This window comes from Arvicanthis niloticus, chromosome 6, assembly GCF_011762505.2.
Source record: "Arvicanthis niloticus isolate mArvNil1 chromosome 6, mArvNil1.pat.X, whole genome shotgun sequence".
Taxonomy (NCBI): Eukaryota; Metazoa; Chordata; class Mammalia; order Rodentia; family Muridae; genus Arvicanthis; species Arvicanthis niloticus.
In genome coordinates this window covers 71,497,730-71,558,677 of record NC_047663.1, presented here as the reverse complement: position 1 = coordinate 71,558,677, position 60,948 = coordinate 71,497,730, and the positions used below count along the sequence as shown (strand labels likewise).

General features: G+C 40.3%; 4 protein-coding genes across 18 annotated transcripts; all 4 read left to right on the top strand.

Moving 5' to 3' along the window:
- The first annotated feature begins 1,859 nt into the window (after positions 1-1,859).
- On the top strand, positions 1,860-12,442 carry LOC117711121 (olfactory receptor 2Y1-like). Of its 6 annotated transcripts, none has more exons than XM_076936950.1 (5): positions 1,860-2,002; positions 4,580-4,719; positions 5,007-5,134; positions 8,473-8,596; positions 8,922-12,442. In XM_076936950.1, the coding sequence occupies exon 5, from the start codon at positions 9,836-9,838 to the stop codon at positions 10,769-10,771; it is 936 nt and encodes a 311-aa protein (XP_076793065.1). In that variant the 5' UTR covers positions 1,860-2,002; positions 4,580-4,719; positions 5,007-5,134; positions 8,473-8,596; positions 8,922-9,835; the 3' UTR covers positions 10,772-12,442. The 6 variants fall into 6 exon arrangements, with proteins under 6 accessions (XP_076793065.1, XP_076793064.1, XP_076793062.1 ...); XM_076936949.1 differs by having other exon boundaries at positions 8,678-12,442; XM_076936947.1 differs by having other exon boundaries at positions 8,473-12,442.
- A 3,058-nt stretch (positions 12,443-15,500) lies between these two features.
- Positions 15,501-25,946, top strand: LOC117711231 (olfactory receptor 2Y1B-like). Of its 8 annotated transcripts, XM_076936941.1 has the most exons (5): positions 15,501-16,229; positions 20,446-20,606; positions 20,716-20,825; positions 20,914-21,315; positions 22,757-25,946. In XM_076936941.1, the coding sequence occupies exon 5, from the start codon at positions 23,019-23,021 to the stop codon at positions 23,952-23,954; it is 936 nt and encodes a 311-aa protein (XP_076793056.1). In that variant the 5' UTR covers positions 15,501-16,229; positions 20,446-20,606; positions 20,716-20,825; positions 20,914-21,315; positions 22,757-23,018; the 3' UTR covers positions 23,955-25,946. The 8 variants fall into 8 exon arrangements, with proteins under 8 accessions (XP_076793056.1, XP_076793058.1, XP_076793057.1 ...); XM_076936943.1 differs by lacking the exon at positions 20,914-21,315; XM_076936942.1 differs by lacking the exon at positions 20,914-21,315 and having other exon boundaries at positions 22,346-25,946.
- Positions 25,947-26,633: 687 nt separating this feature from the next.
- Positions 26,634-35,671, top strand: LOC117711303 (olfactory receptor 2Y1B-like). Of its 3 annotated transcripts, none has more exons than XM_076936937.1 (3): positions 26,634-26,960; positions 31,743-31,863; positions 32,443-35,671. In XM_076936937.1, the coding sequence occupies exon 3, from the start codon at positions 32,787-32,789 to the stop codon at positions 33,720-33,722; it is 936 nt and encodes a 311-aa protein (XP_076793052.1). In that variant the 5' UTR covers positions 26,634-26,960; positions 31,743-31,863; positions 32,443-32,786; the 3' UTR covers positions 33,723-35,671. The 3 variants fall into 3 exon arrangements, with proteins under 3 accessions (XP_076793052.1, XP_076793051.1, XP_076793050.1); XM_076936936.1 differs by having other exon boundaries at positions 31,743-31,968; XM_076936935.1 differs by lacking the exon at positions 31,743-31,863.
- A 1,086-nt stretch (positions 35,672-36,757) lies between these two features.
- On the top strand, positions 36,758-46,923 carry LOC117711025 (olfactory receptor 2Y1B-like). The gene is made up of 3 exons (XM_076936938.1): positions 36,758-38,293; positions 42,282-42,410; positions 42,536-46,923. The coding sequence occupies exon 3, from the start codon at positions 43,169-43,171 to the stop codon at positions 44,096-44,098; it is 930 nt and encodes a 309-aa protein (XP_076793053.1). The 5' UTR covers positions 36,758-38,293; positions 42,282-42,410; positions 42,536-43,168; the 3' UTR covers positions 44,099-46,923.
- The last annotated feature ends 14,025 nt before the right edge of the window (positions 46,924-60,948 follow it).

Here is a 60,948-nt window from a genome sequence, read left to right as displayed (position 1 = left end):
CTGTTTTCAGAAAATGTGTTTTTATAGAGTTTTAGGCATCAATAATGAGATAATAAAAGAAGGAAAGAAAGATGGGAGTAAGTGTGAACGTTCAGCCAAGAATAGGTTAGAGGCATGAGAGAGAGAGAGTAGAGAAGGCATTGTATACTAGGCTCAGAGGAAGAAAGGGCAACCATAGCTACTCAGGTGAGATGCAGGGTAAAATATAATGAACAATAAAAACACAGAAGTATACATGAAAATATAAGAAATTAAGACAAAGTGTATTAGTTATTTCTCCTGGTATTGTGATAAAAATATCCTGACAAACTCAATTTAAAGGAAGAAGGTTTTATTTAGGTCACAGTTTGAGGGTATAATTCATCATGGTGGCAGTAGGAGGAGGTGGTTGGTCATATAATATAATATGATATAATATAATATAATATAATATACATCATGGTGGAAGGAGCAGAAGTTGGTTGGTCACATTGAATATAATGTAATATAATATAATTAATATAATATAATCCATCATGGTAGTGGGATCAGGAGGTGGTTGGCCATATTGCATCCACACTCAAGGATCAGGGAGTAATAATTGCCAGCAGTCGGCTCTCTTCAATCTCACTGCACTTGAGGCCAGTGCTAAGATTGAGTTGTTGTGGGACAGGGTCCAGGTGCTACTTTTCTTTCATAAGTCAGTTTTTAAAAGTCATTTCTTACTCTTAAAAACACAGTCACAACTGTACATGGTATTTTGTGCCATTTACATTGAATGTACAATAAGTAAAGTGAAGTAATAATATTTCAAGTATTTTGAATTCTTCCTTTCATGGTTTTATGGCCCTCTGGATGAAAGGAAGAATTATTGCACTTATCACTTTTAATCTAATGATCTCAGATGATGCCTGTCTCTCCTTAGACTGTAAGCATCCTTGGAGTCAGAGACAGTATTTTCCACTGAAAAAATGGTGCCGTTGATCTCCCATCACACACCTCAAATTCATAACCACTAATACGCAAACAGTGAGACTTTATAGGTCTCATTTACATTACTGATAAGGAAACTGAGGTTGACACATGTCAAGAAAGCTTCTGAGTCAGTACTCAGTTTGTATTAAGAGATCTAATTTCCTCAGTGGTTACAGATTAACATTAATTGTCAGTTTTAGTCCCACACTATGTAAAACAGCTTAAGTGGTCAATAAAAACCTCTGGAATACACTGACAAAATATAGTGTTCTTTATTTATAGGATTAAAAAGAACACTAAAGCATTAAGCATTATGTGTGATCTAAATATAAATGATCAAGCTTTTCATGACAGAAATTAGATAACTGAATCAGTGAGAAACACAGACAAGAACACGAGCACGATGTGAAGTTTCTAGAAAAGAAAACGCTTTCAGTATGTATTGAAGGTGGGACTGAGTGGTGAAGAGCTAGCTGTCAAGATTGGGGTTGGAGTAGAGGGAGTGTGAGGAATCCAAGCAACTGTAGAACTGTATTCTGAAGATTCTGGCTCCAGCAGCTTGATTTGGTCAGAGTTTGGGGAACTAGGGGAAACTAAGGACTGTAAGACAGATCTCAGGGACCCAGTCAGTTGGTTATAATCACTACATTGGAAATCACAGGTCTCCACAGCCACACTTAGAGAATAATTCTTACATAGGCGCCCCTTGATTCATTATAATTGCCATACTGGGGCTCAGAGATCTCTAAGGCCACACTTGATAAACACTTTTTTTTTCCTGTGGAATCTCTCAGTGGATTATAATTGCTACTACAGGGCCCAGATGTCTCTAGAGCCACACGTTGTAAACAATAGTTGTATGCTGCTGTTATGGAGATGAGGCAACATCCCCAGGGAATGTGTGATGCACTGAATCTTAGAGTGGTGGTTTGACAATGTATCAGCTCCTTCCTGTTCTCAGTTGGTTAGGGTAAGTGTAGGGTGCACAGCAAGGATGCTGCTACCTTCTAAGTCATGACTCACAACAGTGTCTCTGCTGGGATAGAAGGTATGTGATCATGATTTCTCAAGGCCCTTACCTATGGTCTCTGCCACAAAATAAGAGACCAAGAAAGGCTTGTCTTCTTTGAACATCTCTAGTTATAGACAGACCCAATTTGGTTTCCTATTGACTTTGAAGCCAATAGAATCAAGAATGCTAATGCAGTGTTATAGTTATAGACAGATCTAATTTGGTCTCCTATTGACTTTGAAGCCAATAGAATCAAAGGTGGCAATTCGGTAGTTACCTTTGCTGTGGGTAAGTGCTGACTGAGTAGGCTACTTTATCTTCAAAGTTTAAAACTAGAAAAATCAATATTCTGTTACAAAATTGGCATTAAGTTCCACTCCTGCTAATTATCTCACTGAGGCATAGAAAAGTAAAGATTTGCCAAAGGTTTCACTAATGATATTCTTTCCACCATCCACACATCTGTCCACCTACCGAAGGAAATATGGCATCTCAAAAACATCCTCACCTGCATCTCTTTTTCTACAACTGCATAAAATTAGGAGAAGTATCCCTTTAATAAAGTGTGAATGTTGGTTTAGAATAATCTTAAGTCCTTTCTGATGTTTGACTCCTGAATAGTCAAGGCACTAATATGCAAAGCAAACTGTAGACGTCGATGCTAGGAGACAAAGAATGGAGGCGTGGTTGCAGGTGCTGTTGATAAATCAAGGGAGACTTGTAGGAAGAGTGGGGAGCAGAGGTAAACCCATTTTAGATCATGTGTAGCGCCAGGAAAAACAGGCACCATGTTAAATAATTTAGACTTTGTCCAGTGAAATGAATTAGCCCAAACCTTGGTTATCTGACTTTACACTAAAAATGTTGTGAATTTTTGGCTGTTTAAGGATCTTGAACACAGCATTCAAAGCTTATGCAGGAGGATGGGATAACAGTTTTACTTCTAGTGAGACAGAAATAGCATCTGTATTAGGGGATGAATGAGTTTGTAGAAAAGGTAGGAATAGAAATTGAGTACAGGTATGCTTTGATGCCTGGGAGGTTTGGTATGGAGCTAATCTCCCAAACACTGAGAGAGCCACACATGTAGGTTTAATGAAACAACGTGAAATTAGATTCAAATTTTAATTCATGTAGCACAGCAATGAACATGACTAGAAGGAACTTACAAGATCTCTGCCTTTGTTCCAATGAGATACAATTTTATCTCTTGAATGCTGTTCTATAGGCTAGTGATGTCATTAAATTAGTGGAGTCATATGGAAAATGTAATTGTACAAATTTAAACATGCTTTCTGATTAAAAAACGATACATTGCAAAGGCGGATACATTCACAGCTCAGAAACAAACACAGGGCTGAGCACAGATGATAACAAACGGGCACATATCAAAACATTTTGTTTGCCAAGGAGGTCAGTAGTAGAAGGTAAGCCTTCAAAGTTATATTGGGAGAATAAATATGGGAAAATGGCTGAGTGGATGTTTTTAAATAGTCTAGTTAGTTCAACCATATATATATATATATATATATATATATATATATATATACACATATATATACATACATAAGTATGTGTATATATATATACATATATATGTGTGGATATACATATATATCCATCCATCTGTGTGTATATATATATGTATATATGTATATATGTATATATATATACACACAGATGGATGGATGGATGGATGGATATAGATGTTTGGCTATATATGTATATATGTATGTATATATGGATATAGATGTTTGGTTTAATATGTGTGTGTGCACATACATATATAACTTTTTAAGCATCATCCCTGAATTTCACCTTGCATGTTCTGAAAGAGCAGGCCAGTTTATAGTCAGAGGGATATTTACTTCCTGTCCAGGCAGTTTGCCTTCAAACTTCTTCATCCTTATTTTACTTTTTCTCTATACTAAACCACAATCTGTCTTCCTAAATCCCATCGGCTATGATGAGTTTTAGCCTTTTGAGAACAAAGCAAGTCGAACGTATTTTCTGTGTGAGAGACTGTCAAGTGGGGATGTGAGAGGTTGCACTTATCTTGAAGCCATTTTACAGCCTGAAATTCAATCTCAAACATCCATTTCTCAGTTAGGATGCATTCAGGTACTGTGCTGAAACAATCTACTTTTTCAGCTGTTAAAGCAGGTCTACTGCCAAGCACATGTATAGTCCTTAATATTCCATGTGGGTCATTAAGAATCAGTTGTACCCACCCAACATCACTTCATTCTCTTATTGAGATGAAAGTTGGGGGCATTATGAAAGGAGACAGACATTATTATCAAAGAGTCAACCTCTCTTGTGAAATGTGGGTCCCACTAGTCCTTGAAAGTCCTGATCATTTTCCTAAGAAGTTCTGTGTTCACCTGTTTGTTCTCTCATGGGACTTTCCCACACCCCACACATATGTGTACCAGGTTCCCACAGAAAGTTCTGTGTTGACGAATTCCTTATCCAGGGTGACTGGGATCCCAGCCTACATGTAAATCTAAGAATAATGCGCAGGCCTCCCTGAGGCCTATCCTTGGACTCAGGTAGAGAACTTTCAATTGTTCTTAAAGAGCTCCCAGGAGAATTTCCTTTTCAAATTTCCAGATGTGGATGTGATGAGACAGACTTCAGCAAGTGCTCTGTGAAAGGAATGGAAGAAAGCTCTCTGAGAGACAAGGAAGGTTCTATAACTACACCTAGTGGTGTCTAAATTCTAGGCTCAAGGACAGTGCATGGAGAAGAAGGTAAGCTGTGCTAAACACAGAGCCACTACAGTCAGTGATGACATAACATTAATGTGACCCTTTGGGTGGATATAGATGTTTGCTTATGTAGATTGCCCTGTTATCAGCAGAACCATGGGGTTTATGAAGCAGTACACATCCTCAAAAGAAATGGCTCACTTAAAGCATTAAAGGGGGGAATCAAGGACCTCCCTTAGGCAAATGAAAGCCAATATGTTAGAATAAGAATGGAAGAAAAATTGACTTTTGGTGCTCCCCAGGACTGAAATTCTCTCTTCAAACACCAGATCACAAGGGAGGAAAATGGTCAGTCCCCTAGGAGGAAGGACTACTTCCACATCAAGTGCTCTGAACAAGACAGAAATTACTGCATGGTTCTGTGTCTCTCTAAGGATCTGGTAGTGCACTTGAGTAGGTGAGTGATTCAAGTCTCAGGAGTATACTGAGAACTATCATAATATTGGGCACCAAGACTGTGAACATGAGTAAATCAGTTTGCTGATGTGATTTTCTCAGGGAACCCACAGAGTATGGTGCATGGGACTGAGTGAAAATAGATAGCATGCATTAGCAAGGAAAAGATGACGTAGGTGATGGACAGTGGAGTAAAAGACCCGACGTCCACACTAGAAGAACTGGAAGCAAGAGATGGGTGATTAGAATGAAGAAGTACCTTGGATGTGGAAATGAGGCAGGGGTTTTGTTAAGTGAGTTTGTGGCTTGAGCTACTGTACAGAGGAGTTATAAAAATGATAAAGTATTTGAACAGTTTCTTTCTGGGTCCTTTAACTTGAGAACCTGCCTTCAACTTTGACCAGAAAACCTATTAGATTTTCAAGTCAAAAGAGTCAGGAAGAAGCCATGTTTGTGCTGAGTGTGAGTCCATGAAAATCAGTTGTCTGCCATGACCATATTTATGGGCCATGGGACCATAAATATTTATGGGACTTTTCCTTTTTTGTGTGAAGCATTCTGATGTTGGTCACACTTAGTTTTGTGTCTGGTGGACTGGACAGCTCCCATATGTCAGTTGTGTACCCAGAAGTGACCACTACCAAAGTCAAGACTTCTGGGTGCATTGGAGTGTAGGGGAAACATAGCACTGAGCTCTGCAATGGAGGGAGAGGAGAAGAGGGACCTGGCACTTTGCCTATCAGGTCCCACTCAGCAGGGAACCATGTAGTGAGAGGGAGGAAACTGCAGAAATAAACTCCTGGGTCCGTGCTCAAAGTTCTCAGTCCCGTTGCTAGCAAACCACATAGGGCACTCCAGAAGCTGAGCAGGCCACTGCTAGCAGACTCCACAGCCATGCCCACATGACGAGGCATGCTCCTTACAGGCGCTGACCACGGTGTCTGCGCAACCCAAACTGGCTGCTCGATATTCTTGATGTTTCTGTGTCCAACTCTCCCTTGTTGGAGTAATGGTTTTGCGTACTGTGTATTCAAATGCTGATTTCTAGAGATCTAGTTGCTGTCCAGACTTTGGTATTTTCAGTACTATGCAGCATCTCCGGACTCAAGGCTTTGTAAAAACATTGTTCTCCATCACCTTCTGATGGGTTAAATGAAGAGCTGAACAGCCAGTAGTTGGGATGGGGAGGAAAAGATAGGACTTCCAGGAAGAGGGGGAGGGGGAGGGGGAGGGGAGGGGGAGGGGGAGGGGGACGGGGACGGGGACAGGGAGAGAGGGAGAGGAACAGGGACAGGGAGAGGGAGAGGGAGGAGAGGGAGAAGGAGGAGAGGGAGAGGACCAGAGAGTCACAATCGGACATGAATAAAGAAGGAGGTGTCAGGGAGAGACTAATATGGTATGTAATGGGACACGTGGCTGGGAAGTAGGCTAGGCCAGCACTGTCCGGTTAGAATAGCTGAGTATTTGCCCAGCTATAGTGCCTGAAGCTCTTAATAAATATTCAGAGCAAGGGTGGATATAGAAAAGCCCATACTTTCTTTCTTTCTTTCTTTCTTTTTTTTTTTTGTTTTTTTTTTTTGTTTTTTTTTTTTTTTGTTTTGTTTTTCGAGACAGGGTTTTTCTGTGTAGCCCTGGCTGTCCTGGAACTCACTCTGTAGACCAGGCTGGCCTCGAACTCAGAAATCCACCTGCCTCTGCCTCCCAAGTGCTGGGATTAAAGGCGTGCGCCACCACTGCCCGGCAAGCCCATACTTTCAAACTTCCTCTCTCAACTATTACCTCTTGATGCTGTCTTCCATTTAAACACCATGGGGCTCTGACTTCCAACTGTTACTTGTCTCTCAGCTCGCAAAGCAGCTTGATCTCACACAGGCGCCTTCTCAAGATGGCACTTGGTTAAAGCTCTCTGAGATCCAGGAAATGCTCAAACAGACTTGCTTTCCAGTGTTACCTGGCCTCCCAGGAATAGTTACCAACTCCCACAGTGCATTTACAGCTTGTGGGAATTATGGGATTGCCCTCTGGCTAAAACTGAGGGTGTGTTTTCACCTGGGCTAGATGGCTTCTTCTGTGGCTTTGGCTTTCTCCACTTCCCCCTGGCTACTAGGTGAGGCTGGAACAATGTTCTGCACTTTTCACTCTGTGGCTTTTCTTATTCTCTACTTCTTAGCTCCCCTTTGTTCTACATGATTCCTGATGCTTTTCCTCTGTCACTCTTTGGAATCAAGCCAGTTTTTCTGTGTTCTCAGTCATATAGAAAGTTTACAAACCTCTTTCTTCAGAAGTCATCTTTTTAATATATTAAATAAGTAAGTAAATATCAAGATTTCAGCATGATACCCTCTATGCACATTTGTCCCATGCAGTGGTAAAACTAAATTTGGTTTTTCCTCTTCAATACCATCTTACTGACAATAGTGTCAATACTGACAATTGACAATACTGACATTGACAAATTGAGTATAGTAGCTTATGTATTCATGCTTCATTATATTCAGATCCTTTTGAGTTATGATTTCAGAATTTTTAATATGACTGAGGTTTCATTCATTTGAAAAATCATCAGCATATCTGAATGTTATTATAACCAGCAATAAAAGTATAGCTCATGGATGGCCAAGAATTCTTATATAGGGCTGGAGAGATCATGGTTCAGTGGTTAAGAGCACTGACTGCTCCTCCAGAGGTCCTGAGTTCAATTCCCAGCAACCACATGGTGGCTCACAACCATCTAATGCCCTCTTCTGATGCCCTCTTCTGGTGTGTCTGAAGACAGCTACAGTGTACTCACATAAAATAAAAAAATATTTAAAAAAGAATTCTTATATGACTAGATTGTATGTAGGACAGATGTATTCTTATTTTCTGCCTCATAGAAAACAAACATTTCTGGGGCACTTGCATATTACCAGGCTTGGAGCCAAGGTATATAATGGATCTATGAATTGATTTAACAGTATTTGCTGGGAGCCTTTGCTGCCTTGGGAACAGCACTGGAGCATGGAAATGCAGCGCTGACTAAATTAAGCAGACTCATTAGGACAGTACTTGCAGAATAGTGGTATAGACAGAGAATGTTGAAAATGTATGCAATATGTTTTTGTCATTTAAGGATGTATCTGAAATTAATCTCCACCAAAAGCTTGTGAACACGACTTTTTGCTGATTAAGTGAGCTGAGACTCTTGAAACAGATGATAGGTAAATAGGAAAAGCAATACTCAGGTCAGAGGGCAGAGTTTGCTATTGAGTGGCCTAAGGTGGCCACTCGCATCCATCCTAGCTATGCTGGATACACCACCTGTACTATAACATTTTGTTTTTATTGCTCACCTTTCAGGCAAAGAACCTGAATACCTTCCTGGAAGCAGCGCTCAGCATTGAAACATCGATGCCCCCCTCTACACCAGATTTAATGCAGAGGGAACATGCCAGCATCCCAAAACTCTTCCCAGTGAGCTCCGGTGAGACTTCAGTTGGCTTTCAGTTTCTTGTCTTGATTTCCTATTAACTTTCTTATCACTTATTTGATTTCTTTAGTACAGAAATATCAACACTGAAAGCTACTTTTATGCACTTCCCAAAGCTACAATTCACTACAATGCAGTTGTAGCTTAATCTTCTGAGTAGAGAACATGGATTTGTAAGAGGTTGGAATGAAGAGCCCAAATTTTCATGTTGACATCTACTGCAAGCCATGAATAAAAATAATATCAAAATGGCAGCCTCTCATATGCCATAAGGAAGAACATTAATATTTGAAAACTCACTCTGTTCTCTCTCACCCAGGATCTCATAGCTCAGTGAGAGACACAGACACACAAAAGACTTCTTGTGTATGACAAGCACTGGAGCAGAGCCATTACAAAGAGTTTGTTCTAGAGAGGAAAAAAATAACTCTTCCTGGGAAGGCCAGAGATGGATTTCCTAACTGCATTTTTTTAAGTGAAATATATTTGGGAAATAGTGACTTGCAAAAAAAGAATTGTTGCAAATCGGTCACCACCAACTTGATTCTGAACTTTTCTCAACCCTCTGCAACAGATGCTGCCAATGGTGGGAGGCTTTCCAGGGTTGGCACACTGACAGCACCCGGAGTGATGGATGGAAACTGATGAGTGCTCAGAGGAGGGACTCATGATGTCAGCCTTGTTAGTCTTCAGTCAGTATCTGCAGAAATACTCCACTTCTAGAAAGGGAAGAGGAACAATCAAAACAGCAGAAAGGGAAACACTAATGCTACATTTTACATTCTGTTTTACCTCTTTATTTTGTAACTTTAGGGGGCCATATGCTCTATACATGCTCCATTAGTCAGCCACACCCAAAGGTCCACACTGGATCCTAACAGGGGTCTTCATGTTGACGCTGTGAGGGAGGTGATAGTTACATCACCCTTAGACAAAGAGACCTAGGATTGCTGTCAAAAGAATCCTCCCAAATGCTTGAGTGGTAAGAACAAAATCAGAGACATACAAGAAGTAGGACCAGAGTTCAAACAAAATCCATTCCCTCCTATCCTAGTGACTTCCTGTCTAAAGAGGAAATGAGAAAAAAATACTGGAAAGTGGAATTGGGTAGTAAAATAGAGAATGTGATGCGTGATTCTGGAATGTTTAGGGGATCACGGGGATAATGTTTTAACACACACTGCTCATCAGAGGCTCTGCATGAAGGTCCGCTCTTTGCTCCAGTGAAAGGCAATGGGAACTTTCAATGCCAGTTTATGGGAAGGCTTCATATTAGTAGGCTTCTCTGATTTCCCTCAACTGGAAGTTTTCCTCTTTGTCTTTATTCTAGTCTTTTACCTGCTAACTCTCTTCGGCAACACCACTATCATTGCTCTCTCGCGGCTGGATGTCAGATTGCACACACCCATGTACTTTTTCCTCTCCCACCTTTCTTTCCTGGACCTGTGCTATACCACAAGCACGGTACCGCAGCTTCTCATTAACCTCTGTGGGTTTGATAGGACCATCAGCTATGGAGGCTGTGTGGCTCAGCTCCTCATTTTCCTTGCCTTGGTCTCCACAGAGTGTCTGCTCCTGGGGGTCATGGCCTTTGACCGCTATGCTGCTGTGTGCCGTCCACTACACTACACAACTATTATGCACCCTCAGCTGTGTCAGGGACTGGCCATCTCCTCCTGGGTATCTGGCCTTGTGAACTCTGTGATTCAGACAGGACTTGTTATGGCCATGCCCCTCTGTAGTCATCGGCTGAATCACTTCTTCTGTGAGATGCCCATATTCCTGAAATTGGCTTGTGAAGACACTAATGGAACGGAGGTCAAGATGTTTGTGGCCCGAACAATAATCTTGATCTTCCCTGCTGCACTGATTCTGGGCTCCTATGGACACATTGCCAGGGCAATTCTGAGAATCAAGTCAATGGCTGGACGCAGAAAGGCCTTTGGGACTTGTGGGTCCCACCTCATTGTAGTTTCTCTGTTTTATGGTTCAGGCATATATACATACCTCCAACCTATCCACAGATATTCAGAGAATGAGGGAAAGTTTGTTGCTGTTTTTTATACTATACTCACCCCCATTCTCAACCCTTTAATATATACTCTGAGGAACAAGGACGTGAAGGGGGCTCTGTGGAAAGTACTTGGGAAAAGCACAGACTTAGTGTAAGAGGGGAAAGCAAGACCATTGTCTGTGATATCACTCATAATCTGAAACCCACCTTTGAGGGACACTAGTGACTAGCAAGCAGCTCTGAGGGTCCCAGAACCATCTTCTGAGAATTTGAAGTGGGAGGAGTCTCTTGGAGTGATCTCTAGGTTAGTGTATAAGGTCCTTGTCTAAGAGAGGAGGGGCTGATCTATTTGGCTACTTTACCAAAAAAAAATGTTAAGGAAGGCTTGCATTTAAACTGTAAGTAAAGTAGAGATAAGCCCTAAGCATTTATAAGAGTGAGGGAAGGCTTCATTATATATGACATCACCTTATCCAAAGTCATTGATTCCCAGTCTGATGTCATATAGGTGACCCTTCACTCAAAGGCATAGGGCATGAATTTACAACTGGTTTTCCAAATAATTACCATGCTAGCTATATTCCCGAACACCTTAGGTTCTGTTTCTACATCTCCTTATATAGTTACCCCACTGACCTTCCAGTGGCTCACATCACTTGGAGAGATAAGGAACCCAAGGCCTGTGGCAGAGTTATAGATATGAAAGGGTCTGCCATTAGGACACTTATACCCAGAGAAGCATCAGAGTCTCACCAGCTGCACCAGGAAATCATGGCAGGAGGCTCTCATAAACAAGCTTTCATATAAGAGGAAAGAGACTAGAGAAGATATACATAAAAATGGGATGATCCACGAAGGAGAGGTACATGAAAGAAGAAAGAAGAAAACAAAACCAGAAGGTTTCTGATTTAGGCAGATGGAGAAAATTCAAAGAGACAGTGGGTTCTTGACATTCTACCATGGTCATTTCTCTCCATGTATTTGACAGTTTGTTTTACATCCATCTGTCTGTCTGTCTGTCTGTCTGTCTATCTACCTACCTGTCTACCTACTATCTATCTATCTATCTATCTTTCTACCTATCTATCTACCCATCTACCTATCTACCTATTTATGTGTTCACATGCACGTGTGTGTGTGTGTGTGTGTGTGTGTGTGTGTGTGTGTGTGTGTTTAAGTGCACTGAAGCACACATGTGGAGATCAGAGAACAGTTTACAGAAGTCAGTCCTCTCTTTGCCCTGTGTGGAGCCCCGGCCTTTTCGATCTTTCCATGTGTTTAGAAGATGTTTTCTGTCAAAGTGTCTATGTCCTTCTAACTAAGCTTCTAAGTTTTACTCTCAGACACTATATTGATTCAAAGAATATGAAAAAGCAGATCTTAAAGCTTTAATATTATATAGGAAAATATTTTATTTAGCTTCATCTTAGAGGTAGTTTATATTTTTCAATTAAAAATATAAAATAAGAATCCATAAGAAGAGTAGAGTTCCTAATATTTTGTAGCTATTTGACTGAGTATATATAGTGCACAGATTAATAAAAAGGTTGAGAAAGCCCACAGACATTTTAATAAAATTTTATATACAGTAGGATCTTCATAAAACAGTAAAATCCCAAGAAAATCACTAGAGCAAGTTGCTTTTATATGTTTTGAAACAGAGAGTAAATAACATATAAGGGAATAATAAAGTAAATGTATCTCTCAGATAGTGTAGGGCTGGCTCTAAGAGGTATTCTAGGGCTGGGGGAGTCAAGCCTTGTGTAAGATAATTCTTACTTAAATCATTTACTTATTTGAATGTATTAAAGTCTTATCTCCTACTATCTTGTGGCTAAGTCTTTTTCCAGAATGTTAGGGGAGTGATGACAAGTCTCTACAAAGAATCTCTTTTTTTTTTTTTTTTTTTTTTTTTTTTTTGGGTTTTCGAGACAGGGTTTCTCTGTGTAGCCCTGGCTGTCCTAGAACTCACTCTGTAGACCAGGATGGCCTCAAATTCAGAAATCCACCTGCCTCTGCCTCCCAAGTGCTGAGATTAAAGGTGTGGGCTGCCACTGCCCGGCTGTTTGTTTGTTTGTTTGAGGAAAAGGCAATCTAAAGGCCTCTTTCTGAAATTTTGTTTTCTCTAATGATTTCAGTTTGAAATAATCAAGATTCTTCCTAGACAGCATTTTTTTTGGCACAGCTCAGCCTCAACTCCTTTAATATTGATGAAGCCCATGGCAATATTGCAATAGACAAATCTGTAACAATTAGATCTGGGTAACTGGAATATCTATAACCTCAAACATGTATCATTTCTTTGTATTGTGAACATTCAAAATCCCCTCTACTTGGTATTTTGAAGAAGACAAATGTTGTAAACCATAGTTAAGTTTCCATGTAGGGAGAAGACATTGTTCTCCCCCTGCAGCAGAACCCCCAGACCTATGGAGCATCTCTCTCCTTTCTCCCAGAGACATAGTTTGTTGTTGTAGCTGTCATTGTGATGCCTTAAAACATGAAGGATGGATTAGGATTGGAGGCATGAGTAAATGCTATCTGTCTATCTGTCTGTCTGTCTGTCTGTCTATCATCCATTTATCACCTATCTATGATTTATCATCCATATATCATCTATCTATCTCATTCATAAATAAAGGAAAAAACTAAAACTAAAACAAGCTGCAAATGAGGACTGACAATGTACACAGTTATAGGCTTATATTTTTCAAAACTTAATTTTAACAAGAGTTCTTAAATGCTTTGACCTCCATTCTAGCCCACCAGAGGTAGTGGAAGGGAAAGATTAATACAGCAAAGGAAGGTGTTTAGAAATAGTTCTTTTGAGCAAATCCAATCTGCCATGTCAGGATATCAGCACTTCAGTTCACACAACACAGCAGTGGCAGCTCGATCCACTGGCAAATACCATTCATGAATCAGCAACAGCAGTTTGAGAGGCTCTGCCAACGGGTCTGAGTCCAGGGAAGCAGCAAGTAGCCGCCAGAACACCACCATGACACTGAGATAGTTTCATACAATCTCATTAGCAAGCACTTAAGGGTATATTTTTTTATGGTTCTGAGCATTGAATTTTTATAACACTGGGCTAGATTCACTAATTCTGAGATACAATCTTACTCCTTAAAGTGTTTTTAAGATGAGGTAAGTAGATACATTCAAGCAATTTATTGTTTGTTTTATATCCAAGCAATTTAAAGTATATTTTTAAAAAATCATCTAAGATCTCATGTCATCTTAATATTTTGTTAACACTTCATCTTTTTTCTATGCACCCTTCAACACACAAGGACAGTAGGTATGTCCTTGTTTTTATTAATGTTTACTTCTTCCTAATCACTGTATACATTATTTTTTATTTTGGTTTTGGCTAACATTAATTTTACATCTTAATTTGGTTCAATATGCTAGTTCAATATGTGAATATAAATGAACGTATAAAATCCTGCCTCTATCATCACTCCTCTTCATTCTTAGCCAACTCTAGTAATCACTAATTTCCTTTCAGGCTAATGTTTTTAAGATCTACATATGAGAGAATGTCTGGTGCTTCTCCTTCTATGACTGGTTCACCTAATATAGTACCCTCCAATTCATCAATTTTGCTCAAATGATGAAATTTCATTCTTCTTTATAGACAAGTAACATTACATTATACATATATGGACCATTTTCTTATTCATCCATTCACTGATAGGCATGCAGAGTGATTCTGCATCATGACTAGTGTGAATAGTGTCACAACAAACACAGTAAGCACGTATCTTTTTGGAATGCTGATTCAGTTCCTTGGGATATACACCCAGAAATGGGACATCTGGATCGCATGACAGATCCGTTATAACTCCAGTCTTTAAAAGAACATGCACACCATTTTATATAATGTCTGAACCAAATTACATTCCTACTAACTGTCAGTTTTTCTTCTTCTCTGTGTCCTCATCAGTAACTGATGGTTTGCTTGTTTTGGTAATGGTCATTCAAGCTAGAGCAAGCTGGTATCTCATTGTGATTTTGATTCAAATTTTCTTGGTACATAACAAAACCAAACTTTTTGAAACACATATTTTCATCTCTTGTGTATCTGCCAGTTCAAAGTATTTTCCTACTTCATACTTCACAAAAGAAAGCCTGAAGTAATAGGTATTCAACTTGGTGAACAGACTAAAATCCATTGAATTGTAGATTTCAATTTTTCATTGTACATGACATCACTAAATGGTCATGTTGTCAAACTACCTTATTTTTAAATGGTTTTTATTGACCAGCTTAGATACCCCTCAGGCCCAGATCTAGGGATTTGAATTAGCCCACCCCAACATCTACCTCATCAGTGAACTGCTAGAGTGCATAAAGGGGCCGATCCTACAGATCCAAAACTACAGATCTCCAGGACACCTGGCAACAACAGGATTTCTGAGAGACATCCCAGTGAGGATCCAGTGTTGACAGAGTAGCAGAAGCCAGAGGCCTCCTACTAGACCAAGGAGTCACTGCCATGAACATTGCAAGGAAAGAAGTGTGGAAAAAGGGTAACTGTGGGACACACTGTGACAGACTACAACTTCCACAGTAATTTTTCCTCTGTTGTGGGGAAGTTGCAAGGGTGAAGGGCAGGTATGAGAAGAGGGGAAGATGAGTGGGATTATGGGCATGATGTGAAATTTGTAAAGAACCAAAAAATAAGTTTAAAATATTTGCTATATTAAGTACAATAGTGTTTTATATATATATATATATATATATATATATATATATATATATATCACAGAATTTTAGAATGCACTGACAAAATTTCTTTTTTAGCTTTGTTGTGGATAAAATTAATATTCACATATCAAATGTAGCAGAAATGTAAAACATAAAAGGTTTTATCCTGGAAATAAATATTTAGCTGGATTGATGGTTCATATAAATAGAATACACAAGCACTATTTGAAGAGTCCAGAGATTTAAATGAGTGGGGAGCCTATGCTTGCTCCCGAGTGAATCTTAGAATGTATTCTGATGGGTCAAGGGCTGATAGAACTATTGTTGAAGCTGGGAAGTGTGAGGAATCTCAGAGTCAGGTGAATAGGAGGAGGTGTGCTGAGGATGCTGAATACAACCTTGTTTGGAGAACAGAGGGAATTGAGAACAACAAGGTGGATCACAGAAATCCTATTAGTTGAGTATAATTGCCACAACAGGACCCAGGAGTCTCCAAGGCCACCCTTTGCAAATGATTTTTTTCTTTGCTGCTTTCATGGGCCTTGGCAATGTCCCCAGGGCATTTGTGATGCACTAAAAACAGTGTCATGGGGTGATTTGGTAATATATCGATCGGATCCTTCCAACTCTCAGTTAACCAACCAAAGGGAGCATGGGGTGCATTGCAAGGATGCCATGGGCTTTGGCAACTGCTTTTCTTGTGCAGAACTGTGGGAAATGATGATCTCCAGAACAGGATCTTTTTTATTGAAGACCTCTACTTCAGGAAAGAATTCAGGACCACAGAGGGACATATACACCTTGCACATCCCTATATGTAAATGGTCCCAAATGAGTCTCACTTCTCCATTGAAGCCAATAGAATTCAGTCTGAATTCTGATGGTTTCCTTTCCTATTAGGTAAGTACTGACCAGGTGAGTTACTCTAACTTCACAGATTAAAAATCAGGATATAAATATCCCATTACACAAGCAAGGCTGGCCTCCACTCTGATGGTTGACTGGCTTGAGGACATTGAAGTTATGATTTATTTCTGATACTCTTTCCTTCTCTGTCACCTGTCTACTTACTTCACTAGACACAGCATGCCAAAATATTCCCGCTTGCATGCATTTATCTCCAAATACACACAATTAAAGGAATAAATAATTTTCTGATATGAAGAAGAAATGTCCATTTAAAATAATTTTAAAATCTTTTCTAAAACCCAAAACTAAAAAAATCCAAGGCTCTAATAAGCAAGTAACTTTTACTTATCAGAACCAGGGAATAAGAATAGGGGTGTGGCCAGCTGATAATAATACATGAAGGAAAATTTGTTGTAAGAATAGACAGAGGGAAGGAATGCACTCTAAATGAAACAACGTTATGTATGACTTATACAAGTTAAAAAATTTATTAATTTATCCTTGAAATGTCTAATACTGTACCTGGATTTAAACCTGGGTTACCTGGTATGATGCTAAAACACTGGTTCGCAACCTGTGGGTTGCCACACCTTTGGAGTCAAATGACCCTCATTGGAAAACACAGATATTTGTATTACAATTCATAGTCATAGCAAAATTACAGTTATGAAGTAACAATGAAATAATTTTATGGTTGAGGTCACCACAACACGAGGAACTGTATTAAAGAGTCACAGCATTAGGAAGGTTGTCAACCACTGCTGTGGAAGTTGTGATAGGCCGAATGTTCAAGAGTCTTGAAGATCGCTGTGAAAACCTGTGGTATAGAATGGGCTGCTTCGTGGTTTCTAATATGAATGAAATGTGGTCCAGATCAAAGAGATAAGCATACAGATGGTGATGGGGAATTGGTAGAGGGATGTTTTGGTGTTAAGGTTTAATAGTGAATCAGCTGCCCAAAAATTGAGAAAACTGCACCTACAGGAGGCACAAAAGGAAGATGTAAGTTAAATTCAAATTACACAATGTATACTGTTAACACTGAAGATGATTAAGGAATAATTTTTAGAACTTCTGATTAGATATAAAATAACATTTTTATTTAAATGTGATTCTAGTAAATATACATTAAGTCAGTGTGTAAATGAAGTAGTACTATTTGGTTTTGGGAAATAAACATGGTTTCTCATCGGTGAATTCATCATTTACAGAGATAATAAGTAGACACACATGTGCACACACATACACAAGGAAGTCACTGACATTTGTATTACAGAAAACCAGGTGTGGAAGTGTCAAAATGTCTTGTATTTAAGGGAAAATAAAGAATAGTGATGAAGTTTTTAAAGATGATTTTATATTGTTTGAAAAACAAACATTAGGGACGTGTAGAATGCCTCAAACCTGCTTCAAGCCATTACAGCCAACCATTTGGTTAATGAAAAAAAATGTGTTTTGACCTATACTTAGAGATGAGCTTATGGTCTCTGAGTGAGAAGACAGATTCGAAGGTGGAAGATAGCTGCCATTTAGAGATAGCTCCATTTCAGACAACTTTCTTTTTAAGTTTACTCCTGGCTGTCCCACAGTCTTTTCTCTTGTAAACTTCAGCAGTTTATCTGAGTTCTGGCTTTTTGCCGTGTGGTAGATCTTTAGATATGAGCAAAAGTTATTATGGTTGTCTTATGATGTCTTTTTTCTAACCTAGAAAAGTTAATTTAAAAATATCTGCTTCTCAAGCAGTGTGCTTGCCTGACTATTGATTGCACTGCCCTTTAATCCTTTAAGCGTGAAGCTGTAAAAGGATAGTTCCTAAAGAGTGGCACCTGAGGTGAATATCTGCATCCTAAGGACTAAGTTGTCTGCACTTAACATAATTCCATTCCTTCATGGAGATAAAGAATTTGGGTCATAAGAAAGTGAAGGTTTACACATTGTCCTTTGTATTGAGGAGTGTTGAGCTTGGAAATCTTTGAATTTTATGATCACTGTGCTCGATATGAGGAGGACTGTCAACTGAAGGTCTGTGTCCATTGACAAGTAGATCCACGTCTCACCTGCATACATTGGCTCCCCAATGGGAAGGCTTAGTGCCAATGTCTTGGTCAGAGTGGTCATGTCAAAGCCCAACTGGAATAGGAGATGTAGGCTAGGTACAATAAGTCAGAGTCCAATCTTTGATTTCATGTGGAAAGGACTTTCACAAGTGTTCTTGTCACATGAAAAAGACCTCCAGGAAGATTTGTGTTCACATTTTCCAGATGTAGACATAATGAAGCAGAGTTCATCACCAAAGTTAACAAAAGAGTAGAGAAACCCTTTATGAGAGATTGGAGAGGTATCATAAACATGATTTTTTTCCTGAGTGACAGACATGTGGGCATTCTAGAAGAGACAGATTTTAAGTCATGTGAACACTGAGAAGCACTAGTTTTAGGAGAACCAGCATGAGTGTTGTGATTTTATAGCTCAGCCCATTCTTTACATGATCCTGCAGTCTTCATTACATATTCCCCAGAGAACGATTCACAAGGTGGCACCTAAGTGTCTTTGTCTTGATTAGATGGAAGAACATGGATATGATGGAAGAGGCATTTAAAAAGACTAGAGCTTAGGTAACCTGGTATTGGTATCTTTTTATCCAACAGATTGTAGATTTTAAAGAGACAAGATTCCAAGGAAGTAGGTATATCTCCATATCCCTGTGCCCAGCTGAGACCAAAGCTGCCACTGGGCTTTGTTCTTTGGTAAGATCTACCTTAGCAGAGACGAATCAAGTGTGTTCCTACAGCTGCAGGAACCTATTGGATGTTTTGTGTGGCAATCATATTCCTGACCCTAACACTGTAAAAAATAATGATCTAGATCAATTTATCAATCTTATTTTAGTAATAAAAAATGAAATAGAGTTAATTTTTATTGGAATTAGATGCCTGAAACAAAGATGTAATGAATTAATGGCATTAGTAAGAAAATTGTTGACTTGATAAATCAAGTTGTTGAATACAGACACTGCTACAATGATGAAAGTAGAGGTTAAACGTGGGGAAATGATGATACAAACAAGTGTGGATGCAGAGATAACTGTGAGGCTGCATGAAGAAAGTTTGTTTTTTTTGAGATTCTATCCAGGAACACATCCATCAGACGATGTAGGATTCTGGAAGAATTAGCCTTCGGATTTCTTCTAAAATGTAAAGTGATCACAGATCTGTGCCACCATTTGTATCTAGTTTCATAAAGCACTGACAAATCCATCACTCAAATTAGTACTATTGGCTTAGGCTAGGTTTGGTTAAAAAAAGAAAAAAAGAAAGGACTAATGAAGCTAGTAAGATGACTCCGTGAGTAAAGTGAGAGACCTTGTCTCAAAAAAATAAGTGCAGAATGGCTGACATCTGGCCTCCAAACACACACACACACACACACACACACACACACACACACACGGGCACTTGTACACACATTCGCACAAACACTCACACAGAGGCATGTCAAGTTTTCAGTATGTTTTCTTATATTCTATATCTGTATAGGTTATGTTTGAAGCTAAGTTTAAATTTCTCTGTTTCTTGTTCTCTTGCATACTATAGTGATCACTTACTGTTCATGACTTCATGAATCCTTGTTTCATTATATTGAAATCATTTTTGGAAATGGTTATTATAGAATTAATAACCATTAATTATATTAAGTTTTTGAAACATTGCAAACATTTCAAGCATTTTTTAGAAACCCCGTTAACAAAAGCATAAAGCAGGAATATGGGCAACCTTTGTGCTAGTAAATGATAAACAGCACATATGAGATATCTTCCTGTTGCTCAGAAACCAAATGTAAGCTATTTCCTGCCTACTAAACATGTTGCTTGGGCATGGAAAACATTCACTAATCCATTCTTTGGTGTGTGATGAGAGACCTTTCTTTCCAAGGCACTGCATGTGACATGGTGTAAAATGCTAAATAAGTTAAGTATCCCTTTCATGTTCCTCAAAGAAGAGCATTGCAGTGACTGAGTGACCTTAATGCTCTATTGGAGGACCTGAATAGAGTTTCCAGCACTCATGTTTGAAGGACTCACAGTTTCCTGTTGGTCCAACTCCAGGGAGATCCAACACACTCCTTTGGGCTTCTTGAGTAACTGTACTTATGTGCACATGTCCCACATACACATAACTAATATATACATAAATCTCCTTTTTTAAAGAATGGAAGAGAGATAGACAACTGTCCAAAGTATTGGTCATGTATTCTTGTCATTTCTAAATTTATAAGACCATTCAATGTCAATCAAGATCTCACAATCCTGTGGAAATTTTGCTTTATATCTAAGACTCACAGAAGCAAGTCTTCAGAACAGGTGACATGGTAAGTGACAGAAGTTATATGTAGGAATCTGATTATAGACTTCATCAGCTGATGTGTGTGACTACCACTTTGTATTTATAATTCACATTTTCCATCTTTCCTACAAAAGGCTTCAAGTACAATACACAAACACTTTCCTGGAACCACAAGGAGCCTGGAGGACCTTCTATTAAATATAAGATGATGCTAATTTGTCAAATTTTCTCATATTGAGCACAGGTGAACTTTCCATTAATTCTTTTTTTAAATCTTACCTGATAAACTTCCTTATGTTCTAGTTTAATTTTTAATGGCATTTTATTTTCAGTTATGTGTATATGGTCTCTGGTGCTGCTGGAAGCCAGAGTCACAGGATAACCTTGGATCTGAAATTATAATTAGTTGTGACTCACCTAGCAAAGATGTTGGGAACCAACTCCAGTGTCACAAGAGCAGTCCAGCACTTAGCCTCTGAGCTATCTCTCCATTCGCCCCCCCACCCATTTTGATTTCTGCCATAAGAAACCTCACCCTTGAAATAAAACAGACTTTTATGTATATCCCACTGGCATAATAAAGTTTATTCCTATTAACTCTCAGGGTTCCTCATGGAAATGTATTTTCATAAGATCTGAATATAGAATCAAACGTTTCTATCAACAAAAGTTCTAAAACATCTACTAAATGATATCAACAGAAGTAACACTAGGTACCTCTTATACTCCATGAGGTAAGACACTAACTATTTTTTTAAGACTGCAATTTTTTGGCACGTTTATGACTACATGTCAAGAACAGCTTGTTTCCAATTAGAATTTCTGCATATGGTTCTTTGATAAATAATTACTAATAATAAGAGCAATCATAGATGTTTGGAGCAGTTTTTGAAAAAGCTCATAGTGGAAAGGATACATCTACAGAACAGCTCCTGTGCCTATGGCTCTGGGAACATTGTGATGGAAGAGAAATCAGAAGAAATGTAAGACCCGGAGACTCATGAAGTTTACTTTGAGACTGTGTTAGAAGTTATGCCCTAAAAGTCTCAACAGCATGACTTCTTCACCATGAGATGAATGAGGACAACAGTAGACTAACACAGATGGGGAAACCCACAAGGCCTCAACCCTACACAAAGAACTGCAACTAAGGAATGCTGACAACAGGAGAAAAAGCCTTCCCTGGGGAATAACGTAGCAATTGTTTATCCAATACTAAATGGTCAGCTCTGAATACATACATACAGGTAACATTATACAACCTGAGCAGGCTATATTGAGAAATATATACACATATACATATATGCATGAAATGCCAATTAATGAGAAGTCATAAATTTGAACAAAGAGGCCATGAATTTGAATGAGAGCAAGGAGAGGTATATGGGAGAGGTTTGAGAGAGGAAAAGGAAGAAATTGTATAATTATACTGTAATCTCAAAAAAAGAAATTTACAAAGAAATCTAAAAACTAAGAAAACTGATTCTCCAAATTTAAAAAAAAAAAAGATGGTCATTCCTTCAAATTTTAAAAATTTACTGTGTTCTGTTCCAACCAAGAACTAACAGGTCATTGACATGGAAGAGGTTTTCACAGAATGTAAACATTTCTAGAGAGAACATTGTATGAAAAAGTTCTGGCCTGAGGGCAGAAAATAGCTTTCCGGTAACTTCAGGAATGAATTAATCAGAGAATAAAACAGTATTTTTCTGCCATGCTTATTCATGATACAGAACATAGGTAATATTTTTTTTTTATCTAAAGGGATCCAAACTCTTTCAGTCCTTTGTGGCAGATGGCAGTTGTGTGAGTGTGGAGCCCAGAACAGGTGTAATGACTACGCTGGCTATGCAGGAGGAAGCCGATGAATACCAGAGGGCAAATTTGTGATCTCAGCCTGGTTATTCTTGAGTCTTCATCTACTGAAAAACTCTGTCACATAGAGCAAGATGATGAACAAAATAAATCACAAGTGGTACACATTAGATTTTATTAATTGACTGATAATATTTTTTTTAGAACTCAAACTGAGGGAGTTGCATGTGCTGGACAAGCACTTAACCCATGAGCTGCATCTGCAACCCAAAGCTAGATTTTAAAAGCAGATTCCTGTTACTGCTTTTGGATCTATATCTCGGTGTTGTGATTCTAGCAATATATCGTCTCTCTTTACAGACATGGAAACATTGAGTCTACAGGGTTTGAGTGATCTCAATAAAATCATGACACAAATCATCAGAACTAGAACTCAAGCAAAGAGGACATCATGGATGTCTCATATCTAAAGATGAGAAGAGACAGATAACTGGATATGTGGAACTAAATAGCAAAATGGAAAATGCAACCTATGAATTTGTAGTATTTAGTATATAATTTGGAAACCCACACTGCTCGTTGGGAGCATTGAGTTGTTTACGATTTGGAATGGTCAAAGGTGATGGGAACCTTCAATTCCAGTTCAAGCAGGGCCTTCTTTTTGGTGGGATTCTCAGATTGGCCTCACCTGGAACTTGTCTTTTTTGTCTTCATTTCAATTTTCTACTCCCTCACTCTCTTAGGCAACTCTTCCATCATTGCTCTCTCTCGACTGGACCTTCGACTGCAAACCCCCATGTACTTCTTCCTCTCCCACCTCTCCTTTCTGGACCTCTGCTACACCACCAGCACTGTGCCTCAGCTTCTCATAAATCTTCATGGTCTAGACAGGACCATCAGTTATGGAAGGTGTGTGGCCCAGCTCTTTATTTTTCTTGCCCTCGCATCTACAGAGTGCATGCTATTGGGGGTCATGGCCTTTGACCGCTATGCTGCTGTGTGCCGTCCACTGCACTACACGACCATCATGCACCCTCAGCTGTGTCATGCACTGGCCATCTCCTCTTGGGTAGGGGGCCTTGTGAATTCTCTGATTCAGACAGGCCTCATGATGGCCATGCCTCTCTGTGGCCATCGACTGAATCACTTCTTCTGTGAGATGCCTATATTCCTAAAGTTGGCTTGTGAGGAAACAAAAAGAACAGAGGCCAAGATGTTTGTTGCTCGAACAATAGTCTTGGTCTGCCCTGCAACACTTATCCTGGGTTCCTATGCTCACATCACCAGGGCAGTACTGAAGGTCAAGTCAACCGCTGGGCGCAGAAAAGCTTTTGGGACTTGTGGATCCCATATTCTGGTGGTCTCTCTGTTCTATGGTTCAGCCATTTACACATACCTTCAACCCACTCACACCTATTCTGAAAGTGAGGGGAAGTTTGTTGCCCTTTTTTATACTATAGTCACCCCCATGCTCAACCCTCTGATCTATACCCTGAGGAACAAGGATGTGAAGGGGGCTCTGTGGAAGGTGCTAGGGAGAAGCACAGACTCTGAGTAAAATGAAAAAGAACTGGGACATTTTTTTTCTGTCATAGGTTTTATATTCTGGTCTAGGACCATTGGTCACCAGCAAAAAGCCTTTGGTAAACCCCAGTTTTAGTGTCTTCCTATTTGGGAGGTGGGACTGGTTGAAGTTCTTTCTATATCAGTGCCAGAGAATGAAAGTTGGCTTATATCACAGTCTACAGAAGGCTTGGGAAGATAGTGTGTTGTAGCTCCATGCAGTCTCCTGACTGGTGAGCATCTCAGAGTGAGAAAAGACTCGTAAGTGTGCTGGTGTCTTTTCCTAAAGGTCTTTGATTCCCTATGGGGAAGAGAAGCCACTGAGTCTTAGTACAAAGTACATGAATTCACTGCTATGTGTTTTAGTGGGAAATGTGAGATCCATTTTCATACTCAGAATCTAAAGAATTAGCTCTTAATTTGGCCTTCCCAGCTACTCATTTCAGGTTCAGTCTATCATGATGCGGAAAGCATGAAAGAGCAAAGCAGTTTCACATCATGGTTGGCCAGGAAGCAGAGGGGAGCAAAATGCAGGTACTATACTGGCTTTCTCCCTTTTCCCTTTTATTCTCTCCAAGCCTATAGTCCATAGATCTTGCCACATGCATTCGCCTCAGGCAATCCTTTCTAGAACTGTATCAAAAGACGTGTCTCAAATTTGATTCCTTGGTGATTCTAAATCCAGTCAAGTTGTCAAAGAAGAACAGTCATTATAAGTCAACCAGTTAACCTGAAACCCAAACATATCACTTTGAAGTTATAGCATTCCACTTATGATTCCCTCAAAAAATTCACATCGGTTTTATCAGGAAAAATTCATTCATCCTGTTTTCATGAGTCCCGTTAGTCTTAATAACTAGAGAATTGTTTAAAAGGCCAAGTTCAAATTCTCCTGTCAGGCTCAATGCAAAGTCTTGACTATGAGCCATTGTAAACATTGAAAAAGAATTGATAACCCTGCGGTGGTGACACATGCCTTTAATCCTAGGCAGAGGCGGACCTGGTCTATAGGGTGAGTTACAGGACATTCAAAAGCTATTCAAAAGAGAAATTCTGTCTTGAAAGCGAAAGCAAAAACAACAACAAAAATGAGTTTACATACTTCCAACATACAATAACAAAAAATGAACATTCTTGTTCTAAAGTGGGGAGGTGGGAACGTAGAAAGGAGATGGGTGCAAACTAAGATTGGAACAGCAGCTCACACATTAAAACCTGTAGCTCAGTAGCAAACACCTGAGTCACATAGTCACATGATTTGAATTCCACTGGATATGGATTTTGACAATAGATGCTCAAAATTCTCTTAGGGACGAAGTCTCTTCTTAATTTTAATTTTCTAACTCTCCTTTACCAGCCTCTAATCTGCCATCTTACCTTGAAGTTTTCCTCTGAATGAATTTCTACCATGCCCAGGCATTTGCGCACACTGTCACTAATCCCCGAACAGCTGTACAGAATAAGCCACATCATCACCTCCCTGATGGAGAAACTGAGTCTTAAACATGTTAATAAAAATTTTCAGGATTAAAAAGCATGTTACCTACAGCTGTTTTTCTACACTATGTTGTAATTCCTTAAATGCTTATAGATAATTTTGATTATTAAAAATTTAACTCCATATAGAACAACATTAATTTTCAGTATACAAGCTGGAGTATATTGATGAAATGTTGTTTTGAGTTTGTTATTGATGAAACAAGACAACAGGAAAACATAATAGGTGGGTGTGTGGGATTTGTTTTGTTTTGTTTTTTTGTTTTTGTCAACCTGACATAAGTTAGAGCCATTTGGAAAGAGAGAGCAACAACTGAATAATTGACACCATCATATTGGCCTGTAGGAAAGTCTGTGGGGGCATTTCTTGATTGGTGATTGGTGCAAGATGGCCCAGCCACTGTGGGCAGTGCTACCCCACCCCTAGCAGTGGTCTTGGGTGAGATAAAAAGCAAACTAAGCAAAACAAGGAAAGCAAGCCAGTAAATAGCATCCCTCTCCTCCCCCCTTCTCCCCCCCCCCCCCCCGCCCCTGGGCCTCTGCTTCTTCCTGCCTCTAGGTTCCTGCTTTGAATTCCCGCACTGACTTCCTTGGACTATAATCTGGGAGTTGTAAAATGAAATAAACTTTTCTCCCTAAATTGATTTTGATCCTGGTGCTTTATCCCAGCAATAGAAAGTAACCTAGTACAATAGTGATACATTGTTTCTGTGTGGGAGAAATTAAAACATCAAGCTTTCCTTAAGGAAATATTTAGATCAATGGTGCATATAAACTAGACTGTGAAAATGTCTGAGGTGTGGTCCACACATTACACTTCAGTTGGGAAAAGGGATTTGGCCTGACTGGTCAAGGACATAAGAAATGAGATGAAGGTAAATGCAGTCTGCAGAATCTCAGATGGTAGATTCATAGGGCAAGAGTTCATGGTATGGGGATACTAACTAGAAAAACTTCACTTGGTTATCATAGAGCATTGAAGACTGAAATTCACAACTTAGAGCCCATTGGTTGGTTGTAATTGCCACCCTGGGGCTCAGACATCTCCAAGGCCATCCTTGCTAAACAATTTTTCTTTGCCACTACTGAGGAGTCTCTGACAATTTCCCCAAGGCATGTGTGATGCACTAAGCTAAGAGGAGGTTTGGTAATATGCCAGCTCCTTCCATGTCTCGATGGTAAGGGGCAAACTGGGAAGATGCAGCCACCTCCTAGGTTATGAGCACCAGTGAGAAAAGTCTCCCTGGAGAGAGAATCATGGATAATCATAAAAATAAGTAAGTTCTTCAGACAGGAGCTCCCATCCAAGGTGGGAACCCTACAGTAAAAATCAGCCCTACCTAGAACATCTCAAGCTGCAGATGGGTCACACACACCACCTTTGAAACCAAGGAAATTGATGATGGTCGTTCAACAGTTTCCTTTGCTGGAGGTCTGAGTGAATACTGACTGGATGGCTACAGCAACCTCACAACTTCAACAGCATCAAGAATAATTCCATTAGGTAACTAAGAGATTTTCCCTCTGCTCTTTGCCTGGTTCAAGGATAGAGAAATATTAAATTAAAATAAGACTGTTTTATCACTAGTCAGCTTTCTCTAAGATCCATTCTCCTATTCTCTCATTTCACTACAACAATATGTGAAAAATATTCTCCAAGTCAGAAGGTAGAGAACGGGGGTAGTCAACATTATTGAAGTGAAATCAAGGCGGACTGGCTAGAAGATTAGACAACTGGGAGTTGGTCTTAGAGGAAGTTGACATTTTGTATCAGGAGCTGCTGCTTAAAGCACTAATTTTATGTAGTCATTGTCTATTTAACTGACCGGATTCAAATCTTGGTTATCTGGAATTATACTAGAAAATTCTGTAGTGACACCCGGGGTGTCTGAGAAAATAAAGATCATCCTAAAACCTTGTGGAACTGGAAGGGATAAGGTGTGTTTTTCAGTGAGAAAGGAATATGGTCCAGATCAGAAAAATAACAATTTATAGAAGAGTCGATGGTAATGGGAGTTAGTGGGACATTCGGGTGGCTAGAAAGGCTTGAAAGTAAGTTAACCTTTCATAGAGTAACAAGAGAGCCCCACATGCAGGCATAATAGGTGGAAGAGAAATCAGATTAAAAGTTAAGAGTACATGGTTGAACAATAGAGCTTCGGAAAGAAATGTGAAATATGCCCTTTGCTGAAATAGATTGGATGTCCCTACTTGAATGTCATTATATTGTGATCTGAAAATGTCATGCAATTAGTTGACAGCAAGCTGACCATGGTGGTACAAGCCTATAATCCCAGAACTTGGGAGGAAAAGTCAAGAGGATGTGAGGTCAAAGTCTTCCTAGACTATTCAGTGAGTTCCTCTTTCAAAAGGTAGCCAGACTCTCACAATGAATATAGCATGGACACTCCTGATGGCTGATCTTAAGCATTATTTACAGAGCTTATGCACTGGCTCACAAGTGTATGCACGTGCTCAGACATAAACACATATTTTAACAAAGATGGTTACTGACTATTACATTTCAGAAAGCAAGCACATAAATGTCAAAATGCCTTATGTGTACCAAGGAGATTAAGAGTAGTGGATTCAACCTTTAAAAACTTGAGATCAGAAAAATAAGGAAAGTCACAGCTGGGCAGGACCCCTCCCAATTATTCATTTAATGCAGGAACATTTCTCTAACTTCCTGAAATGTTCAACTTTCAGAATTTGATATGGAGGCTTTGACTTTTTGAAAAGATCATTTTTTTCTAGATAGTCTATTTTTAGACTTCTTTATTTAATTTTTTCACACTGATCCACAAAAGTGTAAAGTTATGGCAGGATAATGTTTGAGCAGCTAGTGGGTGGCTGAGAAGCAAGAATGAATAATTAGAACCTGTTGCATTGGTTAACATAATTTCATTTTTTACTGAATAAAAGATGTATATAAAAACGGGAGGAAATATAAAGTGTTGAAGAGTTACTCTACTCAAATATGGACTCCAGTAAAACTTGAAGGTCATTATTCTCCTGTGTGTATAGAGAGTAGTCAGCTGGAAAAGATCTGTGTCTATATATGGGTACCCTGACACCTCTACCCTATCTTTGCTCACATGTTCTGGGCTCACATGGGAAGCACTGTCCAGTCCCTGAGCCAATATGACAAAGGTCAAAATCAGCCTAGATTACGAGATGTGCAACTAGGAATGACGTGTGGCATCTGCCAGAGTCCTCCGTTGGATTCATGTGAGGAATAGCTTACAGGTGTTCTTGAAAGATGCAAAAAGCCTCCCAAGACATTTTGTTTTTATGATCTCAGAACATGTGCATAATCAAGAAGGCCTCAGTTAGTCAAGAAAAGAGTGAAGAAAAACCCTGAGTGACTGGGCCTTGGTGAGTCACAACTGCACCAAGTTCCTGAGTGACAGATACATGAGCAGTGTGGACACAAGGGGGACTGGGAACTGATGGCACTGGCCTCAGGATAAATTTAGTGGGACATTTCACATAAACGTGAGTGTTGTGGTTGGGCAGATCAGTGTGCCTTCTGCAGGACTCTGGGAATTAAAGAGCAGTACATAGCTCCCAAAGATGGCTCTCATAGGCAGCCACATGCATCAAGGTCTTTCAGGGGAAAGTCGATAGAGAGGGTGTCAGAAAGTCTTCACCTTTGCAACTGCCTTGTATTGAGAATCTCACCTTGCACACCAGATGTCCAAATAAAAAGATTTCAAGAAATTAGGATACTATCCCAGCCCACTTTTTAAGGAATATTGAAACTGCTACAAGAATTCGTGCTCTCCTAAGGAACTACTGAAGAGCTGGTATGAAGAAGTACTGCTGGTTCAAGGTCATAGGAAGGACTTTCATGTACCAGTCATTATTCTAAGCACCAAAACTGAAAGGCCTGGTGAGATAGGGTAACTTATGGATCTAATCTTCAGATATAATGACTATAGCAAGTTAAATTATTACTGATCTGGTTGCAGGAGGTAGAGGGAAAATAAATGGAGGATTTGGGCCAGAAAAGGGAGAAATGATAGGTCAAGGAGTCAATGATATTATTACCCAAAAATATGGCTGGAGTAGATGAAGGACATAATGGGGAAGGAGACAAAAGGCAGAGGAAGTCCACAGAGGTTTCGTTGAGCAAGTCCTGGGTTTAGGAATGTGTACAGGTATGGGAGGGCACCTATGGAAAGAAACAACTTCAGGTTTCCTTCTAAACCAAAGAGTCACAGCTTTGTACCATATTTTAATCTAGGCTTAGCTTGCAATTGATGACACTGCAGTTAGGTCAGCACTGCTCATTTTTAAAAGCTTTCTGTTGGTTCTTTGTGAACTTCATACCATGTACCCCAATCCCACTCATCTCCCCCTCCCCCTTCCATCCTTGCAGCCTCTTTCTACCAATAGAGGGGGGGGAGTCTCATCATGGAATCTGTAGTGTGTCACAGTGTGTCCCACAGTACACCCTTTGTCCATACTTCTTTGTTTGCAAATGTTCATTGTCATGACTAGTTGGTCTGATACAAAGCCTCTGGTTTCTGCTAGCACAGCTGGGTTTTATTTGCCTTTTGGTCAATACATCCCAGGTCATTTTCATTCTCTACTCTTCAACTGGGTGACTTAAAAGTTTTCAGTTTCATCTCTTCCATTCTGTTTGTGTACAGCCTAAAATTTGAAGTTAAACTGAATTCTGCCTTACATATATGGTGGCCATTTACTGGTTTGTAGCATCTTGTTTTGTTTTGTTGAGATCTGGTAGGATTATGACACCAGTATCTTTCCTATAATCAATCTAATTGTGTACTGCAAGTATAGTAAGTTGTCTATATGTCATTACAAGCATCATTGATTGACAGGGAAGGGACCATAAAGTTCTTGTGCTTATGAAACTGTTGTGTTATGAAACTGTTCTTTCCTTATTCAAGAAAACAAATATTGCTGGTATTTTTATGGAACCAGGCATGGAGCCAGATGTGAAATAGACTCACCAATAAGTTCAACATTTGTTGAGAGCCATTTTTCTCCTAATCAGTGAATTGGGAAATTAATAGTTGAAAAGACCCAAACACATGACACTTAGAACTCAGCTGTGTACATTGACTGCTGGTGGAAATATATCCTATATATACATTTTTCTCATTTTAAAGGGTTTCACAGAACTTGATCCCCATCAAAATCTTGTAAAACAGATTATTTCATATTTATGGGAAGTAAGCTTCCAGAACAGGTGATAGAGTCCATATGTGAATGTGTGAGGAGAGGAAGGAGTCCATATGAGTGTAGGGGGAGGGATGACTGTGACCTTCCTAAACAGCTGTGCTCAACTGTCAGAGTCATCAGAAACAGCTGGCTCAACTGTCAGAGTCATTCAGAAACAGCTGGCTCAACTGTCAGAGTCATTCAGAAACAGCTGTGCTCAACTGTCAGAGTCATTCAGAAACAGCTGGCTCAACAGTCACAGTCATTCAAAACCATCTTAGGTGTCCTGGTTACAACATAGGTATATTTGTTTTCTCTCACAATTCACTTTTTGTTTGTATTTCCCATGGAGGCTTCGAGCATGGCAGTCAAGTACCTTCCTGGAGTCATTATTCTAGTACTAGGTCACTGGTGATGACTTCCAGTATAGTCGACTCAATGAAAAGGAGAATGTGTTAATTTGCCAAAATCGCTTGTGAGGAGCATGGATGAAGGTTCTGTTGGTTACTAACATCTTTCTCTCCTTTCCTATATCTGATTGAGAATTTTAAAACCATGATAAATATCCACTTATAGTTACTTTTATCCATACCTTGCCAATATAATTTGTGAAGGTGCATTCATAGTTAATTCTCAAAGATGTAGAAGACAGAATTTCATGAAATTGGAGAGTCAAATGCTTTACTCAAGTTATTTAATATCTACTAAACACCATGAGTGAAAATAGCATTAGTGTAATGATACTTATATACTGTAAGAGAAGACTTTAACTTTGTTTTTATTGGCCATGTTCCTAAGTGCCTAGGAGCTTCTCAGCTTGGAAGAAGGCAAGGAAGTGTAATTTTTTTTTACTGAGTTTATTATAGGTGTCTTTGATGAGGCAGGGACAGAAAAATTCTTGTGTTACTAACTGAAAAGTAGTACATAAGTGTAGATAGAAAGTGTACAAAGAAATTTTGGCTTGAGAGGAGACGATTCCTCTTCCAGGGAAGTTCAGAGGTGGGTTTATCAGTGGGTGCAAAGTAGAAGCATGTTCCAGGCTTGGTATATGGGAAGTCATATATGCATTGCAAGCCATTTTGTTTCCCTACAGAGACAGATCTGTACTCTCCTTGGTCCTTCCGACAGAGGATAGCTGAAGGAGCGAATCTTCTGGGAATGCCACCTGGGTTGTGTATGCTCAGCAAAAGGAAGCAGATAAGAACTAGGGTCAGGTTTGTGACCTTAACCTAGTTAATTCGGATCTTTAGCTACTTGCAGATTCTGCTTCATAAACCAAAAAGAGGAACAAAGAAGAATACCCTTTGTGCCATGTTTTTGTAAGGTTCATTTTATCTATGTATTTATTTTAGTTTTCTTAAGCACTGGGATTGGATATGGATCTTACACATGCTACAAAACTTCTTTTTCAGTCATCTCCACCATGAGCCCCACATCAGATTTTTAACAATATTTTTATTAATTATTTGAGAATTTCATACACTGTACTTTTAACATATTCACCCCTTTCCTAAATCCTCCCATAATTACCTTCTCTATTCTTTTATCCAACTTTGAGATCTAACACTCTGTCTCTTCTTTATTTCCTTTCTTTCTTTCTTCCTTTTCTTCCTTTCTTTCTTTCTTCCTTTCTTTCTTCTCTCTCTTTGCTCTTGCTCTCGCTCTCACTCTCTTCCATACAGTCTTATTTGTGTTGCCCAACTAGTGCTGGGATCGGGGCCCAACCTGGTGTGTATGTGCAACCTACTAGGTCATACCATTAAATTAAACTGATTCTTTCTGTCTCCCACCAGGCATCAAATACCAACATCAGATTTCTAAATGCAATTTCAAAGTGTCTGCATTTGGATTTTGCATCTTAGTGCTTTCAGGGAAGCAATATAGAATCTCTCTACTTTCAGACAAAGAGAAGCAATGGACTAAAATGACTGAGTTGTCTGGTAAAGTCCAGACAACAAGGGCCACAACACCTGAAGCCAGTGATCTCCTATCTGAAGAACAAAATAGAAAGAATGGACAGATAAGCTAGAATAGCAAACTAGAAGATAAAACAGTCTTTGAGTATTTCTAGTGTTTTAACCCATACTCCTTACAGGAAACAATGAGCAGAGTTTGGTATTTGCACAAGTGAAAGGCTATGGGAAATTTCAACACCACTTCACAAGAGAGTTTCCTTTTGGTGGGTTTCTCAGATTGGCCTCAACTGCAAGTCTTTCTTTTTGTCATTATTTTGTTTTTCTACTCCCTAACTATCTTTGGCAATACCACCATCATCGTTCTTGCAAGACTAGACCTTCGACTACACAAACCTATGTACTTCTTCCTCTCCCATCTCTCCTTCCTGGACCTCTGCTATACCACCAGCACCGTGCCCGAGCTCCTGGTCAACCTCCATGGACTTGACAGGACCATCAGCTATGGAGGATGTGTGGCCCAGCTCTTCATTTTCCTTGCTCTGGCCTCCACAGAATGTTTGATTTTGGTGGCAATGGCCTTCGATCGCTATGCTGCTGTGTGTCATCCACTCCACTACACCAGCATTATGCACCCCATCCTCTGCAGGGCATTGGCCATCTCCTCCTGGGTGGGAGGTGTTGTGAACTCTCTGATCCAGACAGGGCTTGTGATGGCCATGAGACTCTGTGGCCATCAAATCAATCACTTCTTCTGTGAAATGCCCATATTCCTCAAGTTGGCCTGTGAGGACACAGAAGGAACAGAAGCTAAGATGTTTGTGGCTCGAACAGTAGTCTTGGTCTGCCCTGCAGTACTGATACTAGGTTCCTATGTTCACATTGCTAAGGCTGTACTGAAAGTCAAGTCAATGGCTGGACGCAGAAAGGCTTTTGGGACTTGCGGGTCCCACCTCATGGTGGTTTCTCTCTTTTATGGCTCAGGTATTTATACATATCTTCAACCCGTCCACAGGTATTCTGAAAGCAAAGGAAAGTTTGTTGCCCTTTTTTATACTATTGTTACCCCCATGTTCAACCCTCTGATCTATACCCTGAGGAACAAGGATGTGAAGGGGGCTCTGTGGAAGGTGCTAGGGAGAAGCACAGACTCCGGATAAGAGGTGAAGAGAAGAGCTTGTAACATCTCTGTGGTAGCTCTCATGTCTAGAATCCCACCTTGATCTTTCACTGGTCTCAGCAAAGAGCTCAGTAGTTCTCAGGATTTTAGATCCTTCCTTTTGAATACATTGAGATGCTTTGTAGGTCACTGTCTATGATCTTCATGCAAAACAGAGTAAGCTCTGATTTATATCGCAATTTTAAAAAAAGAATGTACTTGGGGAGCATATTCTGGCCACACTGGAAAGTTGTAATGGGCTGTAAATATTTGGGACAGTGACAAGAGATATAATTAACTGTGATATCACTTTTTACAAAATCAGTGATTCCCAATACAGATAACACTATGCCTAAACACATAAGTCATTAGCTGACCAGCTATTTCCTAAATAATTGTGGCACACACACACCCCAACAGCTTAAGGCCGCTTCTAACTTTCCTGACATTTTCTACCCTTCTAGCTTCCTAGCTTCTGTTCCCTGGAAATCAAGGAAATCATGAGCTGAGATACTTTACTCAGCATATAAAGCTTTGGATCTTTGTAGCGAAAATTTTGGAATTTTGGTTTCCAAACACAGCAATATTATATGAAGGTGTTTCTGTTTTAATCCCAGGTATGGGGTATGGGGCTGCTTCTGACTGTCTGTAGTAGCTAACTGATTTGTCTCATGCTCTAGCAGAGGTGTGTAGTTTTGCCAGCTGCAGATAGTTTCTGCAATTGTGTGACATTTGGAATTCTGGAAACTTTTCAGAAGGCATATAACTGCTAGAGCCCTGAAAAGTGAGGTTGGCGGTCGGTGGTCATAGGTGGTATGGGTGGGTTTGTGGTCTGTTATGCTCAAAGAAGAAACAAGAAGAAATTAAATTTGGGGATCTCTTCCTTTTCCTCTCTACCCTCTTTGTTTCTCTACTATTTTCCTCTCCCTTTTTTCTTTCCTATCTAGTGCTACAGTGTTGAAGGTGTGGGAAACAGTGCAGAAGGGTAGAAGGAAGAAGCCACAAAGTAGTAAAAAACAGCTACAGCTCTTATGTATGAATCCTTCTGAAGAAGCTTTGACAGCCTCATCCCTATACTCCAAATAGATTCAAGGCACTAACATAAAAATTGAAGAATATTAGATTATTAGAAGATCATATGGAGATTATATTACGGCTTTATCTTGGAGATCATTTTGATATTATACAATTTAACTGATGTATAGTAATTGTGAATGTCATTGAGAAGTGAGTGATTTCCTGAGATCACCCCTTGGTTCTCATGTGGGTTTCTTTGGCTAAGTAGAAAGCAAATTCATACAGAGCTGATTGTCAAGAGAAAAGCATACAATTTTATTAGTTTATCATACATAAAGAGCTTAACAGGAGAGTAATTTTCCAAGAAAAATGCTGAAATGAGTTGTTTTTAGACTTTTCAGAAAAAGAACAAATAATTTGTAAAGGACTGGCAAACAAATGAATTTCTAACAGAGTAGCAAATTCTAGAGATTTCACTAAGAGACATACCTGTAGGTATAAAAGCAAGCTTAAGATGAGTATTGCTTTAGTTGGATTCTTTATTCAGATTCATTACAACCCTTCATTACAGTCTTGGTGACTAAGTCAAAATCATCATTATGGCTTTCTGCTTGCAGGAAAAGGCAGACTACATAGGCATGCCTAAAGTTTCATTTTCTCACACAATTTCTGCTTCAATAATCTATATGCCAACACTATTTCCATTTTATTTTCTATTTTGAGATGGCCTAATCTTAAGTCCTTTAGTAATTTTTGAGTGTGGCATGATGTTTTAATAGACAGATACAGTGTACAATGATTGCTTTGGCTACTCGGCATGTCTGTCATCACATTTATTATTTTTTGTCCTGAAAACAATCATAATCATCTCAAGTAGCTGTTTTGAAATGTACAATTAAATGCTGTCAACCACTGTTGTCCAATGTGCTGTAACATTTTAGGTATTATTATTCATATCAGGGCAGGTGAACCCAGCCAGTAATTTTCTAGAGTTGGCTAGTCACTGGGGTATTTAAAAGGAGATTATAAAGTTCCATTCAAGATGGGCAATCCATGAAATATTTAGATAAGGGACTAGAACAAGAAGTCATGCTGGGAGTGTAGCTGCCATATCCAGTAGGGAGCGAGATGGGTTACAATGCATGGCCAACAACATTCCATGCTACAGAGTCTAGCCATGGGGAGTGGTAAGATTCAGGTCTAGAAATGTTCTCTAACTATGAGTGAGAACTCCCAATGCCATGTCTCATGGTTTCACAACATATAGGGCAAAAGAATTTTGAAAATCAGGAATGCTCAAGGCCCACATTTATAACAACTCCATTTGCTCTCGAAAATTTTCCTATCAAAGACTTAATGACTTTTTAAAATCTCTTTCTATTGTTTGAGAATTCATATATGTGTATAATGTGTTTTGATAAACTTTCCCTTCAATGCCTGCCCTGGCTCCTCCCCTACTACCTTACCTCTTTCCCTTCTAATTTCATATGCTTTGTTTTTAAACCCACTCCATCTGCTTCCTGCCTTTATGGCATGTGTACAGCACCATCTGTGAGACCACGTGCAGACTCTCCAGGGACATATCCCTGAGGAAAACTGACACTGGCTCCACCAGCAATTATCAATTGTCAATGGCTCCTCAGCTATGAGTGGGGCTTCATGAAACCACCCCTTCCATGCTGGCACTTTGGCCAATGTGATCTTGCTTAGTGAGCATGTGACCTTGGCCAGTATGACTACATGTGTACAATAACCCTGTCATGCTTGGGAAATACTATATCACTGCAGGTGTCCACTGTCGGAGGCAATTTTGATCTTTCTAAAGCTTCTACTGCAATGATATCTGAGTTTTGTGGGAGATGGCCTGAAATAAATGTCCCACTTAGAGCTGAGCACTCGAGGCTGCATGTTTAATAGCTGTGGTTCTCTGTACTTACTGTCATCTACTGCAAAAACTTGTTTTTATTGAAGATGGATTTTTTTCCAATAGGATATTCTGACCACAGTTTCTTCTTCCTGAAACTCTTCCCAGATGCCTCCCACCTCTTCAACCACCCAAATCCACACTTTCTCTCTCTCTCTCTCTCTCTCTCTCTCTCTCTCTCTCTCTCTCTCTCTCTCTCTGTCATACACACACACGCACACACACACACAACTATAGAAAAATCCTATAAAAACACAAAATTGAAAAGCAAGGGCCTGGTAAGATTTTTTTAAGCCAAAACAGAGCATTCTAAGAGATACATCCTTCACAAATGTCACTGAGTTCCCCATGTTTGGCCTTCTGTTGGTGGGCATGGGGCCTGCCTTAAGCATGGGTTGTATACCCAGTGAGATTCCAATACAGAAAAATAATTCTTTCTATACTGCAGTATTTAGTGATTTTTTTAAAGTTACTACACAATCTAAATCAAGGCAAAGAAGAAAGCCTTTTTATCTAAACAAAGTTTCATGTGAGTCACCTGAGGGATCACGTGATTATCTTTAAAGGCTCCTCCACAGAAAAACCTGAGCAACCATAGGCTTCAATGGCAGCCATTATGAGTGCTGAAGGCCCATCTTCCCTTCAGAAAAAGAGACTTTCCCTTATTTCTCCTCTTTGCAGAGATGGCAAAGTCTCAAGAAACAAAAACAACCAAGGCTTAGAACTTGTTGACAACAGTTTTTCTGTGCCCTGGTTGTCAATGCCCCTTTAAAATCTCCCTTTTTCTGCCTGAGTCTGCATACCACAGAAAACATTGATTTTTTTAAGATTGTGGATAAAACAGGATAATGTAAGAAGTAATGATAGATTAAATATTGGTGGTGACATACAATATTTTGTATTTCATTTCAAGCTTTTTGTCAAGGAAATAAATGTTTAGTTGGCTAATGGTCACACATAGGAAAGGATAAAAGTGTTATCTGAGGAGTCCATAGAAGGAGACATGTGGTTAAATTCCAAACGAGACTTGGAATTTGGTCTGACTGTTGATATGACTTGGGCCAAAGCAGTAGAAATGTGAGGATCTCAATATGCTGAGTCTCGAGATTGAGGAAGGTATGTCGAAAGGATGAGGAATAGAAATGTTTAGTTTGGATGCAGCATAGAAAATAGACAGATGTGTAGAAAAGATATTTGAGAGTCTGCCAACTGCACATAATTGCCACTTTGGGGGCACAGAGGTCTCTAAGGCCATTCTTGATTAGCAATGTTTTTGTCAGGAGGAATAGACAATACCCCCAGGACAGAACTGAGATGTTCATGCTCTGAGGGTCAGAATATGTGTAGATAGCCTTACAGTCCAGAGGTTCTCTGATAAAGCACCAGGTTCTACCTGGTATCCCTTTATTTACTAGGATAAACATTGGCTGCACAAGGGGCATACCTCTGCCTTCTAGGTTAATCATGATTTCTCCATGACGGGAGCCCTGTCCCAGGACCTCTACCCTATAAAAGGGGTATCAGTACATCAAAGAAGTAAGTCTGCCTTGAACCTCTCTAGATACAAACTACAAATGTGTCTCACAAGCCAACAGAATCAAGGGCAGTAAATGGTTCTCCTGGAGCTCTAGGTGAGTAAGGACTGAATGAGACTCTAAGGAGCCACAGTCTAGAATTGTGAAATGCAATACTCCACTGGCCAATTGGCACTGGGTGCTACTCTCCACCTTGCTGGTTGGAGCACATACAAATATGAAATTGATGAGAATGCATGTCTTATTATTGATAGTCTTCATTGGCATCTATCCTCCTACCTGAATATGTACAGCATGTTAAATTTTAAAATTTTAAACCTAGAAAGACTTTCTGGAAGATAGACAAGGATAGGAAAACCAGTCCTAGATAGAGACACAAAATAAACAATTTGTCAATTTAGTTTTTCATGTCAAAAAAAGGTAGCAGGATTAAAAATCATGATTTTGTGGGAGTATACTGACAATGTCATCATGTTTGAGTGATTCTCAGTATTGAAAATCACCCTGAAATAAACTGTGAGATAGCATGGGATGCTGTGGTTCTAGTGAGGAGGGACAATATCCAGATCAGAAAGATACTGCTCCTGTAGCTTAGCATGTGGGGCAGGAAGCTGATCTGGTACCTGACAAGGTTTGATAGCAAGTTCACAGCCCAGATACTGAGGACAGAGATTCTTGTGTGGCATAATAGAAAAAAAGTGGACTTAGATTTGATTGTAAAATACAGTGCATGGTGAAGCTAATCAGAAAAAAAATCCTGAAAATCAACCCCCACCCCTTGCTCAGACAGAAGATTAAATATTACAGTTTGAAAAGGGTTCCACTGAAGTCTGACAATATTAAATGAGTGGACTGGCATGAAACATGTAATAACACGTGCTATTGCAAAAGAATTTCAAACATGAATCCTCACCAGTAAAGTAATTGTGAAGATTATGTACAGATACACTGGCCCATGCACACAGTCGTGTACACAAACACAGAAATCTGGACACAGATAACCAATGACCTTTCTGTAGCCAAAAATCAAGTACACAAATGTCAAGATATCTTTGTGTGGCACAAAGAGATTTGGTACAAGAAATAAGCTTTAAAAAGACATGCAAAACAAAGACCAGGGCTGGGAAGCAGTCTCCAACATCCCAGTGTATCAGCCAATGAGTGCAGGACCCTTTTGCAGTTTTCTGATCAAATCTTCAGCTCTAAGTGAGCAGGCACCTGTCCAGGTACAGGAGAGTCCCATTCTTTCACAGCATGTATTTTTAGATCATTGCATTCCTTTTTCAGTACTGCTCACATTAAGTCACAACCTGCCTTCTTGGAAATGTCACCAGTTGGTTAAGTTTGGACCTTTTAAGAATGAAGGAAACTGGGTGTGTTTTCTGTGTGCTGCTTGTAACGAATTTACACACTTGTCTTCTAATCTAAAATCTCTATTTAAATCCCTGGTGCACATCTAGGATATTTATGTGCTTTGTCAAACTTATTGTCCTTTGCTCTGTTATCAAAGTTTTAAAAGAACTTTGCACCAAGAATTTATTACTGTGTATTCTATCTTATGTCAGGCATCATATTTTTACTTAGGAACGCAGTTGTAGGAAGGTAGGTATGGATAGAATGGAAACAGAAACCATCATGAAATGGTTATATGTCAGATAAACATTATTCTCTTCTTCACTGGAATACAATATTTAAGCAATATGAAGTGAAATAGAAATTCTAAGTTGTCCCCTTCACTCGAGCTTCTATGGCACTATTGTTGTTTATATTCATTCTTTGACTGAATACTATCTGTTATTTCTGTGTTCCCACCTCTTCTCTAAAGGCACTGGACTGCCACAGGAAACCTCAGTGCTTCCCAGTCCTTGTGCTAGTACAACTACAATCTAATCTTTGCTGGGCTATGAGATATAGAACTAGAAATAATGGGAGGGACCCATCAGTTCATATGTAAAGAAATTTGGATCTAAGTTTGAAAGGTAAAAAAGGCTCCCGGGATATTTTCATTTTGTGACTTAGCAGTATAGATGCAGTGAGGCTGATTTGCACATCTGAGCGCAGGAAGAGTAGAGAAAAACTCTTTGAGAGATAGGAAGTTGGCATTACTGCAACAAGTGGTACCTAAGTCATAGGTACACAGGGACAGGGAGGTAAGATTTACTAGACAGTCACTAGCATCAGTTTCAGATGTGACTTAGAATTTCACTTCAGACAGCATGGCTGTTGATGTGAAGGTCAGACCATTCTCTACAGAGCCCTGGGGATCAGAACCTCAGACCTTTTCTCACAAACAGAAACAGTCATGAGTCTTTGTGAGACAGATGAAAGTCAGTTCAGTGGAGGAGAGATGGAAGAAATGTTAAGTTATAGTCACCATGGTATTGAGACTCTCACTGCACACTAGATTCCAAATACAAGGCCAGATTCCATGGAAACAGGATTATATATACACCCAACTGTCTACATAGGACAGACACAATGGCAGTGCTTCATACCTAAGGCTCTACTCTAATCTGAAACAAGTCTATCCCTGTAGGTTTAGGAAAACATCAAGCATTCTTCTGCATTGGTCATTGCACAAGATATTAAAACCTTAAGGATGAATTATGCCAACTTCCTAATCCGATTTTGTCAGGAAGACTATAAAAATTGCATTTTTCATAGTTATATTTATAAGAAAATAGAAGACTAAAGATATTGTCCAGAAAATAGATGACATGATATATCAATGAATCAAAGAGAGAAATCCTCATGAAGAAGCTAGCTAGGGTTAACTTTGGGTTTCCTCCCAAACTAAGGGGGTTTTGTTGTTGTTGTTGTTGTTCTGGGCCACCATTTTATCAAATCTTAGCTTGCATTTGTTAAAATCCATTAGTCAAGTGGGCAGCACAAATTATTCATGCTGACTCTTTGGACACTATTCCAGGGTCACTTTCTGGTTTCTACTTATAACATAAATGATTGTCAGATGGTCCCCTCAGTTCCATCTCTGTCCAGCTGACATTTTGAAGCTCAGTTCAATTTTGCCTATTCAGTGTTGTTTCCTAGACTGTGGAAGTGGCTTAAAGTCTGTACCTCTTGGTTACATTGTGTTTAAGTCTTTGGGGACCTAGAATTCAGGAATTTTCAAATAATAATTCTTTTGATGTTTGTTGAATTGCAGTATGTTATGAATGTCTACATGATAGTAAAAATATACTTGAGATTAGCATGTACAGCATGAGTGGCTAGCATCTAGCTTATCACTAAATGAGAATAACGCAGTGTTAATTCTTCACTATTACACAGAAAATAAATATACCTGAGATACTCGGGTGTTTCACTCACAATAGCAGGGCATGGAATTCATTAATTCACCCAGCAGTGATCATTGAGAGATTTTACCCCTCCAATGCTGCACTGTAAGCTGAGGACACAATGCTGAGTAAGGTCAGCAGATCCAGTTGGATGGTCTTTAGAGAATACTGGTAGAATACACAAGTGTTAAAAGTACATACAATACATCTTTCAAAATTTAAAAATGCCTCAGAGTACTTAATCCCCATCAAATCTATCTTGCTTGTACTGATTAAAGAAGCATATGTACTAACACTTTATCTGTATAGTTTACATGTTTTCCAAAAGAGGAGTATGTCAGTACTCAAATACATCACTTGAGCATTGATCCAGCATGGTGCCATTATTGACCTTCTAATACAGCTTTAATGAAAAGGTGATGTATGAACTTGGCACAAGTTCTCATATTAAGCAGAAACTTCTGTTAATCACTGGTTTCTTTCTTTGTGATGAACTTTTTTCAGATATTTTTCATATTTTTACCACAAGAGTTATTAACCCTTAATGGCAAGGAATTTGATCCATATCCCACTGCTATAATATATCAATGTGTGTTCATGGTTAATTATATTTCATGAGATATATTAAAGAGATAATTCAGCTGTTTCACACAAAGCAACGTTATTTACATCTTCCCCATGCCCTGGATGAAAGTAACCGTAACATAGCAATTATCAATATTATTAATTTTAACATGCTATAAGGGATGACATGTCTTTTTTATATCACTGTGTTGTGGGGTACACAGAAACTCTGATCTTTTGAGGAATAAAGATATGAAAAACATTTTCATTGAATGCAACAAATTCCAGAGAACATTGATGCAAAGAACTTTGGGTTGGAGAGATGAGAACAACTCCTCCTGGGAAATCTGAAGGTGGGTTGATAAGTTAATTGAAAAAGTGCCATACTCTCAAGTGTGATGACTCATAAGGAGAAACAAATTTGTTCTGAGTAATTTCCCCTTAAAAATACAGACCTCCATTCTTTTTATCTCTTAAGTCAGATGACAGTGGTGTGAACAAGACTTCAGAAATTGGTGCACAAACCACATACATTGAGCAGAAGGCCAAAGATGTGCAGAATGGGACAACCATGTCATCTCTGCCTGCTTAGCCCTGGAACTTAATAGACAGGAATGCTGGGCCTTATAGAGAGCAAAAGAGAGGACCATAGAATTCTATGTGCATTATTGCATGTTTATATTTCCTTTATTTTGCTTGATGTTTGAAGTGCTTGGAATCCAAACCAAACATTCTATTGGCAAGATGAATACCAGCCCTACATTTGATCTTTAAAATGAAATTTCCTAGTTAGTACATTTGGATACAAACATCTGTTCTGTTATCCAGGCAAGAAATCAACTCTACTTTCACAAAAGTCAGCATCAGACTCAAGGGGCTGACAAACGTGGCTAGAGTTCTGGAACACACAGGCTTAGAGCTAAAACTCGAACAAACGTTCTATCATTCTAATCCACTCATCTCTATAATAATGAGAAAAGCTATTATTCAACAGATGTAACTGAGCAACAACATGGAAATCAAAGTGCCTGGTTCAGGGAATGTTGTTTAGATTCGTGATCTTCATTGTGGGCACTAAGTTAACCTCTGCTGTTTGTGCACATAAAAGGCTATGGAGAGGTTCAATGCCACTTTAGAGAAGAGATTCATTCTGGTGGGCTTTTCAGATTGGCCTCAGCTGGAAATCATCCTTTTTGTTTTTATTTCAATTTTCTACTCCCTAACTGTCTTTGGCAACACCACCATCATTGCTCTCTCTCGAGTTGACCTTCGATTGCACACCCCCATGTACTTCTTCCTCTCCCACCTCTCCTTCCTGGACATCTGCTTCACAACCAGCACTGTGCCCCAGCTCCTGATCAACCTCCATGGACTTGACAGGACCATCAGCTATGGAGGGTGTGTGGCCCAGCTGTTCATATATCTTGCTTTGGGATCCACTGAGTGTGTGCTCTTGGTGGTGATGGCTTTTGATCGCTATGCTGCTGTGTGTCGGCCACTGCACTACACGACCATCATGCACCCTGTTCTCTGCCAGGCATTGGCTATTGCTTCCTGGGTAGGAGGCTTCCTGAACTCTCTGATTCAAACAGGCCTCATGATGACCATCCCACTCTGTGGCCACCAACTGAATCACTTCTTCTGTGAGATGCCTGTGTTCCTCAAGTTGTCCTGTAAGGACACAGGAGAAACGGAGGCCAAGATGTTTGTGGCCAGAGCCATAATCTTGGTCTTCCCTGCAACATTAATTCTTGGCTCCTATGGACACATTGCCAGAGCAGTACTAAAGGTCAAGTCAATGGCTGGACGCAGAAAAGCTTTTGGCACATGTGGGTCCCACCTCCTGGTAGTTTCTCTGTTTTATGGCTCAGCCATTTACACATACTTGCAGCCCAAGAGCAGTTATTCTGAGAGCAAGGGGAAGTTTGTTGCTCTTTTTTATACTATTGTCACCCCCATGCTCAACCCTCTGATCTATACCCTGAGGAACAAGGATGTGAAGGGGGCTCTGAGGAAGGTTCTAGGGAAAGGCACAGACTAGAAGAAGGAGAAAAAACAGGACCACTACAACTTTCTATGATATATCTCATATCCTTAAGTCTACCCTGTTCTACCAACCAAGAAATAGCCTACAGCAAGTCTCACAATTTTGTTGCTTTCCTCTTTGAGAGCTAGAAGTCATTATCTCTTTAATTTCTTTCTCTGTTAATGCCTACAGTTCTTACAAGAAAGGAGTAAAAGTTGACTTATCTCAAACATAGCACAAGAATGCAGCACCCCTTTTCCAAAGCCAGTGATTCCCAAATATATGTCGTGCAGATGCCACTTTGTCCATAAGCATAGAACACTGCTCAATGCAATGTTTCCTAATTAGCCCAGCGTCCTCTCATACATCAGGGTTTAGGTTCTCAGGTCACCTCTGCCTTTCTAGTCTTTTAGTCCTGGTAACTACAGAAATAAAAGGGGACTGTGGTCTGAAGTAGGTCATCAAACATGACTTTTAAATATGATTTCATTTAGCTTAAAGAAAGTACAAAATCTGTAAAAACAGCACTAAATAAAAGCATCAAAATTTACTCAGATGGGCTACAGGTTTGTTTGTTACCATAGTAAAGATACTTCCATTGAAGGGAGAAGAGAATAGAAATGATGAATAAAACAGTAAACATTGAGAAAGTTGTATAACAAAAAAGAAAGGGTAGAGTAACTTGAGAGTGAAGAAAGAAGGAGTAAGAGCAGAGATGAGATACTGAAGAGATGTGGAGATGGGGCAGGGCTTCAGATTCTACCACACCTGTTTCTTTCATGTACTTCAATGGGAGTTTATCAGAATTGTAGATATCCTTGTAAATAGCTTTAAAGTTTTAGTATCTTTCAGGCTGGATAAAAATCTTAATTTCCTAGTCCAATTGCTATTTATGTAATCTTTGATGTATTTTTATACCAATAATTGTGAGAGTTAAATATACTCTTTGGTAATCCATGATTAACTAAGCTTTAAGGTTTTGTGTTTTTTTAAAAAATAACTTGCCCATGTTTCCATGATATGGACCTGGAACAGTTTTTGTAACCCCTATCTATCCCATATAATTGCACTTCATGATTCTCTTTTTCTGAGAAAGGATTCCCTTCTCATCCCAGTTTCCCCCAAAATACTGCTTGTTAACGTTAGTGAATCACCATGCTAGGAAATCACTGTGTCACTGAGCTTTATGTCCAGCAGCCTCAAGTCAAGCTTAATCATAGAGAAGTGAGCTTGGAAAGGAATATAGTTGGAAGGGAAAGCAGACGTGAGCTGAAAGCACATCACAACCTCTCCCTGCTCTATTCTGTCCTGGCGGCTGCATTCTTCTGAAATGTGAACATTCTTCCACCAGTCGGAATGTTTTTGTTCTTCACATAACCTGAATGTATGTTCCCAATATCTTGAATCTTTTGTGTCAAAAGATCTATGCTGAAGAATGCACATTGTCACAATTAGTTCCTCAACATTTTAAATGGATATATTCCCTCTCTGGACCTCAATAGTTTCACTGACTGACTCTGACACTGAAGCTTAAGCAGTTTTGGCATGGCTTAATTTCAGTTACCTAAGCATTAATGTACTATTCTTTTATTTTGCATATAGTAAAAAAAAAAACTGTGTGATCACTTGAAAATAGCAAAACCCATTATAAATCAATTGGTACAACAGGGCACATGCAGCCATTGCTTTTGCAATTTATATCTTGTTAGATGGAGTTTCTATCTCCATGTAAACCTCTAACCTCTGGTTATCCGTGGACCTTCCCATTTATTACAGTAACTAAAGTATTTTTAGCCACAAAAATAAAAAAATGCAGAAAAAATGAATGCAACCTGAGATAATCATATTAACATAATTAAACCAATGTAGGACAAATCTATGCTTTTTTATTTGCAATTTCTAGACTTTATATAGAGTTTTGTATAAAGGTTACACATAAATGTGTCTACATAATTTTAGATATTATATATGTATATACATTATATGTGTAAAAGTTACACATGAATCATGTATAAGTATTACATGTACATTGTATCTAAATGCATATCACACACACAAATATATATATATATATATATATATATATATATTCACATACATACAAATGGTCACCTATATATGATCATACATATATCAACCAAATGAAAACATGGTTATTAAAAAACAGAATTGACAAACCCTTGACTAGAAAGCAAATAATGAAAACCCTAAACAATTAAACCTATTCTGGCTGACACTGGAAATGCAAAAAAAAAAAAAAAAAAAAAAAAAAAAAAAAAAAAAAAAAAAAAAAAAAGATTGCTATGAGAAACAATAAACCAATGAGCCTGGTGACCTAGACTTAGTGGACAGGTCCTTGGATACATTCAACTTAGCATGACTGAATCATAAACAAATATAAAGGCTCAACAGAAAAATAGCAAAATGATATTAAATGAGTAATTTCTTATAAAATCTCACCAAACAAATACACAGTACCAGATTACTCACCGTTAAATTCTACCAAACTTAATAAGGAACCAACATTTAACCTTCCTTCATTATTCCAGAAAAACTGAAAAGCAGAAAATTCTTCCAGATTCACTCTGTAAGCCCAGCATTACCTTGCTAACAAAACTAAATAAATACAAACACACACAAACAACAAATAAACATAATCATAGGCCAGTATCACTGATGAACATAAGCACAAACATTTTCAGTACAACAGTAGCAAAAGAAAATCCAATGGTACATTAAAATATTTACCATGACAAAAATATGATTCTCCAAATTGCAAGAATGGGTCAATACATATCAATCACATGACAAACACCAATAAAACAGAGAACCAAAAAGCATATGATGGTGCCCTTATTGGGTTGGCTTGTCCAACCTGGATATGAGAGCTTTTGTCTTGTCTTATTGTATCTTGTTTTGTCATATTTGGTTGTTGTCTCTTGGAGGCCTGCTCTTTACTGAAGCAAAACAGAGGAGGAATGAATCTGGGGAAGAAGAAAAACATTGAGTGAAGATGGGAAGAATGTAGGGAGGGGAAATTGTGGATACGATGCAATGTAAGAGAAAAGAATCTATTTTCAAGAAGAAATAATTTGAATAAAATATATGATTTCAACAGATTAAAAAACTATAAAATTCATCAGTTCTTTAAGATAAAAATCTCTAAATAAATTAGCTATAGAAATGTACCCCAACATAATAAGCCATACATATTAAGTATACATATTGGGTATTGAATGGAGAGAAAAAAAAAAAAACAGTTTTCTCTCCAAGATCTAGAACAAGTCAGTGATGGCTCCTTTTACAACTTTGACTTAACATAATACTGGATGTCTTAGTGAGAGCATTCAAGCAAGAAAAATAAATTAAAGTTCACCCAAATTAAATATGAGAACAACCAATTGTTACTATGGGAGTATAACATCACTTTATGTAAATAAAAAGCTTCAAAAGTTCACAAAAAGAACTGTTAATAGTAAGTTCCTCAAAGTCACAGGATACGAACTGACCATCAAGTGGCAGAGCTGATGCAGGCTTTCTCATTGCCAAGGCACTTCTCATGTGTTCTCTCTTATCTCTGCAGTGTTGGGTTATACTGTTTCTCAGGTCTGAGTCCCCAAAGAAAAGTGTTCACTTGGTGGCCTCCTCATAACTGAGGATACTGAACTAACAGTAAAGAATAAATCAGGATGTCCTCTTAAAGCACACCCAACATCAGTAAACTGCACCCTGTACCCTGAACTCCATTTTCCAGCCCACAGCATGGCCTGCTGGCACCAGGGACAATCAAGTAAGACCCCACCCCTAGACCTTGCCACCAAGTCCTCTTAAAACATACCCAGCACTGAACCCCGGGACTCCATTTTCTGGCCTACAACTACAACTCTTTTTCTGAAGACCACCAGTACCAGGAATACCAGGCCACACTGGTATTGGGGACCACAGAGGCAAGCTTAGCACCCCAAACCCTAGAGGCCATGCAGAACCCACATACCATAAAATCCTCAGGTGAGACATTCTACTGGACTCTGCTGGTTGCTAGAACCTCAGGCCACTCAGGTCAGCAGACAGAGGAAAGAGAAGTCAAAAAACCAAAAACTACCCCATCTAACAAAGATAAACTCAGAAACCAGCATCCAAAACCTGCAATAACTGTGAAAACTACATGGATAAAGGCCAGCACAAGAGCACAATCTCCAACAACTAGAGCAATATGATACCACCAGATATCCTAAGTCAGCTGAAACACAAGAAAAAATGACCTTAAATACAATATTATGAAAATAATGGAGGCCTTTAAATAGGAAATAAAATAAAATCCATTAAAGAAATACAGGAAAATATGATTAAATGAATGAAGAAAAATGAAGAAAACAGTTCAAGAATGGAAAATGGAAATAGAATCAATAAAGAAAACACAAACTAAGGGAATCTTGGAGATGGAAAACTTAGGGAAGAGAACAGGAACCACAAACGCAAGCATCACCAAAAGAATACAAGAAATAGAAGAGAGAATCTCAGGTGTAGAAGATACAATAGAAGAAATCAATACATCAATCAAAGTAAATCTTAAATCTAAAAATTTTCTGACATAAAACATCCAAGAAATCTGGGACACTATTAAAAGACCAAACCTAACAATAATAGGACTAGAAGAAGGAGAAGATTCCCAGGTCCAAGGCCAAAAAAATATTTTCATCAAAAGCATAGAAGAAAATTTCCCCAACCTAAAGAAAGAGTTGCCTATAAATACACAAGAAGTTTACAGAATACTAAAGAGACAAAAGGCAGCCTGCTAGCCTCTGTGTCAGCCCTTAGTACCAAGACAAAAGGCAGACTGCCCTTGTCTCTGCTTTAACCCTTGACGCTGAGTCTTGCAGTCCCTTCCATGCTAGTCCCCATGCAGAGTTAAACAGCCAGCATTGCCCACTAGGTGCAGATGTCTTCTGCCTTTGAAGGAGGTAGACAATTAATGCCCCTGAAGTGATAAGGCCCCTACTCTCGAGCTATGGGAAAGAGACAACCAAGTGTTCCCAGGCAGCTGTGGCAAGCTTGTAAAAATGCATTAACCTCTGATAATGGAATGAGTTATTTCTTCCCAGGTCAAAAGGTCCTTTTCATGGCTTATGCTCTAAGATTAAGAATTGACAAATGGGATCTCATAAAATTGCAAAGCTTCTGTAAGGCAAAGGACACTGTCAATAAGACAAAACGGCAACCAACAGATTGGGAAAAGATCATTACCAATTCTACATCCGATAGAGGGCTAATATCCAATATATACAAAGAATCCAAGGAATTATACTCCAGACAACCAAATAACCCTATTAAAAATGGGGTACAGATATAAACAAAGAATTCTCAACTGATGAAACACGAATGGCAGAGAAGCACCTTAAGAATGTTCAACATCCTTAGTCATCAAGGAAATGCAAATCAAAACAACCCTGAGATACCACCTCATACCAGTCAGAATGGCTAAGATCAAAAACTCAGGTGATAGCAGATGCTGGCGAGGATGTGGAGAAAGAGGAACACTCCTCCACTGTTGGTGGGATTGCAAGCTGGTACAACCACTCTGGAAATCAGTCTGGCAGTTCTTCAGAAAATTGGACATAGCATTGCCTGAGGACCCAGCTATACCACTCCTGGGCATATACCCAGAAGATGCTCCAACATATAACAAGGACACATGCTCTACTATGTTCATAGCAGCCTCATTTATAATAGCCAGAACCTGGAAAGAACCCAGATGTCCTTCAACAGAGGAATGGATACAGAAAATGTGGTACATTTACACAATGGAGTATTACTCAGCTATTAAAAACAATGAATTTGAGAAATTCTTAGGTAAATGGGTGGAACTAGAAAATATCATCCTGAGTGAGGTAACCCAATTACAAAAGAACACACATGGTATTTACTCACTGATAAGCAGATATTAGCCCAAAAACTAGCAATACCCAAGATGCAACTCACAGACCACATTAAGCTCATGAAGAAGGAAGACCAAAGTGTGGGTGCTTCGGTCCTTCTTAGAAGGAGTAACAAAATACTCAAGGGAGTGAATATGGAGACAAAGTGTGGGACAGAAACTGAAGGAGGGGTGGTCTGGAGACCATGTGCAGTCAAAAGTAGACTCTGATGTGGATGTCAGGAAGTGCATGCTGACAAGAACCTGATATAGCTGTCTCCTTAGAAGTCTGCCAGAGTCTGACATATTCAGAGGGGGATGCTCACAGCTAACCATTGAACTGATCATGGGGTTCCCAATGGAGGAGTTAGAGAGAAGACTGAAAGAGCTGAAAGGGTTTGTGGCCCCATGGGGAGAGCAACAATACCAACCAACCAGAGCTCCCAGGGTTTAAACCACCAGCCTGGGAGCATATAGAGAGAGACCCATGACTCCATCTGTATATGTAGGGGAGGATGGTCTTGTTGGGCATAGGTGGGAGAGGAGATCCTTGGTCCCATGAAGGCTGAACACCGAGTGTGTGGGGGAATTCAAGGATGGGGAGGTAAGAGTGGGGAGGTAGGTGGGGGCACATCCTCATAGAAGCATGAGGAGGAGGAATGGGATAGGAGGTTCCTGGGTGGTGGGGGGAATGGGGGAAGGGGATAAAATCTGAAATGTAAATATAATATCCAATTTAAATAAATAAAGAGCAGTCAAAAGTAAAAAGAAAAGAACCTTTTCCAGATGTATGATCCTACCTTGCTGTCTGAAAAATGTCAGTTTTGAAGGATAGCGTTCCTTCATTCCTTTGCCCCCTACCCAATCATGTAATGCTAAGGCTCCCCAGCTTGTGAATCTCCCATATATACCCCAAACCCTGAGCATCACGTTCCTAACCTGCGGAGCAGGGAAGGCTGCAACCCGAGTCCAGACTGTAATAATAAAGACTCTCGTGTATTCGAATTGGTGTCATAATCTCTGGCAGTCCCCTGGGGTTCTCGTTAACTGGGTGTAACATTCTGGGGACTCATGCACCAGGATTCCCCAGCAGATCCCCAGAATCTGAGACTGTAGAGTCTAGTGCCAGTGGGTGAGTGGTGAGTATTTCTGTACTGTCTGTGTCTGTTCTTGCTTTCAGTGTTGGAAGAGCCTCAGGGTGTCTGAATACGCGGCAGACGGTGATTAACAACATATGCACTGGAGGCTCACCACTGTGGCGTCAGGAAGACGTTCCTGGTCCCAAGGGTCTATCAATTACATGTTGGTGGGGAGGAATTCGTGATACAGGAAGAGAAGCCTCATCACAGGCTACTTTCCTCCCTGTGTCACCTCCAGTTTCAGAGGAGAGAGTTCCAATGTTTAGATTTCTTTCTGGTTCCAGTAGAGACATGGCTATTTCATGCGTGTGGGTTTGTCTGCTGTGTTTCTTGTAGTGTTTGGTTTCTGCCGGACTTTGATGGACGCTATGGAACAGATTGATTTTCACCCTCTCGATGTTATTTTAGCTCACTTTAAGGAAGTTAGGGCTAGAGCTCCCAATCTCTCTGTGGGTGTGAGGAAGGGAAGACAACCATGACTGACCCCATCACCAGAGGGGACCTTTCATCTCCCCACAGTGTTGGCCGGAGAAGACAGTGTTCCAAAAGGCACAGGGACACCTGATCAGGTTGCCTATATAGCAGTTTGGAAGGATTTGGTTACCAATCCAACTGCCTTGGGTTAAGTCTTTTCTCTTCCCCCTTGTTAACGCTTCTTCACCATTGTCGGGCCTTGGCCATTTAACCTGCAGCATCAATCACATAGGATGTAGGTAGAGGGTGTAATTAACAAGTCTCCACCTCCAGAGATTAATATATTAATGAGTTATCTAAAGGCAGGGAGGCGTAGCTAATTAAGTTACTCCCACCCCTTTTCCCCCCTCCCTATAAAAAGCCAGGCCCCCTGGCTTTTTGGGGAGAGCACGCATCATCTACACCCATTCACCATGCCATGAACAATAAAAGCTTTGGAAAACTGGACTCCACGTGTCGCCTGGGCCTGCCACCGCCAGGTTCCCAGCCTTTGGAACCTTGAACTGCAGCCACCAGCCCACAGTGGCTGTGTGAATGTGGGACCCTCCTCCATCGGCGGTGTGGGAAGCCCAGTGGGAAGCAGTGGGAAGCCCCGCTGCTGGACTACCGTGGGACCCCACTGCCGGACTCTTCCCGCGCAAGGTTTTTGGTTTTTTTCCCACACACCATCAGGAACAGTGTTGCCCCTCCTAGGACTAGAACAGAAACGGGAAGTCCCCATGCCCCTCTATTTTATCTTACAGGACAGCACTCCTCAGGATGTCCTCTTTCCCCTGCCTTACACCCAAGCTTCGACATCACCCTCAATTCCAAAGGTGCCCGCCCCAGTACTGCCCACACTTCCACTAGAGGAAGCCCAGGTGCAACCTTCTGCCCCAGTAGTGTCATCTTCAGAAATGGAGGGGGGTGCCAGTACAGGGAACTCAAAGCAAGCATGTGATACCTCCTGAGGCTATAGAGCTGGAGGCAGATTCCACTGTTTTATCCCTAAGGGCCACAGGGCCAGTCAACCAACTAGGGAATCAACCCCACCATTATTGCCCCTTCCTTACTGCTGATCTTTATAATTGGAGGAGAGAGAATGCCAGATTCTCTGACATCCCTAGAGAGCTCATTGGCCTGTTAGACACCATCCTTTTAACCCATCAGCCCACCTGGGATGATTGTCAGCAGCTCTTGCAGATCTCTTTACTATCAAGAAAAAGGAACGCATCATTTTGGAAGCCCAAAAGAATGTTTTGGGAGCTGATAGCACTCCAACCAGAACCCTGCTGTCATAGATGATGGATTTCCCCCTAGGAGACTAGCCTGGGAGTAAAATATGGGTGAAGGTAGGGAGCATCTCTGAGTCTCTAATGGCAGGTCTCAGGGCATCCTCTCTGTAACCCATGAATTTGACTAAGGTTTATGATGTCAGACAGGAGAGTAATGAAGGCCCATCAACATTTCTCGAGTAGATTACAGGATGCTTTCCACCACCAATACATGCACCTAGACCCTAAGGAAGCAGAGAATTCTAACACAGTAACGATGGTGTTTATAAATCAGTTAGCAACTGACATTAGAAGGAAGTTACAGGAGTTAGAAAGATTAGGAGAAAAGTCACTGAGAGATTTAGTGGAGGTTGCACAGGTGTACCATAATAGGGAACTAAAGATGAAAAGATTTAGACAAGAAAGATATTGAACAAATATTTGGCCAAGGTCCTTCTGGCCAACAGTATTCCAGACCAAAGAGAGAGAGGAATCACTGAGAGGTATTGCTGAAGAGAAAGGGCCTAAAGGGGATCGTCTTCAACCAATATTAGGTAAGAACCAATGCGCCTATGGTAAGGACGAAGGGCATTGGGCTAAAGAATGCTGGAAACAAAAGCCAAAGGTTAAAGCCATGGTCTCTGAGGAAGAAGATTGACGAGTTGGGGTTCAGACCTCCCCCCCCTCCCTGAGCTCAGGGTAACCCTTAGAGTGGAGGAGAAGCCTTGATGGGCCACTGTCTTCTAAGAAGTCCTAGGTCCAAGGGAACACAGGTGCCAAACAATATTCATAGACTACCCAAAGAACAGTGGAGTTAGGAATGGGACAGGTAACCCATTCACTCATAGTCAGTCCCAAGTGTCCCTACCTTTTACTGGGGAGGGATCTCCTAGCAAAAGTGAGAGCCTGGATTCATTTTAAACCTGGGAAGTTTGGTTAATGAATCAGAATAGTGATCCAATACAGGTACTGACACTTAACTTGGATTCTGAGACTGAGTACAGACTATACGAGTCACCAGCTGCCCCCGAACAAGATTTGGATGTTTGGTTGACAAAGTTTTCCCAGGCATGGGCAGAAACTGGAGGCATGGGCTTGGTGGAACATCGACCCCAAGTGTTTGTAGAGATTAAGCTGGGGGCATTTGCCAAAATCCCATGTCTCAAGAGGCACAAAAGGGGATCATACCCTATATCTGAAAACTGCTGGCTCTGGGAGTCGTCAGGTCATGTCAATCAGCCTTGAACACTCCTTTATTGCCTGTGAAGAAGCCAAATTCCAATGACTATCACCCTGTCCAGGACCTACAGGAAGTTAACCTCAGGGTAATGGACATACACCTAATCCTGATTGAGCTTGTTGCCAGCAGATCAGATATGGTATTCTGTTCTTTGTCAGCTTCTTGCCAGCAGGTCCAGACAAACGGAGAGAGATCCCAGTCCAGCCAGGTCTCTACGGGGCTGAGCAGAATGGTGAGTGTCAGCAGCCCAAAGAAATACACCAGCCGGGAGTCTTGTAGAAGCAGGAACTCAACTTTAATCTAACAACCTCTTGTTTATATAAACTTGGAGCATAGGGAGGAGGGATTTTGGTGGGGTGAAATGATGTAGGGGCAGAGATGGGTGAGGGTATGGGGTGACTGACAGAGCCAATGGCAAAGCTCTACATCAGCAACAGCTGGGCAGAGGCAGGGCCAAACAGGTCCTGTTGAGTCACTCCAATATGGAAGTGACTAAGACAAGTCTCAAACTAGAGCCAGGCTTGGGCTCTCCCACAAGTCTGCAGAAATTCAAGCCAGGCTCGGGTTTGTCCACAAGGCCCAAATCAGGGCCAAAATAGGGCCCAACAGTTCTTGACCTAAAAGATACCTTCTTCAGCCTACCCTTGGCTCCCAAAAGCAAAGAATATTTTGCCTTTGAATGGCATGATCAAAAAGAGAGATTAATGGACAATTTACCTGGACCTGCCTGCCTCAAGACTACAAGAATTCACCCATTATTTCTGGCGAAGCTTTGCACGAGAACTTGGGTGAGTACCAGGCTAATAAACTACACATACCTCTTCTTCTGTATGTAGATGAACTGTTAGCTGTGGCAGAAACCAAAGTTTGAGAGTTTCCAGACGGGGACCCAGAATTTCCTACAGGCCCTAGGGAACACAGGATATCAGGCATCTGCCAAAAAAATTGCAGCTCAGTAAAACCAAAGTCACCTATCTCGGTTATATTCTGAAGGAAGGCCAGCAATGGCTTTCCATGGCAAGAAAAGAGACTGTCATCAACATCCCTACCACCCATAGCCCAAGACACATGAGTGTTCTTGGGGTCTGCAGGCTTTTGCAGATAATGCATTCTAGGCTTTACTGAAATAGCTAGATCTTTACATGAAACCACCAAGGAAGCCAAAGACTTTGTTTGGACTCAGGATCACCAAAGGGCCTTTGAGAGAATAAATCAGATCCTGCTGTCTGCCCCTGCTTTGGGGCTACCAGACATTACTAAGCCATTTCATCTGTATATTGATGAACATAAAGGAATAGCCAAAGGGGTCCTGACCAAAACTCTGGGGCCATGGAAAATGCCAGTGGCTTATTTTTCAAAGAAATTACACCTGGTGGCAGCAGAATGGCCACCTTGCCTGCGTATCATTGCAGCTATGGCATTATTGGTTAAGGAGGCAGATAAGTTAACTTCAGAACAGAATTTAGCTGTAACTACCCTCCATGCAACTGAAGGGATACTCAAAAAGCCGCCTGATTGATGGCTCAGTAATGCCTACATGACTAATTATCAGACCTTACTAATCAACACCAACCAAGTTACCTTCCAGCCACCTGTCTCCTTGAATCTTGAGACTCTTCTCCCTGACCCTGATTTGGACCATTCACTCCACCAATGCAGTGAAATCTTGACCCAGGGACATAGTACTCAACCTGACTTGAAAGAGTTCCCTCTGCCAGGGGCAAAGCAGATTTGGTTTAGAAATAGAAGCATCTTCATCTTCCAGGGTCAGAGGAAGGCAGGAGCAGCAGTAACCATGGAAACAGAGGTAATCTGGACTCAGTTTCTTCCCCCCAGGTACTTCAGTTCAAAAGGCTGAACTCATAGTACTAACCCAGGTCCTCATCATGGAAAAAGGACTGGCTGTTAACATTTACATGGACAGCTGATATGTACTTGCAACTGGTCATGAACACAGAGCTATTTATCATGAAAGAGGGCTCCTAACTGCAGAAGGAAAAACTATTACAAACAAAGATGAAATCCTACAGTTATTCAAAGCCCTCTGGTTGCCAAAGAGGTTGGCCATCATACATTGTCCAGGCCATCACAAAGGAAAAATGACAGTGGCTAGAGGTAACAACTTAGCTGACAAAGCTGCTAAGGAGGTAGGCCTGGAAGAAACAATTGTTTCTGTGTTGGGCGCTGTCCTGCCTGAGCCACCCAATCCCAATGGGTGGAATGCCCAGTCTATATCGAAGAGAAGATCAAATGCACCAAGGATCAGCCCATGAACCAATGTTCAGAAGGCTGGTGGAAAACGGCTGAAGGTAAGCTAATATTACCCACCTCCTTGGCAAAAAAAAAACATCCTCAGGAAAATCCATAGAGTCACTCACATGGGAGTGAGATGGATGGCCAACATGGTGAGACAATCTAAGGTGATTTTCAGAAACATGCAGAATACCCTTGAGAATATTGTGTCAAACTGCAGAGCTTGCCAGCTAACCAACACCCTTAACACTACCAAACATCCAGGCTCTGGACTGTGAGGTAAGAGACCAGGGGCCTACTGGGAAGTTGATTTTACAGAAATCAAGTATGGCTACAAGTTCTTGTTTGTGTTTGTGGACACCTTCTCCAGATGGATGGAAGCATTCCTAACAAAGACCGAGACTGCAAAGGTAGTAGCTAAGAAATTGCTGGAGGATATCTTACCCAGGTATGGATTCCTTCATATGATAGGGTCAGACAATGGACCAGCATTTGTGTCCAAGGTAAGCCAGGATTCAGCAAGATTTATTGAGGCAGATTGGAAATTACATTGTGCATATCAACCCCAAAGTTCAGAACAGGTAGAAAGAATGAACAGAACATTAAAAGAGACCTTTATTAAATTGACCATGGAGACTGGGGGAGACTGGGTAATGCTCCTTCCTTTTGCCCTGTATCAGGTGAGGAATTCTCCTTACTTACTGGGTGTGATTAACCCCTTTTGAGAGTATTATTGTGTTCCTGCCCCCATTGTACCTAACCTGTAGTCAGCTATGTTGCAGAATTGAAAGATGATGAATTAATAACTAAGGTCAGAGCAACCCAGTGAGCTCACAAGTATGTTTGGCCTAAACTGTGTGCCCTCTATGAAGCAGGCCTAGTTCCGGAACCATACAACTTTCAACCAGGAGACTGGGTTTACCTAATGAGATTTCACTGGGATGTTCTGAAGTCCAGGTGGAAAGGACATTTCATCATCCTGCTAACCACACCTGACTGCCATTAAAGTGGGCAGGATGGCCACCTGGGTGCTCTACACTCACCCTAGACCAGCTGATTCCCTCTCCCCAGAGGAGGATTATCAGACTCCAACATTACAGGAATGGAAAGTTCAGAAGGACACAAATCCTCACAAGTTAAAATTAACTCCGTCTTCATTTTTGTTAACTGTATTTTTGTTAACTGTATGTATTGCAGCCCCTAACTCACATCAGCCTTTGGACCTAGCCGGGGTGATTGAAAATCCTGAGACTGGCTATCATGCCTAACTAGCCTGTACAAGGAGGCCACATGGAACACCCTTGTTTCCAGATTTGACTTTTGATTTGTGCCAGCTAGCTGATAATTCATGGCCTGAAACTCGACAGACTTTACAAAATTCATATCCCAAGTGTAGATGGGAGACTTTTTTATATATGTCCCAGAGGGAGAAGAACTGCCACATGTGGGGATTCTGAACAATTCTACTATGCTGCTTGGGGATGTGAAACATCAGTTACGGTGTCAGCTCCTTAAAGCCAGCAGGTCCAGGCGAGAGGAGAGAGAGGTCCCGGTCCTGCTGGGTATCTCTGGAGCTGAGCCGGATGGTGAATGTCGGTGGTCCAAAGAAACACACCCAGCCAGGGGTATTGTTGAAGCAGGAACTCAACTTTAATGTAACAACGTCTTGTTTATATAAACTTGGAGCATAGGGAGGAGGGGTTTTAGTGGAGTGAGTGAGATGACATAGGGGGCGGGGAAGGGTGGTGGAGGGTATGGGGTGACTGACAAGGCCAATTGCAAATTAGCAACGGCTGAGGCAGGGCCAAAGAGGTCTTGTTGAGTCACCCCGGTACAGAAGTGACCAAGACAGGTCTCAAACTCAAGCCAGGCTTGGACTCTCCCACAAGGCCACAGAAACCGAAGCCAAGCTCATCTTTGTCCACAAGGCCCAAACCAGGCCCGAAGGGAACTGGGCGTAGAAGGTGCCAAGGAAAGACCTTACCTCGGTTGCCCAGCAGGGCGATGACTCCAAAGTTTTACTCAGGTTCCCTGCTACAGGAAAGCAAGCTAAAGCATGGGAAGACTGGAAATCATGAGGCCTTCAGCTTCACATTATTGGGGTAGCAGTCCTGGATGGCTTCTTACAGTTAGACTCTTAATAAAGCCAATTGTAAACAATTGCCAGCAGCTGTAGGACCACATCAGGTTTTGACAAACCCTAAGCCTGTATCAACACCATCCCCCCAGGCTATTGACCACCTTAAGCCCAGTCACTCAATCACAAGGACCCTCAATTTCAGAACTTTTCCTGAAACACACAGAACCAGTGAACTCCCTTTGGTCAATGATGTTAAAGACCTTTCAAATTCTGAATGTCTCTCAGACAGAACTTACCACCTCTTGTTGGTTATGTTATAATGCTAGACCTCTCTTTTATGAAGGCATTGGGTTAATAGCTGAATATAATGTGTCTGAAAGGGGATTCTGTGTGTAGATGATTGCAGGAAGGTCCAGCTTTAACCCTGCAGAGCTTATCAGGACAAGGTACCTGTCTGAGGAAGGTCCCCTGTCACACCAACACTTCTACAATCAAACCATTCCCACGGTTCATTTCAAATGGAATATTCCCCCAGAACAAGAATGGTGGACTTGTTCAACAGGACTGACCCCATGTGTGCATGGAGAGGTCCTTAATTACTCTACTCCTAAAGAGTTCTGTATTCCAGTCCAGTTAGTACTCTGTATAAACTATTGTTCAGAAGAGACAGTGTTGAGAACTCTGGTAGGGCAAATTGAAGGAGACCTCATGAGGCAGAAAAGGGAACCCATCTCTTTAACCTTAGCTGTAATCTTAGAGGCAGGGCTAGCTGGAGCTGGCACTGGGATAGCTGCATGGATATTGCAGGAAAAGAATTATAATAGCTTAAAGGCAGACATAGAGGAAGATATCCAACGTCTAGAAAAGTCCATTTCCCACTTGGAGCGTAACATGGACTCTCTAGCTGAGGTAGTGCTGCAAAATAGGAGAGGATTAGACTTAGTGTTTCTATAGCAAGGAAGGCTGTGTGCTGCTCTGCATGAGGAGTGTTTCTATGTCAACCATTGTGGAGTTATTAGGTAATTATTAGCCAAGGTTAAGGGAAGTATAGATAGATGCCAGAGGGAAAGAGAAAATTCCAAACGTTGGTACCACTCACTGTTTGATTCCTTCCCCCTGGTTAACAACTGTCATCTCCACCTTCATGGGACCTTTGGTTATTCTTTTACTCCTCCATGGTAATCGAATACCTACTCCTTACTACCATGCATTATCAATAAGCTTTTTCAGTACATGAAAGAGAGACTGGGAACTATTGATGGTAACTGATGGTAAGGAGGTCACAGTATCAGCAAATTAGCACAGACAACCCAGATCTCAGAAAGCCCAAGATTGGCCTCTAAAGTTACTAGCAGAAGGGAGACTAAAGAGGCAAAAGGCAGCCTGCTCACCTCTGGATCAGCCCTTGGTGCCAAGTCTCTCACTCCCTTCCGTGCTGGTCCCCGGTGAAGAATTAAACAGCCAGCACTCCCCACTCAGTGCAGATGTCTCCTGCCTTTGAAGGAGGAAGAAAATTAATGCCTCAAGAGTGATAAGGGTCCCATTCTTGAGCTATGGGAAAGAGACAACCAAGTGTCCCCAGACAACTATAGCCAGCTTGTAAAACTGCATTAGCCTCTGATAATGAAATGAGTTATTTCTTTCAAGGTCAAAAAGGTCCTTTTCCAGGTGTTGGTCCCACCTTGCTGCCCAAACAAACTTAATCAGTTTTGAAGGATAGCATTCCTTTACCTGCTACCCAATCGTATAATCCCAAGGCTCAAAAGCCCCAGTTTATGTATCTCCCATGTATACCCCCAAAACGCTAGACCCAAGTGTCACATTCCTAACCTGCTGAGCAGGGAAGGAATCTGGACTCGAATAATAAAGTATTATTTGAAGCATTTACTTGAAGCATTACTTGAAACATTGGAGTCTGGACTTGAATAATAAAGACTCTTGTGTTGTAATCTCTGATGGTCTCCTGGGGTTCCTGAAAACTGGGCATAAAAACACCAAATATATTGGACCAGAAAAGGCAATCCTCCCACCACATGATAATCAAAATACTAAATATTCAGAACAAAGAAAGAATATTAAAATGCAAAGGCAGACCTATTGGAATTACACCCTACTTCTCAACAGAGACTCTAAAAGCCAGAAGGACCTAGGCAGTATCTAAGAGACCACAGATGTCAGCCCAGAGTCTATATATACCCAGCAAAACTTTCAATCACCATAGATGGAGAAAACAAGATATTTCATGACATATCCAAATTTAAACAATATCTATCCATAAATCCAGCCCTACAGAGGCTACTAGAAGGAAAACTCCAACCCAAGGAGACTAAATACACCCAAGAAAACACACAGGAAATAAATAATTTCACATCAGCAAAACCAAAAAAGAGTATTAGACATACATACACCTGCACGTATGCATGCATACACACACAACTGCCACCAACATCAACATAATGGGAATTAACAATCATTGGTCATTAATATCTCTCAACATCAATGGACTCAATTC

Coding starts and splice junctions, on each gene's coding strand:
- LOC117711231 (XM_076936946.1), top strand. CDS start 23,019: ATGGGAACCTTCAATTCCAGTTCAAGCAGGGCCTTCTTTTTGGTGGGA.
- LOC117711121 (XM_076936951.1), top strand. CDS start 9,836: ATGGGAACTTTCAATGCCAGTTTATGGGAAGGCTTCATATTAGTAGGC.
- LOC117711025 (XM_076936938.1), top strand. CDS start 43,169: ATGGAGAGGTTCAATGCCACTTTAGAGAAGAGATTCATTCTGGTGGGC.
- LOC117711303 (XM_076936935.1), top strand. CDS start 32,787: ATGGGAAATTTCAACACCACTTCACAAGAGAGTTTCCTTTTGGTGGGT.